This window comes from Gigantopelta aegis, chromosome 3, assembly GCF_016097555.1.
Source record: "Gigantopelta aegis isolate Gae_Host chromosome 3, Gae_host_genome, whole genome shotgun sequence".
Classification (NCBI taxonomy): Eukaryota; Metazoa; Mollusca; class Gastropoda; order Neomphalida; family Peltospiridae; genus Gigantopelta; species Gigantopelta aegis.
The window spans coordinates 34,605,549-34,668,971 of NC_054701.1; the positions used below are offsets into that span (position 1 = coordinate 34,605,549).

The following is a 63,423-nucleotide window of genomic DNA, read 5'->3' on the forward strand; positions in this document are numbered from 1 at the left end:
GTTGTTGTTTGTTTGTTGTTGTTGTTGTTTTGTTGTTGTTGTTTTTTGTGGGGGTTTTTTTTTTTTGGGGGGGGGGGGCAGTGTATTTCCAAAACAAGCTTTGTTTTCTCTACACAAATATATTTTAAAAAATTAACAGTAAGAGAAAAGCAGATATTTCCAGACTAGCATCTTTTACCGTAATATTTGTTTTTTACTGCTTACGTTATCGGTAAGGGTTGGATATATGCCTAGCTCAATGGTAGAACGATCACCTGAGGCGCAATGGGTAACAGGATCGATGAACTCGCGGTTGTTTTTGTGGATTTTTTTCTCTGTCGTAATGACTTCCCTACGATTGATATATCAAATGCCGTGGTATGTAGTGTTGGGAATCGGTTGGGATTTCATCAGTGATCATCGGTTATAATCGGTTGGCACCAACCGATCAACTTTCGATTACACAATCGGTTAGAATTCCATGACTATAAGAAGGCTTTGAATTATAAGGACCATGTACATATTGTCGTGTGCAGCCTGCAAATGGCTAATTCTACCTTTATTAACTATTTAATCTAATTTTTCTTTATGTACACACGAAAACAAATCCAAACCCCAGTATATTTCCATCACTTTTATCATCTAAACTGGCGTTTACAGTTAACATTTTCCCACATAATAGATCATCACACCGTAAGAGCCAAACAGATCAATTTTCGATTAATGTTATAATCGATCATTTGAACATCACGAGTGGTATGTATTGTCCTGTCTATGGAAACATACATATGAAGCATCCCTATACTAGTCGTCTCTGTGCTCTCTTTCTTTCTCTGTCAAATATCAAAATAACCAGATGTAAGACACCAAAGAGCCGTAGTTTGAAATGTGCTGAGGTAGTATGAAACAAAATATTCCTTTCTTTTCTTTTGATGCGGAAACTAACTCTTAGCTGGTAAAGTCCTCGCCTGGGGTGCGTTGGTCGTTGGGTGGGTGACTGATTCTCTGATTGTGTTTTTCTCCTACCAAATTCAGTGCTACACGACTGGTATACCAATGTATGTGATTTTCCCTCTGTGAGGGATGTATATAAAAGATCCCTTGCTTTATGCTTCAAATGGAAAAACAATGTATATAGCGCGTTTCCTCTGATGAGTATGTGTCAGAATGTTTGATATCCACTAGAAGATGATTAATGAATCAATGTGCTTTAAATACTTTTATTGAAGAAAATAATATACTGAATGAATCCCAGACTGCTTTCCGAAAAGGCGCTACTCTACCACCGACCATCTATTTAATATACATTCCAAGATCGAAATTTTAAAGACAAGAAAAAAGAAATTATTTTGCACTTTTGTAGATTTCCAAAATGTTTTTAATCTACTTTTTAGAACTTGCATCAGGCAGAAATTGTTCGAAAATAATATAAATGGAAAATTCTTTAAAATAATTTATCAAATGTATCAAGGAATAAAGTCATGTATTTGTACACAAAAACAACGAAATTTGGAAACCTATTTCCATGTAATATCGGTGTCCGACAAGGAGAAACTGTGTCGCCTGTCCAGTTTTCCCTTTATTTAAATGATCTAGATAATTACTTAAAAAACCAAAATTGTACTGGGGTATCCTTGGATACAGATGAAACGTTCTTTGAAACAGCTCTTTTCTCTTTATGTTTATTATATGCTGACAATACTGCACTCTTCTCGCATCAAAAGCCTCTGACTTACAACAATCCATAAATGTCTTTTCTCAATATTGCAGTAAATGGAAACTCAAAGTAAATGCAAATAAAACTAAAATAATAATTTTCAGTGGCATCAGAAGTGACTAATAGAATGTTTTTAAACTTGGAAAGCATATGCTCGAAAACGTAAAAGACTATAAACACCTAAGTCTTACTTTTACCAAACTAAATAAATTTAACACAAGTAAAAAAAACACAAATACCCCCCCCCCCCCCCCCCCCCCCCCCCCCCATGCAGCTACCTAAAAAACCCCGACAAAAGCAATATACTTTATGTCTAAATCTAAAGACATTAACGTTTCAGTAGAATGCAAATTAAAACTACATGTATTTGACTCCATTGTACTCCCGATTCTCATATACGTAGCCCGCTATTTATGTTATATAGAGAACTATTAATACTGGTACGCTATTGTCTCCTGTAAACCCTATCTTGTCACTACAGCTTATGTATCATGTTCATCATGTGCCATTGTGTAACGGCCTAAGCGTAATAAAGTTCTGTTTTATTCTGTTCTGTTGTTAAACAAAATAAAATTTAACTTAGACGGCCATTAGGGTCGGGATGAAGCTCAGTGGTGGGATAAATCGTTTACAAGATCCATCAAAGTCGGTGAACCCGTTCGATTTTGTTTTCAAACTAATTACCCATAACTGGTATATGTCAAACACTGTGGTAAGTGCTGTCCTTTCTGTAGGAAAATACATAATGTTCGGTACGTGTATCATAATAATATATCGGCTGTAGGTTTCTTCACTCACTCTTTAGAGCAAGTGTCGTCATATTCAACCATATTGAATACCAAATATCCATAGTATAAAATGTGCTCAGATTGCTTTGAATACACATTCCATTCCTGTCAAAGAATCAGACAATCACCTTGTTGTGACCTTGAATAGACCAGTTATTTTTAAACCTAAATTAACCTTGTATAGATAATTTCCTGTCAAAAGAAAAGAGATATTTTGATAATGATTCGATGTTACATTTGTTTTAATCTTACTTACTGCCGCCAGGGAGAAGACAAACTTACACTGTCTGACAGTGTATCAACAAATAAAGGCTCATACAGACTGATTCCCAGTTTGGAGCTCCACGCGGTAAGACGTGTTTGTTTCGCTTGTGCACACTGCACGTGCTTTCGTGTGCTCGACTTGGGGGTCCTTCATTTCGTTGTTTTTGTCAGCGAAATTAAGTTTTCTACTGGGATGTATGCGGCCATTGGAACTGATTGAACGCTGGAACGCTTCTCGTTTCGACAGTCTGCACCACCAGGTTGGATTCTTTTTTAGCGAGATTCCTTGCCTCCACGTCATTTCTCCGTTGAACTGTCGACTTGGTGTTTTTTCGTGACTCGTATGACGGCCATTCTGCAGAACGCCACGGTTGTTCGCGTTTAGTCTCTATATGTCCGAGCCTGTCCTAGCAGCACTGGAAGATTGACCGCCCCACTCTAAGAAGAAATAGGAAGCGGGGTCGGCCCCTACTACTCTTTTTCTAGACTTTACCTTGCTTTATAGTGATACCATCTCGTATCCTCCGGAGTCGGGCCCGTCCGCACCACTATACCAACCCATGACGACTGGACTATACCCTAGTCTGATACTCTCTCTCTCGTTCAGACGGATCCGGCTTCTCAAGATCTATATTTCAGCACAGCACTACACCTTCAACGTCTATCGACTGTCAATCTAGGGGTTTTCTTGACGGGATGCAACCCATCTCGTCCCTTTAAGCTGTGCACCCAAACGGCCTTAACGAGGCCACTCGCGTGGACATATCGATCGGACTTTAAACTTTTAGATCTGCGTTCAAAATTTTATGTTGAAATTACTTCTCTTTTTTTTTATTAAATAGTCCGATCCTCTCTTCTTTCTCTTATTTAATTTTGGACTGTCCTTCTAAAATGCTCCAAATTATATAAATATTCGGCCGAGCAGTCAATTCTTTTTTATTTTTGGCTCGTTAAACTAGTTATCATCATCATACAGACTGGATGCGGCGCGTGCGTGCGGTCCAACTGTCGTTTCTGCGGCTTGCGTTTTATTTGAGCATATGTACAACATATTCGATTATTTAGACGTTTTCAGACGCACGTGTCACAGTCATTAAGTCTAGACGCTCTCACTGAAACTAGTGAATTTCGATTATGTTTTATTATCCTAACCGCACGCGCCGCATGCAGTGTATATGAGTAACCGATCGGCCATTACCAGGCTCGTAGGAAGGTGTGCGAGATATTTGAACTGTAATGAATTCGAAGTTTATTACTCGATAGCCTTATCAAATAATACATGTATGCATTTAACACATTAAAATACACGGGGGCGGGATTTAGCTCAGTCGGTTGAGTGTTCGTTTGAGGTGCTTGCGTCGCAGGATCGAACCACCTTGGTGGATCCATTGAACTTATTGGGGTTTTTTCTCGTTCCAACCAGTGCACCACAACTGGACAAAGGCCGTGATATGTGCTTTAATGTCTGTAGAAAAGTGCATGTAAAAAAATCCCTTGCTGCATTAGGAAAAATGTAGCGGATTTCCTATGATGACTACCTGTCAGAATTACCAAATGTTCGACATCCAATAGCCGATGATTAATTAATCAATGTGCTCCATTGGTGTCCATTCCGAGCTTTGACAACGATGAAGCTAGACGTGACAGCTTGTGCTCTCGACTTGCGCCCCCCCACCCCCCCCACCCCCACCCCCACCCACCCCAACCTGGGGGGCCTGATTGCAAGCTTTGAGACGTTGTTGGAGTTCCGCGTCGCACCGGGTCACGGGCGACCGTGTCTTTGGTGTACGGCGATGCGGCTCCAGCGAAGATGACTGGAGAAGAGGACGGAGAAAGAGGAAGCGTGCGCCAGGGGCGGCACAGTGGGGAACAAAGCTGGAGGCTCAACCGCCAGCGGCGGTCCCGTCTGTGTCGCCGCCCCCACCGACTCCGTAGAAGAGGACCCGACAGCCAACGGCTCCAGAGTCCCCCAACGCGACGTACTCGCAGCTGGACACGGCAATGTGTCAAGCGCCGCGGGCGGCTCCACCGACATCCACTCCCAAGGCGCCGACTCCGGTGATGCGGTTAACGTTACCAACCGCTCCCGTTGAGTCGGTGCCGGAACCTGTTGTTGCGACGGCCAAGAGTAAGGCGACTTCACCAGCAGCCAAGCCGCAAGGGGAGAGACAACCGCCACCCCCTGTCGACACAGAAGGAGCATGGCACTTAGCCATTGGCAAGGTCAGTAGCCAATTTCGACAATTCATACAGGGGGACACCACAGATACGGAGACGCTGAGGGGCAGATTTTCCAACCGGGACTGGAAACCACTGTCGGGCTACGAGCTCCACACACTCAGGATCAGAACAACCGATCGGGACTGATAGTGACGCACCGGCGCCAAGGGGTCTTCAATCAAGCAATCCTGCTTGTTGAAATGGATAACCACACCATTCACAGGATTGTGAAGACTATCTGCGGCGCCGGGTACCACGTCGTCATCGCAGACTTGTTGACCAAGAGGAATCAAGTCATGAACCTGAGTACCACTCCGCTCTTCAGCTTCTTGTAGAAAGTCAACCTTACCTAGGACACGTAACCTCCTTTTCTGGGCTCGTCATTCAAAATTTCATGTTTATTTTTTTGGTAAACAGTCCAACACACTTTAATTTGATTGCCTGTCAAAATTGCTCAAATCACCTTAAAACCTTTTTGGCTGAGCACTCTAAATTTATTTTTGGTTTTAATTTTTTTTTCCAGACATGCGCAGGTTATCTCAGCTGTTTTGGGCCTAGGCCTCAGTACCTACTTCTAAATTTCTGTTGCAAATTCCGCCCACCTCAAACTTACCCCCAACCCCTCGTGGCCCGGACTTAGTCACTGGCAAAAGTCAGAGATTAAGCCCATGACAGGCGTGCGTGAAGCTATAGTGGCATATACGCACGTTAAAACGTATCCGCTCCATTCCGCTCCGCTCCATTGGTGTCGTTAAACAAAACAAACGTTAACTTTTAAAATACACGAAGCATCATCCAACATCGTGGTAGGCCATCGGTCTACAGGCTGGTAGGTACTGGGTTCGGATCCCAGTCGAGGCATGGGATTTTTAATCCAGATACTGACTCCAAACCCTGAGTGAGTGCTCCGCAAGGCTCAGTGGGTAGGTGTAAACTACTTGCACCGACCAGTGATCCATAACTGGTTCAACAAAGGCCATGGTTTGTGCTATCCTGCCTGTGGGAAGCGCAAATAAAAGATCCCTTGCTGCTAATCGGAAAGAGTAGCCCATGTAGTGGCGACAGCGGGTTTCCTCTCAAAATCTGTGTGGTCCTTAGCCATATGCCTGACGCCATATAACCGTAAATAAAATGTGTTGAGTGCGTCGTTAAATAAAACATTTCTTTCTTTCTTTTTTTCATCCAACATGTACTGGGAAAGGAAGGAAATGAAAAAGCTGACCAACTGGCCATGTGATTGGAAGACCAGAAACAATGGACAAAGACTGAATAAACCAGTTATATAGGAAAGAACAAACCATAATTTTCCGTCTGCGAACTGGACATTGCCGGCTGAAAAAACACCTGAAAAAGATGGGTCTCGCGGATACTGCCCAATGTGAATATGGTGCTGAAGAACAAACGCCAGAACACATCCTACAAAACTGCCCACACCTGGAAGATAACCGTCAGAAAGTTTGGACACAAGACACATCCCTCAATATCAAACTCTGGGGACTTCTCGACGACTTCCGAAAGACGTCACATTTCGTCATCACATCCGGTTTATTGATCTAATACGGCCAAATCTTGATTGAACACAGAAGATGAAGAACACATTTTATTTACGGTTATATGGCGTCAGACATATGATTAAGGATCACACATATATTGAGAGAGGAAACCCGCTGTTGCCACTTTATGGGCTACTCTTTTCGATTAGCAGCAAGGGATCTTTTATATGAACCATCCCACAAACAGGATAGTACATACCACGGCTTTTGTTACACCAGTTGTGGAGCACTGACTGGAACGAGAAATAGCCCAATGGGTCCACCGATGGGGATCGATCCTAGGCCAACATGTACTGGGAGGCAGAAAATACACAAGATTGTTCTATCCTTCAACCGGTATCGGGGTTTTAAGATTTTGAAGTTGTATTACCACTACACTGGCGTCTCTCGCACTAATTACTAACAATTAAACATTACCCCAACTGTCCTGGACAGACAGTTCAGGTAGTTGTGGTAACCGGCCTCGATAGCATCGTGGTTAACAACTGCTCAGTACACACTAACAAACGCGGTATCGTCCGTGAACACAAGCCTTGGTTCAATGAGGAATGCACAAAGCTATACAACAGGTATATGTGCGCTCTCCGGCAATTCAATTACAACCGTAGCCATTTAAATAGATTCAAATTATCAGATGCTAAAAATAAGTACAAAGTGTTACAAAAGAAACTGCGTTCATCTTACCTAATGCAGGAAGGAAATATGATTGGTACTCTTAGGAAAAATAAATCTAAAAAGTACCATAACTGTGATATAACAATAGACACATTTATGAATCACTTTAAAAACCTCGCTTGCTCTACACAAAACGATGATACACAAGGGACTAACGATTGCACTAATCACGATAACCAAGCCTTATACGAAGAATTAGATAAGCGTATTACCGAACATGAAATCCTATATGTGTTAAGCAAAGCTAAGCGTAACAAAAGCCCCGGCATTGATGGCCTATTATATGAGTTTTTCACTGAATGTAAAGATATAATGCTGCCTATACTATGTAAACTTTTTTAATGTTATTTTAGACTGGCATCTTTCCAGAAAATTGGCGCAATGGCACAATTATTCCTGTGTTTAAAATGGGTGATAAAAACGATGTAAATAATTATAGAGGTATCACGCTCATGAGCCACTTATCAAAATTGTTCACAACAATTTTAAACAATAGATTACTGAATGTGAGTTCAACCTACAATATTATATCTGATGCACAATTTGGGTTTAAGCCCAGTTTTAGCACAGTTGACGCTATTTTTGCTCTGCAGAGTCTTATAACTATTACGCTTGGCAATAAGAAAAGACTTTATTGTGCTTTCATTGACTTTAGTAAAGCATTTGATACAGTTGAGCATAAGGCATTGTGGCTAAAAAATTATAAATTAAATAGTAAGCTTGTAAATGTTGTAAAATCAATGTATGGTCAGATAAAATCATGTGTGAAATATCAGGGAAATATATTTGAATCCTTCTGGTACAAATCCGGTCTAATTCAAGGAGAAGCTCTTTCGCCATTCTTGTTTTCTTTATTTGTTAACGATCTAGAAATGGAACTGTTAAATTGCACCGACCGACTATACTAGTTAAATATGCTTCATCTCTGTCTACTGATGTATGCCGATGATACAGTATTGTTTTCCGAAAGTGCGCCTGAATTGCAGAGTATGTTAGACACTTTGTATATATACTCAAACAAATGGAATTTAAAAGTAAATATTGATAAAAGTAAAATTGTAGTATTCAGAAAAGGTGGAAATGTGAAACCTGAAGAAAGGTGGACATACCACAAAACCGATTTAGAAATTGTTGACAGTTTTAACTATCTTGGGGTCTGTCTTCATTATAATGGAAAATTTAATACTGCTCAGAAGGTAATATGCAACCAAGGTAGAAAAGCTATGGCTGCTCTATTTGGTAAAACTAGTAACTATTTCTTAAATGCAGAAACATTACTATCACTGTTTGATACATATGTTAGCAGTATTTTAAATTATGGCTGTGAAGTTTGGGGTTTTAACAAAGCAAATAGTCACAAGATCCTACATTTACAATTCTGTAAACGTATTTTAGGCGTGAAAAGGAGCGCTACTAATATGATGGTCTATTTTTAATTAGGTAGATCACCTTTGTACATAAGTAGGAACATTCGTATGGTTAAATATTGGATAAATATTTTGAATACAGATGACTGTATTTTGAAAGTGTTATAACACCCTATATGACGAGTGCATAAGAAAACCACGTTCTGTTAACTGGGTTAGTCAAATAAGAGACCTGCTTCTCACTAATGGTTTTGGTCACATATGGTATAATCAAAATGTAGAAAATCGCAATACATTTATATCACTATTCAAACAGAGAATGACTGATCAATTTATCCAATCTATGTATGCTGTATTCAACAATTCTCCAAAATGTCTGTTATACAAATTCGCTGTTAATAATTATTGCTTACAACCTTATCTTCAGAAACCTATTGCCTTGAAATACAAACATATTTTGAGTAAATATAGATTATCTTCCCATAATCTCTTTATAGAAACGGGCAGATACCACAATATTGACAGGAATAATAGAATGTGTCGTCTGTGCAATATGAATGTAGTAGAAAACGAATATCACTTTGTTCTAGAGTGTCCTTTTTTCAGTAACATAAGAGATAAATATATTAAACATTTTTATTACAATAAACCATCAACATTTAAATTAACGCAACTGCTGTCCAGCGACAATTCAAAACAGCTAATTAAATTGTGTAAGTATTTGAAAACTGCTACCACGCATAGAACAGACAGCATTGATACATGACATATGTTATTATATTGTATATTATTGCTATGCATGCATTACCCATTTACTATAGAATTTTATCGATTGTAACCCGATGCTACATACCATTCCCCGCAATGTGCACATTATATTATTTTATATATAAATATGTATGTATGCCTACAAAATGTATATTTTTTGGCAAAAATAAAATGTGTGTTTATAATACGTTAAGCCATCGGACATAAGGCTGGTCGGCACAGGGTTCGCAGCCTGGTAACAGCTCCAGAACGAGTTTTAACGACTCGGTGGTAGGTGTAACTGTAAGGCAACTACACCCTCTGTTTTTCTCACTAACCACTAACAATTAACAACTAACCCACTGTCCTGGACAGACAGCCCAGATAGCTGAGGTATGTGCTCAGGATTGCGTGCTTGAACCTTAATTGGATATAAGCACGAGCATAAGATGAAATGAAACGAAAGTTGTGGTGTGTGCACAGGACAACGTACTTGAAACGTAATTGGATATGAGCACAAATATAAAGTTTAAAAATGAATGAATCATTTTTTTAGTTTATGTTTCTATATTCAGCGCCGCATTCTGTACGTAGCTTTGTTATAAAACATGTTTTATAGTCACACCCAATGTAAATAGGGATTTAAAAAAAACCCCAGAAAAGCTTTATACTTCATACAACGGATTTATTTTCAATGATAGGCGTCAACACAAATAAAATGAAGATAAGATTTTAGACTGTTTTATATTTTTATTTTATAAATTTTATTTCATTTTTATTGGTGGTTGTTGTTGTTATTGTTGTTGTCGTCAAAAAATAAAATAATCACTTTGGTGACGTCATTCAGAAAAGCTGGCGAATGGGTGTGGTATATACTAATTGTATTAGGAGGTGGAGAATAATCGTTGACTATGTCCATGGTAACAAATTATCGATCACCATAGATGCTATGGTTGGTGTGTAGGTGCGATATATTGTAGGATCCATCACCTTTGTCAGGACTTGTGGGGGTTTTCCACGTCCCAGCTAGTGTCCTATGTTTGGTATATCAAAGATTGTGTCCTGTCTCTGGCAAAGGCGTACGGTTTCCTATTGTTGTAGGGGGCAGGCTGGAATCTGAATAACAACATTTAACTATATTAGAATTACGCATTTATACATGGTTTACAACTAATTTTGAGGGTAGCATAATAAAAATACATGGTAAAAATACAGGTTAGCACATTTTGCCCGAATATTTGTAAAAAAAATTGCTTGAATGTGAGGTTTTGCTCGGGGGTGGGGTGGGGGGCGTGGGGGGGGGGGGGTGCAATTACAACGCCCCCGTCTTTCATACGCTTATACACTTATGGTCTCTGGAAAAGTTGCTACATAAGCTCCCATCCAGCTATTCGGAACTAGGTAGCCTTTTGACAGCATAATCGGATTATACATTCATTCATAAATAATCCTCATTATCTAGGACACGTCTCACAATATTATGTTACAAACCAAATAACCATAGTTTAAAAACATGCCGAGATATTTTTGCAATATCCCTGGGTTTTCAATAAATATTAATACCATTAAAAGCTGCAAAAAATACGATTAAATAAATGGAGGATACTGAAATGCAAAGTTCTACCAAAAGCGAGTGTTTGGCAAACAAACTGCTTTTTAGCCACGTTGGTGGCCAATGGCCATCTTGTATTTAAGCTATGATAAAATAATTATTTAAAGGGAAGCGATAATAGAAATCCTTGAATTCTTGTAGATGAAATTTTAAAAACACAGATAGTTTTGAATAAAACAGAATGCAAGTTATGGCCACCTTTTTTCTTTCTTTCTTTTTTTTTTTTTTTTTTTTTTTTTTTTTGAGGGGAGGTGGACATTTTGGAGGTAATTTGAAGTTAAGTGATGATACAATGTCTCATTTAGCCAAACGTTGTTAAACATTAATTTCTTGTTCCCTAACTGACATGTTTTGGCCGTCATATTTATATTGTTAGACATCTTGAATTTAATAGATGACGCTATGATTTGATTAGTAAAGGTAGTTAAAATGGATTATTTGATCCCTAATAATTTGGTGGACATTTTGGACGCCATTTGAATATTTTAAAATGCCAAAGAGTGCCAAATTTGCATTTTCGATCATTGCCCTTCAAAGTTGCAAATTTTATAATTGTGAGTACTGAACTGCAAAATGTATGTCCCTACAGCCTAAAATAAATAGGTATAGTAAAAACATTTCAGTTATACAAGATCCATTTATTATTTACGCAATAAAATGGAGTGTCACTGACATGTAAGCTTTAACAATCATCATACCCATGGTACTCATCTTATATTTCAGTATTACGTGTGTATGCCACTGAAAAAACAAAAGCATGAATGAATGAATGAATGAATGAATTAATTAATTAATTAATTTTTAACGACACCCCAACACGAAAAGTACATCGGCTATTGGGTGTCAAACTATGATAATGCAAAAGAATGAAACAATAATAAATGTATTTAACATAGATAATAGTATTTACACAAACCATATATACAGCTGAATTGTAAATATAAGAGCTGTCATTTTAAAGTGTAAATTCGTTCAACACGCCCTTCTTTAACCTCCCACGTGTCTTTCTACAAATACTTTATAGTGCAGGTATGTATCAGGTTAACAACTTAGCTACCTGTCTGGTTTGTGTAGTTTTGTTCCTTATTATCTAATCTCATGTGGAATAGCCTCTCTACCGAAGAATGTCTAGTAACATCACCGAGCTAGCTTACAGTGTGTTCAGGCTGTCCATGTTTCCGCTAAACCTTGAAATATAATGATTTATCTCATATGTATGCATGTCACAGTCTGTTGTTTTGTTGGAGGTTTTTGGGTTGTTGTTTTTTTGTCTGTCTGTCTGACTGACTGTCGCATGCACATGTGTCTGTTTATGAATAAATGTATAAATTTATGTAATTATGTAGGTAGGTAGGTAGGTCTTTTTCAATACATTTTGAAAAGTAAAATAAAGTTTGTTTTATTTAACGACGCCACTAGAGCACATTGATTTTTTTATCTTATCATCGGCTATTGGACGTCAAACATATGGTCATTCTGACACTGTTTTTAGAGGAAACCCGCTGTTGCCACATAGGCTACTCTTTTACGACAGGCAGCAAGGGATCTTTTATTCGCGCTTCCCACAGGCAAGATAGCACAAATCATGGCCTTTGTTGAACCAGTTATGGATCACTGGTCGGTGCAAGTGATTTACACCTACCCATTGAGCCTTGCGGAGCACTCACTCAGGGTTTGGAGTCGGTATCTGGATTAAAAATCCCATGCCTCGACTGGGATCCGAACCCAGTACCTACCAGCCTGTAGTCCGATGGCCTAACCACGACGCCACCGAGGCCGGTCAATTTTGAAAAGAGTAACGTATGTGGCGGCAACTCTCTCTCTCTTTCTCTCTCTCTCTCTCTCTCTCTCTCTCTCTCTCTCTCTCTCTCTCTCTCTCTCTCTCTCTCTCTCTCATCGTTTTCCAAGTTTAAAACAGTACATCTCTCTCCTCTCTCCCCCCTCTTTCTCACCCCCGTCGTCTCCCTGTCATCGTTCTGTCCAAGTTTAAAACAGTACTCTCTGTGTGTGTGTCTCTGTCTCTGTGTCTCTGTCTCTGTGTCGCTATCTCTCTCTCTCTCTCTCTCTCTCTCTCTCTCTCTCTCTCTCTCTCTCTCTCTCTCTCTCTCTCTCTCTCTCTCTCTCGTCGAGATGTCGAATTAGCTATGTGTTAAATACCAAATACCTGTATAGTTTAACAGTATCCTGCTGTGTCGGTAAACAAATATTCATTTCATCTCGCCTGTATTCTCAGCTCCGGCGAAGAAGGAGAAAGCCATATCCGCGCCATCGCCATCGCCACTTTTGCCTACAGATATTAGTACAGAAATAATAGAAAGGATAACTAGGACTATCAATGTGGCTCTTTCTCTCTTTTCTTATTCAATTTGAACCCATATTGTTCGAAGTTTTAGCTAGAACGTAACGAGAATGTCTTTCACCCCAACTAAAGTGAGAACACTACTTACTATTTAGTCGAACGTGATACACAGATACCTGCTCTGATTATTACCTCTAGTGTCCCGTGCTATACATTTCATATGAACTCATATACACAAGGAACATCTACAATTGAAAACCATTCCAGGGCAGGATGCCCCAGGCCCTGTTAGGTAATTTGCAGTCCTCTGTGCCTTTTATGTGTATTCCAATTAGTTCAATTTATCACCGATTGGTCCCATCTTTACACGTGTGCATTACGTGTGTGCGTCTGTGTGCGTGCGAGGGTAAGGAAAGAAAGGATGTATTTGTGTGTGCGTGCGTGTATGCGCGCGCGCGCGCGTGTGTGTGTGTGTGTGCGTACATGCGTGTGTGTATGTGTGCGTATGTGCGTGTGTGTGTGCATGATTGTGTGTGCTTGTATTGTGAAAGCACCACTTACATTCCAGATATAAATAGCAAGCCAATCTTGGTCATATATTAACAGCAATGTGTCTTTTTATGTGCACTTTTCACTGACCGGGCAGCATTTACCACTGACAGGAGAGAACTTAACATTGACAGAACAGCACTTACCATGCATTGTACATATTAGGTGGAACATGCGACCTAATACACCACACGCGTAATCTTAGCTCGAGTCACCTCCAACCCTCCCCTCATTGATATTGATATGTAGGGGAAGGCTAGAGGAAACTCTATGTAGTGATTTGGCAATCGTCGACAACCAAATGGTCTAAAATACAAATATTTTCCAAAATCGGATGCCACAGAGGTTTTGTTTGATTATTCTCGAGTCCAGTCATGCCCCTTTTCATTTATCTGGAGAAGACCCTTCCTTGATATATACATATATATATATATATATATATATATATATATATATATATATATATATATATATATATATATATATATATATATATATATGTATGTATGTATTTATGTGTGTGAATCTTTTTTTTACTTTTTTTTTTACTTCCTCATATATATATATATATATATATATATATATATATATATATATGTATATATGTATATATGTATGTATGTATGTATGTATGTATGTATATATTTATATATATTTATATATATATATATATATATATATATATATATATATATACATGTGTATATATATGTGTGTGTGTGTGCGTGTGTGTGCGTGTGCGTGTGCGTGTGTTTGTGTTTGTGTGTGTGTGTGTGTGTCCTGAATCTTTTTGTCTCTTTTTTTAACTTCCTCCTAGTTACTTTAGGCAAGTTCAGCTCTAAATACTTTCGCAATAAAAGACAAATAATTACACATGTACTAAAAATACCTGACGTTTACAACGCCCAAGGAAGAACTACACCCACGGGGTTTATTCACGATCTACTGCTAACAGTGAATGCGACGCTGCGAACCAACAAACCCTAGCAGGACACGTGATCGATCCTCCGAGTCTTATCTGTCATATTTCAGTCACGTGACCTACGAACGAATCTCAAGGTGTGCAAATTTGGAAAGCGGAAGATCATTACTACCATCTATAACCCATCCACAACCCATTCTTTACATTATTGGTATTGACAGGTCGCTTCGCTGTTGTTTCTGAGGTAAGATCCTTTCTTGTTGTCGCACTGTCAGTCTAAATCTTCGTACTGTACGATCATTCAGGTATATATTATGTACGTATTAAAACCAAGCCGGCTTCTCGTGTTAGAAAATATTGATGGATTTGTACTGTATATTAGTATACACGGTTGTATTGGAATCGATGGGCGTAGCTTTTATTCAATAGACTGTGTTTGCATAGCTATATATAGACATAACCATACCAGTGAGCCAGACATTAATTTTTATCTGTCTGCTTCAATTTGGAGTTGCCATTTCAAATGGGTAAATCTCCTGAGAACATAATACGTGTCTACTACTTGACACGCACACAGGAAAAAGTATATATATGTATATATAACAAGGAAGTAGCAGGATAAGGCAGTGTGGTGATATTAAAATTTCGTAGCACAATCCCCCAACTGTTACATCGATTTTTAGCATTTATGATTCTAAATTAGCTTTCTGCTTCTGTATTGCCTTGTGAAGGGAGTTCCAGAATTGATTTCATGGAAGAGGAACGAACTGAATACTAGCATTTGTACTCAGGTACTGGGTCTGGTGGAATATTCTTTTAATGTAAAATGGATTTAAAACTGTATTTCATTTAATATTTTTTTTACAGACAACTGGTATTAATTGTAAGCCATTACGTCCCACCCATCTCCCACGTAATGATTTCTCGTCTAGCCCTTCGGCTAGAGATGACGAGGAGTAGGTTAATAACAAGAGCAACTTTTAAAAAGCAAAAACTACAGTACTGCCTGTGTTCACTGAAGCCTGGGCGACGTTTTAGCCTGACATGACAGTTACGGTCCAGTTAACCTGCTAAACAAGGTTACAGAACCTGTTTGCTGGCTTCGTTGTGTCGTTCCCAAACACCCTATTCAGTTTATTGTTGACAGGAGTCGGTTATCAATGGGTATTCATAACACCCAACTGCGATGCGAGCTGGATCCGTGTTCACTCTGTACATACAACATGTAGGGCCGACTTTTTTTTCTAGTGAAGAAGATATGATGGTCCGCTTGCAATAGGATATGGTCTCAAAATGAAAGACAAGCCGAGGTTATGTCATCACAGCTCAATTTAAAAAGAAAAGAAAATATTATCTTTTTGTGGCGTACAATTCAGAGATATTTAAGGTGATTGTGTCACACAGCCAGTGCACCACGACTGGTATATCAAAGGCCGTGGTATGTACTACCCTGTCTGTGGGATGGTGCATATAAAAGCTCCCTTGCTGCTAATCAAAAAGAGTAGCCCATGAAGAGGCTACAGCGGGTTTCCTCTCTCAATATATGTGTGGTTCTTAACCATATGTCCGACGCCATATAACTGTAAATAAAATGTGTTGAGTGCGTCGTTAAATAAACATGTCCTTCTTAAACATGAATTTTGACATGAAATTCTGTGCTTATATCCAGAGAGAGAGAGAGAGAGAGAGAGAGAGAGAGAGAGAGAGAGAGAGAGAGAGAGAGAGAGAGAGATGTTTAGTATGCTTAAACCTTAGACCTGTAACGGGATACGAACCCAGTAGCTACGTATTAGTCATAACCCTGATGATTTAACCACTACACCATGGGCGTCGGCCAGCTTTGATTGACTGAACACATATTTTGTTGCACAAAGAACAAAATGATCAAGAACCTGTTTGCTAACTTACTTGGACCTGCTCTAACACAGACCATTTATCATCTGATAGGGTGGGGGGGGGGAGTTCCGTCCCTTGTGCCCCACCCACGACTGGTATATCAAATGTCGTGGTATGTGCTGTCTTTTCTGTGGGAAACTGCTTATGAAATGGAACATTTTATTTCGGTTTTCTTTGACCACATGCCACAATTACGTATCAAATATTTGACATTCAGTAGCCGATGATTGATAAATAGAGAATAATACATGAGTGACCGTTAGATACCATTTATTTCACAACGAGTTGTTTTAAAATGTATCTAACGAGCGAAAGCGAGTTTGATACGTTTTTAAACAACGAGTTGTGAGATAAATGGTATCTAACGGACACGAATGTATTATTCTATTTCTTACATATCCGCAAATACCAGGTTTTAACATCTTTTTGGACTAAAAGTTATTTACAGCCGTTGCATTTGTAGCGAACTTACACGTCACAGACACATGATTGTCAGGTTAACTATACGTCACAATGTAATCTATTTCCACCGTGTTGCTTTTCACTGGCTGCTTGGCACTGGTGACCTGGTCATCACCTAGGAGCAGCCAGTCGTATGTCATGAAATTGTTAATACACATTCGTGTGTTAACAACCCATGTGTTATCAAAAATAATGCATGGTGTTCTCACCAACGGGTGTGTAAGAAATCACTGGTGTCATTAAACATAACACACTTCTACTTTTTAGGCTAGGTCATCAGATGTACGGATGTTAAGAACCAGGTCCGTATGCCAGTATTCGTTCCAAATCAGTATTAGTGTGCATGCCATTTTAAGGGCAAGGATGGTGCAAAGTCACAATATCAGTTTCTTCATTAACCTATGTTCTTCACAGACAGCCCAAATAGCAGAAGGGTGTGGATAGAACAGCGTGCTTAAACCTTACTTGAATATAAGCAGTAAAACAAAGTGAATTAAAGTAATACTAATAGATACCGGAATTGATGCAAAGAGTTCGAAACCTGACAATGGACACTTTGTGTGTGTTTGTAAAATTCAGTTCGGCAAACGTTTTAACGACAATGTAGAGCTCTTTAAATAGAAATGCACAACCTTTATGATCCCAAATAAGTGATTATTGTTGTTGTTGTTGTTGTTGTTGTTGTTGTTTTGATCATCTTAAAGTTGTATAACGTGTAAAAACTATGTATATCCTTTATTGGATTGGGGGCGAGATTTAGCTCGGTCTGTCGAGTGCCCGCTTGAGGTGCTTGCGTTGCAGGATCAAACCACCTCGGTGGATCCATTTAGCTGATTGGGCTTTTATCGTTCCAACCAGTGCACCACAACTGGACAAAGGCCATGGTATATGCTTTCCTGTCTATGGGAAAGTGCATATAAAAGATCCCTTGCTGCATTAGAAAAAATTTAGCGGGTTTCCTCTGATGACTACGAGTCAGAATTACCAAATGTTTAACATTCAATAGCCGATGAATAATTAATCAATGTGTTCCAGTGGTGTCGTTAAATATTACTTAAATAATAATTTCTGTTGGAGTGTGACATTCTGTATATACATTTGATATTATAAAACACTGAGAAATACACATTCGTAACAGATGGAAAAGAAAAAAAACGTATGTCAACAAACGCCTCCGAAATCTTTGGTTGCATAGATACTGCATGGGCATTCAACTTGGGCCGTTATCTTTTATTTGTGTATCACGCCCGATAAAGAAAAACTAAACAGCAAGATGAAAACACCATTAGTGTCCACATTGGTTGATCATAGCCATTTTGGAGATCAGCTTCAATTGCGAGTCTATGCCTCACTAAAATCCAAGTACATTTTCCTGGACACACAACTCAATAACCTGTCCTACTTGGTTAAGACACATTACTGCGTTAAATTAGTGGTAAAGAAGAAACTCGCCTTCGCAACATCCATTACTCTCCTTAGACTAACAGCACTGAAGGATGTGTATGTCACCAAATCAAATTCCGCGAGCGACAATAGTAACATACATGGCTAAAACTGCTAACGAAATGTTTCAATCAGCATATACACCAGGGATATAAAATACTGCAGTCCTTCGACCTTAAAAGGACATTCCTGAGTTTGCTGCATTGTAAGTTGTTTCCGACTAATAAAATATTTCTACGATTAAACTTACATATTAAATATATTTTGTTGTTTAGAATATCGGTGTCTGTATATTCAATGTGTTTCTGGTCGTCTTAATATTTGTAAGAAGCCCAAACTGGATTTTGTCTTCAAATAATTTTGTATGTACGAAAAAAACATATTTTAGGAAATAAAATGAAATCTAACCTAGTACAAATATTAGAACGATCAGAAACACGTTTAATATACAGCAACTAATATTTTATGCAGAAAAATATATTTCATAATTAATTACAATCGTTAAAAAGTCTCTGTTAGTCGATAATATCTTAAACATTGTAGGAAACTCAGGAATGTCCCGTTAAAGTGAATAATAATAAAATGTAGGAGTAAGTTGCTAGGTTTAGATATATCGGGAACTGTCTTTGACCACCTTAATTCTACACAAAAATTGCCATCGTCATTTTAATAGCACCCCGCACACGTTTCAAGCACAACTGTAGCTGTACAAGATTTATTAGTTCAAATTAAATTACAGAAATTTATTCCACAGATGTAATCACATTTTATGACAACAAGTCCTCCACATATTTAACCAATGGCAGGCGTGTTCTTATTTAATGCGATGCTCAAAGTTAGATGCACTTCGAACTTTGACCCTGTGAGAACTATTTAGTAAACTGCCTATAGTTGTTTAGGTCTCACTACGCAGATTTCATCTGTCATTTAAATCCATGTTATACTGCCCATATTAAATTGAAGATTTCTAATAGACCGGGGTTTTGTTGGCTATAACAACATATACCAATACTATTGCGAATATATATATTATATACATATATGCATATATTTTCACTCCAAAATAGAGAACGTTTACGCTTCAGTATTTTTTGCTATATTACCGTATATGGTTATGTCCGTACAGGTGATACAGGAACCAATTCACACCTGTCACCTGTTCCGCTGTACACTCATGTCTCAAGAAGTCAATGCACGGTATTACAAAAGAACACGGAAAAAATATAGCCATATGGCTTACCATTGAAAAGTACAAGTCCTTTTAATTCTTCTGCTGCCACCAGGAAGTGAACAGTGTAGTTAGATATAGATTGACGTCGTAGCATATACCACAGTCTCTGAAATACCAGTCATAACGACCACCTGAGATGGGGTGAGGGGATTGGGAGGAGGGCAAATCCAAAATTGGTCTACCAAGAAGAATCGATCCTACGATATAACGCGGTTCTAACGAACTCTTTTATCACCGAGATACATTTCGTTCCCGACGAATATTAAACAGTGTTCTTGTTTGTAGTTATCAATTCTGATGGTTGTCATGGCAACGTATGCGTTATTGGCCATGCTGGCAATACATAACGATGACTGACTAAACAATCAGTTGTATCAGCGCTTGTGAAATCGCCGCTGATACGCCATGATTTAGTGTAATGTGTGCCAATAGCTCGTGGCATTCGTGAACTCATAGAGGGGGCGGAACGTAGTGCGGTCGTTCTGGGATCGATCCCCGTCGGTTGGCCCATTGGGTTATTTCTTGTTCCAGCCAGTCCACCACGACTGGTATATCAAAGGCTGTGGTATGTACTACCCTGTCTGTGGGATGGTGCATATAAAAGATCCCTTGCTGCTAATCGAAAAGAGTAGCCCATGAAGTGGCGACAGCGGGTTTTCTCTCTCATTATCTGTGTGGTCCTTAACCATATGTTTGACGCCATATAAACGTAAATAAAATGTGTTGAGTGCGTCGTTAAATAAAACACTTCTTTCTTTTCTTACGTGAACTCATAGGGACGGCATGTAGTCCAGTGGTAAAGCGCTCGCCTGATGCGCGGTCGATCTAACACTGATCCCCATTGGGCTATTTCTCGTTCCAGCCAGTGCACCATGACTGGTGTATCAAATACCGTGGTATGTGCTATCCTGTCTGTGTGATGGTTGCATATAAAAGATCCCTTGCTACTAATGGAAAAAATGTAGCGGGTTTCCTCTCTAAGACTATATGTCAAAATTAACAAATGTTTGACATCCTATAGCTGATGATTAATAAACCAGTGTGCTCTAGTGGTGTTGTTAAACAAAACAAACTTTAACTTTTTGAGAACTCATGGAAACTGCATGATGAAGGAGGAAGGAACTGTTTCATTTAACGACGCTCTCAACACATTTTATTTACGGTTATAATATGGCGTCAGACATATGGTTAATTACCACACCTATATTGAGAGAGGAAACCCGATGTCGTCAGTTCATGGGCTACTCTTTTCGATCTGCATGATGATTTTTATGCAGTGAACGATATATTAAAGAAAGAAAGAAATTATATACTACTAAGCCTACGCGCTATTATGCTACATTGCATATAATTAAAATGGGATTTCCATAACTGGTTCAACAAAGGCCATGGTTTGTGCTATCCTGCCTGTGGGAAGCGCAAATAAAAGATCCCTTGCTGCCTGTCGTAAAACAGTAGCCTATGCGGCGACAACGGGTTTACTCTAAAAACAGTGTTGGATATGTTTAACATCCAATAGCCGATAATAAGATTTTTAAAAATCAGTGTGCTCTAGTGGCGTCATTAAATAAAAAATAAAAAAATAACTTTTAAAATGGGATCCAATATGTATCATTTTAAATAAAGTAAAAAAAAAAACTAAATTAATATTTGTGTGTCTTTTGTGGTTCGGTATATTTCGCTATATATATTGTATATTTATGTTTTAGTGTTCGAGCTGAACAAGAAAACGAACCGTCAAGATGACAGGTAATGTATATTTAGAATTGCATTTGATATCTCTGTACCTGTATTGATAAACACCTTTAAGGCTAATATTTTTAGACGACTAATTATGGCGAAGTTAGAGATGTAAATGTCATCATAAAAACCCTAAGATAAAATATTAAAAATTAATAAATCTTTGATAAAACTTAAGCTATGTTTGCCCCGTACAAATAACAGAATTCTTTATAATGCATGTTTAATTGTTATTTAATATTTATTTAGAACAAATGTCACATGAAAATTAACTCATTACGTTCAATTGGTCAACACTTGTGTTGTATGGTGAACATTTATATTATATTTTTTGTTGAACTTTATTATAGAATCTAATTTTATTTACTCATTTTTATTTGTTTATTTGTTAAATAAACCACATCGGTGGATCCATTCAACTGATTGGGTTTTTCTATTTTCAACAAGTGCATCACAACTGGGTAAAGGTCGTGGAATGTGCTTTCATGTCTGTGGGAAAGTGCATTTAAAAGATCCCTTGCTGCTAATGGAAAAATGTAGCAGGTTTCAGAATTACCAAATATTTAACATCCAATAGTCGATGATAGTTCTAGTGGTGTTGTTAAATAAAGCAAACTTTAACTTCGTCTTTGTTAAATTTGTTTTATTTATTTATTTATTTTAATTATTTTAATTGTTTATTTATTTATTTATTTGTCTATTAATGAATGAATGAATGAATGAATGAATGAATGAATGAATTTATTTATTTATTTATTTATTTTTAATTCAGGACTGGTAAAAGCCAAGAAGTATGATTTCAAGGATTCGAACGTGGCATTGTTTGGATCGGATACCGATAGGAAAGTAAAAAGTAAGTTTAATAATTTAGAATGTTTATAAACCACAAAATAAATACTGTATGCATAACATACAAATATAAATGTGTATTCGTTTTTCATATCAGAAATAATCTTTCCCCACTTAGTTTCCCTCTTCATTTATTGATGATCTAGGCTTTTTAATTTGAAATGCAAACATTTATTCTGTATGCAAGGTGTAAACCCCTAAAAAAAATCACCAAACGCCCCGAAACCAGAATGTTTATATTTGTGCAACCGCAATAAAGAAATCAACAACAAATTAAAACATTTCTGTGTTTAAATACATAAGTGTTAGAATTGTTGTGTAGTTAAGAACACTAATACTTACTTTTGTTTTTAACATTAATATGCTTTGTTCCTTGCTATTTTCATAACTAAGGCTATACAACCAATCCAGCATATCGATCATGAGTTATCTCTTCGCGGCATGACACAAACCCATTAACAAATACAGTCGAACCTGATATAAATGGCACCTTCTACAACAGCTATATTCCTAGAACAGGGCATTTCAGATGTGTTCTTTTTACATACATGTTCATGTATACCTCTGTATAAAGACCACCTGGTCAACAACACCACAATTGTAGATTCTTGGAATAGGTCTTACTTGTATATATATATATAGGTTTGACTGTTAAAGAAAAAATGCTTGGATTGGTGTCACATAACTGAATGAATCACTTTATGTTGTAATTAGTACAGCTGAATCGGGTTTTAAAGACTCATCTGTACATAGGTAACGCCTTTTTCAGAAATGTTATCAAACAGGTGGAGGGTTGAAAACATTAATTGTCATATCCATTACCCATCAAATAAAAGAAACAGGCGCGTGTGCAGGGAACTATGCAGGGGAGGGGTCTAGACTGTGGTGATTAAACTTTGATGGGATGTCTGGTTATGCTCTACCAGAAAATACTTTGAAAAAAAATACAGAAACATTTCTTGGAGCAATTGAGCATCGACACACACTTTACCCCACCTCATTCTTTGCACACACGCTTGATTAAATAATATGCTTTATTTGTGTTTTTAAAATCTCGATGTCTCTCATCGCTCTCACATGTAGAACAGCGCATACCACTGTTACTGATATACCAATTTTGAAACAGTGATTGAACGGTTAGCAAAATGCATCCACTGGCGAGTGTCGATCTTGCGAACCTCAAGTAGAACCTCTGAACTACATTTCGATCCATCTTCTGCTTACAAATGCATATATTTCAATATGTATTTAACTTTTCATAAAGCCATATTTTGTAGTCAATTGGTTGCCCTTTACATTAATCATGTTGCTGACCATAACCATAAACGTGTTCTAAAGACGTATAGTAGTACTAATAAATGGTAAATGTGAAAATGGAAATGTACAACTTACTACTGTTTTGTTTTGTTTTGTTTGGGTTTTTAATTCAATTTCTGCATTTTTTGTTATCACATCCAGTTTCACCGCTTCTTGTTCTTTGAGTAATTGACGTTACATGGGCGTACATAGGATTTTGAAAAGGGGGGTTCCAAAATAGATTGCAGAGATATTCGGCATATATTTCTATGTTGAGTTTTGAAAAGGGGTGTTCCAAAATAGATTGCAGAGATATTGGGCATATATTTCTATGTTGAGTAAATATAATAATGTCAGATATCAATGTCAGATATATTAAATTATAAAAAAAGCGATTTCAGGGGGGGGGGGGGTTCGGTCGAACCCATAGAACACACACACACACACACACACACACACACACCCCATGTATGCCCATGCGTTAGTCTCGGTTCTGTTAATCAGAGAAAGATTATATACTGACAAACAAAAGATATACTACGTTGTGCGACTGTCTAATAAAGTTAATTTATCAATACCGTGGTATAGCTTTTACTTACTTAATGAGTCAACTAGAATTTTTAGAGTATGATCCAGGATTTTGTAAGGAAGGGAGGGGATAAAATTCTAAAAAGGGCAATTTGAGTTTGTCGAAGGCAAATGAGCAAAGGGAGTGGCAATTTAGTCTTGTATTATGTTGATGATGAAATTTGTATAAAGGGCACTTCAAGCGAATAAGGGGCGGGATCGCAGGACAACAGTGTCCCAACCTCCGAATCAGCAATGATTTGCAGATAGTAGTTTGAACCAAACCTGTTCAAGCGACCTTTTTTTTTTTTTTTTTTTTTTTTCAATTATTTATTTATTTATTTTTGGTCTACAACATATTGATGAGTATGAAGTAGTCACGTGTCTGAAGAGGTCAAAGTTTGATGCACCCTTTGATAACTGTTTAACGCAAGTAGTATACCGTGAAGCACAAGTCGTAAAATTAAGTGCTGTAGGGCTTTGTTAGCTTAACTGTAAATAACTGATTAATTACCATGTCCACATGTAAAATATATATGTCAGTGCCTGATCGAAAACAGTCATTAAATTTATTTCATATCAAAACAAAATGCACATGTATACAGATCGTTTTGAAAAAGGTCACATCGTAGTGAGGTGTACTTTTCAGCCATTATTAAAATTAAAATCTTGTAATTTAGCATGTTCGTAGACTTACCTATAAAAGAACATCATTCCCTTGCCTGCCTCTAATCCATTCCCAACCCACCAGACATTGCCTTTGGGCTAGTAAGGTCAAATGTTGTTTGTTTTTTTGTTTTTTTGTATGTACATAATTATATACATGTATTTTGTTTAGAGGTGGGTTGTGGTGGATTTGTAAATGGCTGTAGTGATTTTGTTTGTAGTGTATTTTCAAGTTGTTTTGTTTTTGTGGTAGTTGGTTTTGGCCTGGATGTGGGTGTGGGCCCGGGAGCTTGCTTGTAAATGTGTGGTGGGAGGGGTGTGTTCATGATGTTTTTGTTGTGTTGTATCGTGTTGTTTTGTTTCGGGTTTTTGGTTGTTAGGTTGTTGTCGTTGTTGTTGTTGTTGTTGTTGTTGTTAGTTTTTTTAGGGTTTTTGTTTGGGGTGTTTTTTGGGGGATGTGTGTGTGTTTGTTGCTGTTGGGGGTTTTTTGTAGGTTTTTTTTAGTTGTTGTTTTGTTTTGATGTTGTTTGATGGGGTTTTCGGGGGGGGGGGGGGTATTTATTTATTTTATTTTACTTTTGTTTTGAACACCATACTGGTTATTATCGTCTTGATTTAATTATGGCCTCCTTTAGTGTCTAGGAATGTATGCAGACTTAGGTATAATATGTCAAAGACTCTCTTATAGCTACATTTAACGTGCACGTCTCTATAGTCTTTTTTCTCCTTTATAAATCAAATGTCAAAATTCCGTGTTTCACCAACCTTTCTACCATGATTTATAATTGTGGCTTGGCATATTTCAGAGGAATCGGCAGAAACAGAACCAGCTTGGAAAGGATCTGGACAAAATCTCGGACTTCAGATCTGGAGAGTGGAGGTTCGTCACAGTTCATAACTGTGGTCATATACGGATATATTTTACATACTTTACTATTCAGACATAATCTTCGGTTTACAAAAAAAAAAATATATTTACATTTACACATTATCGTGCGCACGCACACACACACACACACACACACACACACACACACACACACACACACAATCCAAATGAAATTTGATTTCGCAAACGAATTGATTAAACAATAAACATTGTTTCCTCTCTTCTTCATTTTCCTTTTATTTCCTTTGGATCCTTAGTCCAGTAGGTGTGCTTAATATACAAAACAAAGTTTACTTATACCTACCAGAGCTTACAGTCGATATTATGTGCAGATATGGTCATGGATCTCCTAGGTATGGATGGTAAAGGCGTTGATCCGGAAAGTCATTAGATACTGTTATGTATGAACGTCGAGGAATAGGAAACATTTTTCAAGGGAAACAACTTCGACCAGCCTATTAAAATAGTTTTCTGTTTAGCTGCTTACAATACTGAGCGGTTCCAACTTTATATATACATAAAACGTAAAATATTTTGTCATTAATTTCATTCAAGAAAATCTTGCTGACCTATCGCTCATAACATGTCGATTCCAATCCATGAACGTCCATGGCAGTGTTAGTGAATCCATTCTCCCTATGCTATTTCGATGTGAGGTATAATGAATGCATGAAGTTGTGTTACATTGGACATATCATTGTGCACTGTATAATCATAAGTCTACAATATCATTTAATCAGTGAACGTTTAGGGAATAATTTATACACATTATGCATAGTGAAGTGTTAATAGTATGAAAATGGCATCTACTTTTCCCCATGCCTTATGTTTTATAATTATTTTGTTCCAGAAATTCAAGATCGTCCATTGGCCACGTGACGATTATGGTAAATTTTTTGAAGGCGACTCTTATATCATATTAAATGTAAGTAATCGATTAGTTAGTTAGTTAATTAGTTAGTTAGTTAATTAATTAATTTATTTATTTATAAATTAATTTGTTTATTTACTTATTAATTTATAATTAATTTGTTTATTTACTTATTAATTAATTAATTAATTTATTTATTTATTTATTAATTTATTTATTTACTTACATACTTATTAATTTATTTATTTATTTATTTATTCATTTATTTATTTATTTATTTATTTATTCATCATTCATTCATTCATTCATTCATTCATTCATTCATTCATTTCATTTCATTCACTCACTCGCTCATTCATTCAATTGTTAGTTAATTCGTTTATTTGTTCAATCATTCATTTCTATAAATATTATAAAAAGTGTTGCTAAAGGGTGGCAAGGAGGTATAAAAAGGGTTTATTTTTATCAAAATGTATTTATTTACATTATTCATTACATTATTACCAATATAATAAAGAAATTGTGTTTTTCAATTAATTCCAGTATATTTTCATGCTTATATTTTATTTGTAACATTATTATAGCATAACTATACGTAAAATATATTTTTAAAATGTATTTATTCGTTACTTTACTATTAGTATGCTAACTATACGTCATTATTTTTAATTCAAATCTAGACGTACAAATTAGAAGGTGAAGATCAGCTGCTATATGACGTTCATTTTTGGATTGGGAAGTACAGCACTCAGGTTTGTGAAGTATAATACATGTATATTATTTTGCATTGTACCTATACTTTTGGTATTGAATATGTTTAGCGCCAATAAACCCTGTCTTGATACAATAACTGTGCATTTCTTTCTATGTGCCTCGTATACCGTTGAAGAATGGCCTGAGAGTAACAGAGTTTTTATTTCATTTTAACTTATTTTCGTGCTTATATTCAATTAAGGTCCTGAGCACATAGCTATCTGGGCTGTCTGTCCACGACAGTGGGTTAGTTGTTAGTCGTTAGTGGCTAGTGAGAGAGAAGAGGGTGTAGTGGTCTTACACCTACCCAATGAGTCGTTAAAACTCGCTTTGGGTGGGAGCCGGTACCGGGTTGCGAACCCAGTACCTACCAGCCTTATGTCCCATGGCTTAACCACGACACCACCGAGGCCGGTTCATAATAGAATTGTATTCTGGTCACTGGAGCGGGATCTAGCTCAGTCGGTAGAGCGGTCGTCTGAGGTGATTTGATCGTAAGGTCGAACCTCTATTATCTGATTGTCCCCCCCCCCCCCCCCCCCATCCCAACCAGTTCCCCGGGTATTTGCTGCCCTGTCTTTGGCAAAGTGCATATAAAAGATATGCTGCTAATGAGAGCAGGTTGCGAGTTTTCTCTAAGAATACATGTCAGGATTATTAATCCGATAATTAATAAATTAATGTGCTCTAGTGGTGTAGTTGAACCAAAACAAACTGTACGATGACACATATGAGTCTTGTTGCCCGTTTTCAGGACGATTCTTAATAAATCAATCTGCTCTAGTGGTGTAGTTGAACCAAAACAAACTGTACGATGACACATATGAGACTTGTTGCCCGTTTTCAGGACGATTCTTAATAAATCAATGTGCTCTAGCGGTGTAGTTGAACCAAAACAAACTGTACGATGACACATATGAGACTTGTTGCCCGTTTTCGGGACAATTCTTAATAAATCAATGTGCTCTAGTGGTGTAGTTGAACCAAAACAAACTGTACTATGACACATATGAGTCTTGTTGCCCGTTTTCGGGACAATTGTTAATAAATCAATGTGCTCTAGTGGTGTAGTTGAACAAAAACAAACTGTACGATATCACAGATAAGACTTGTTGCCCGTTTTCAGGACGAGTATGGCACGGCGGCCTACAAGACAGTGGAGCTGGACACTCTCCTAGACGACAAGCCCGTCCAGCACAGAGAGGTGATGAACCACGAGTCTCAGCTCTTCAAGAACTACTTCCCCAGCCTCACGTGAGTTGTCGCTCCACCAGGGGTCCTACCTACCGAGAGGCAGGGGTCAGTTGCTCCAACCCTCACCTTCTTGGAAAAGCGTCAAATTTAGTTTAAAAGTGTAATTTTTGCTTAGCTGAAGAATGCCAAATATTAGTTGGCTCTGATTCTGTTTCCTCTCCTTTTCTTTTTTTCTAGGCTAGTTACGGCCCTGTGTGTCTATATATATATATTCAGACTTTTAGTTAAAGTTGTAACATTAGCTGTATTCCAAATCTGGTCTGTGTTAACGATTTTTGGTATTCCTTGATAACCAATAGAAAGGATTAGCGTACACGTTTTACTTTATGACATTTGTATGTTAATCTTTGTCCTATTTTAAAACAAGCATAACAGAGAATAGGTATACACTCTAATTTCCCTTTATGACACTTGAGTTCCAGAAATAAATACTCTCTCTCTCTCTCTCTCTCTCTCTCTCTCTCTCTCTCTCTCTCTCTCTCTCTCTCTCTCTCTCTCTCTCTCTCTCTCTCTCTCTCTCTCTTCACACACACACACACACATCTCTCTCTCTCTCTCTCTCTCTCTCTCTCTCTCTCTCTCTCTCTCTCTCTCTCTCTCTCTCTCTCCCAACACACACACATCTCTCTCTCTCTCTCTCTCTCTCTCTCTCTCTCTCTCTCTCTTTCACACACACACACATACACACACATACACACACATACACACACACACACACACACACACACACATCGAAAAGTAAGTCAATAAGCTATTGTGTGTTTTTGATATACAATTGTTCAATATTACAGGTACATGAAAGGAGGTGCCGACTCGGGCTTCAGACACGTCAAGCCGGAAGAGTACAAACCACGACTGATGCAGTTTGAAGGCAAGAGGAAGAACGTCGTTGTTCGAGAGGTTTGTATTATTAGTAACTAAACACAATGTATAATAAATATGACATGCTGTATTAATTAAAGCAGCTGACCATAGTGTGTAAAATATATTTGGCTATATTAAACCTGGTTGGGTTTTTTCCAACCATATTGGACATACGCACGAACATTGAATTGAATTAAATATATGTAACAGAATAAAAATCAACCTCCACTGTGGGGATTCAAGCCACAGACTCTCAGTACGAGAGTCCAGTACTCTACCAACTGAGCTAATAGGGAAATTCCCGATAGCTACTGCCAGTAGGAGCACTTTATACCAGCACTACTACATACTCCCCCTCAAGTGAAGCTGCGTCACGGAGCTGTGGGCCACAGGTAGTTGAACTATTACGGGTTCTAACTGGGTTATAATTGTATTCTTGTGTTAAGAACACACCCAGTCCCTACGGCTCCAAATGTAACATAATAAAAATTAACCTCCACTGAGGAGATTTGAACCACAGACTCTACCAGCTGATCTAACAGAGAAATGCCAACACTACTACATACTATATTAATATATTGTTTGAAAGAAAGAGTGTTCGCCTGATGTAGGTCGAAGGATTGATTTCATTCATTTTAACTTATTTCCGTGCTTATATCCAATTAAGGTTCAAGCACGCTGTCCTGGGCACACACCTCAGCTATCTGGGCTGTCTGTCCAGAACATTGAGTTAGTTGTTAGTTGGTTAGTGAGAGAGAAAAGGGTGTAGTGGCCTTACACTTAACCACTGAGCCCTTGAGAACTCGCTCTGGTTTGGAGCCGGTACTGGGCTGCGAACCCTGTACCTACCAGCCTGTAGTCCGATGGCTTAACCACTGCGCCACCGAGGCCGGTCGAAGGATTGAATCCCTTAGGTGGATTCATTCTTTGTTTGGGTTTATCCGTCCCAATAGTTCCCCACGACTTGTGTATCAAAGGCCGTGGTATGTGATGTCCTGTGTGTGGGAAAGTGCATATAATAGATTCCTTGCTGCTAATGGAAAAATGTAGCAGGTTTTCACTGAAGATTACTGAATCACTGAATTACCGCATCTATGACAACTAATATCCGATCATTACTTAATGAATGTGCTCTAGTGGTTTCGTTAAACAAAACATACTTTAGCCTTGTCTTATAATGTCAAAGGTCGTCCTGTACTCTTCTCCAGGTGTCACTAGCGAAAAGTTCTCTCAACTCGGACAGTGTCATGCTGTTGGATCTGGGACTCCAGATATACCAGTGGAACGGGAAAACGTGCAACAAGGACGAGAAATATAAAGTAAGTAGTCATTGCAAAGGTAAAAAATACTGATATGAGGCAAAGTTTTGATGTTATAAAACAATATTTATTTATCAGAAAAGTACATTTTGGGAAAATGTTTTATTATAGTCCTTCCCACAGCGAACACCTTTTTCATATTATGGAATTTACTACAAGTTAATTATTTCTTAGCTGAACATTTTCTAAATTGTACATAAATTGTTGGGGTTTTTTTGTTGGGGTTTTGTTTTGGGGGGGGAGGGTTGTTGTTTTTGTTTTGGGGGGTTTTGTGTTTGTTTTTTGTTTGTTTGTTGGTTGTTGTTGGGTTGTTTTTTTTTTGTGTTTTTTTTTGGGGGGGGCGTGTTATTGTTATTTCCAAAACGCTTTGACTTTTCTTCTTACGTCTTACCAAACTTAAATTATTTACAAAAGCCTTTAAGTAAGGAGGACAGGATGGACTGTAGGTATTATTAAATTTTGTTCTCCAAGTGTTGCTTTGTGATGACATAAGTTGAAGACATCACGACTAAAATTACGGAAGAAGTCGAATGTTTACCGATTTGTTTTTCAATGTTTACCGAATATAGTGAGGTATTAATTCAAATCTTTATTGATTGGCTAGTGTATAATTCAGAGGTCTCACATTGCAAAATTATTTTCAGCAAATATATTATCCAGAAACCAAATGAGCGATTATTACATTAGCGTGTGTTTCATACGAAATATTACGTGGTAAATATTTGGAGAGTGCTTTATTCCTTAATTGTTATTTTTTGAAGTCCATAGTTTACATTTAATGAGATATCGCATCTGGCAATGTAAACAGTCAGCAACATAACATCATCGTATAAAATTTACTTTTCAATATGCTTTTGTTGGGAGGTCAAAGGTAATAAGGTCATGTAGTATTTGAATGAACGCATTCTTTTGCAGGCAGTTCAGTTCTTACAAAAGCTCAAGTCGGAAAGGGGAGGTAAACCTAAGGTGGAGACCCTTGATGAAATTGACGGAAATGACGTAAGTTTTTTATTGGAGGAGATACAAAAAATATTATATGTATTTATTATTATATGTATATGTTATTTGCATATATAATTATGTGTGTATGTGTATATATGCACGCGTGTATGTTTATGGATATTTGGTTAATTGGTTGGTTGATGGGTTGGTGAGTTGGTGGGTTGGTTGGTGGGTTAGGGAAGGAGGGAGGTAGATATAGTAATAGAAAGATTGGTCAAACACGTAATTTATAGTTGAAGGGAAAAATAACTCTGGAGACCTTTGACATATTATTTCTAACTCAGCACACATTCTTAGACATTTTAGGTTTGTCCTTTTGGAACTCGTAGTCAAACACTAACTTCTTTAGTCTAAACTTGACGTGTTTGTTGTTCTTCAGCCAGATTTTTACGATTGTCTGCCTGACGTCCCCGACGACGATGACGTCGATGACGATGATGATGAGGTCATAGAAGACAAGAAGCTTGTAAGGTAAAAAGTGATGATCCTGACAGTAACCGCAGCGATGTGTACAGTGTAGGATTTGGTAACGTGGATCCCCCATCTCCTCTTTCCTTCTCGTCCTCTCTGTCTCTCTGCCATCTACCATTGTCTGTCTCTGTCTGTCTGTCTGTCTGTCTGTCTCTCTCTCTCTCTCTCTCTCTCTCTCTCTCTCTCTCTCTCTCTCTCTCTCTCTCTCTCTCTCTCTCTCTCTCTCTCTGCCTCTGTCTGTCTGTCTGTGTCTCTTTCTCTGTCTGTGTGTCTCTCTTTCCCAGTCTCCCTATTTATCTTTTTCTTTCTTTCTGCCCATCTGTCTCTCACACTGTCTCTCTCTTCCAATCTCCCTATATCTCCTCTCTTTCTCTCTGTCTCCCTCTCTGTCTGACCGGCCTCGGTGGCGTCGTGGTAGGCCATCGGTCTACAAGCTGGTAGGTACTGGGTTCGGATCCCAGTCGAGGCATGGGATTTTTAATCCAGATACCGACTCCAAACCCTGAGTGAGTGCTCCGCAAGGCTCAATGGGTAGGTGTAAACCACTTGCACCGACCAGTGATCCATAACTGGTTCAACAAAGGCCATGGTTTGTGCTATCCTGCCTGTGGGAAGCGCAAATAAAAGATCCCTTGCTGCTAATCGGAAGAGTAGCCCATGTAGTGGCGACAGCGGGTTTCCTCTCAAAATCTGTGTGTCCTTAACCATATGTCTGACGCCATATAACCGTAAATAAAATGTGTTGAGTGCGTCGTTAAATAAAACATTTCTTTCTTTCCCTCTCTTTCTCTGTCTCTCTCTCTCTCTCTCTCTCTCTCTCTCTCTCTCTCTCTCTCTCTGCCCATCTGCCTCTCACACTGTATCTATATCTCTCCTAATTCTCTCTCTCTCTCTCTCTCTCTCTCTCTCTCTCTCTCTCTCTCTCTCTCTCTCTCTCTCTCTCTCTCTCTCTCTGCTCATCTGTCTCACACTTTCTCTATATCTCAGAATACTGATTTCTCCACACACACACACACACACACACACACACACACACACACACCGCCTACGCAGTCCATCTTCATCCTCTTTATCTGACTTTCGTCCATCAAATCACCAAAACACACCGCTCCTGATAACAATATCTAGATCAGAAATCTAGTCTGTCTACGGCCAATTTGTGTGTGCTGGAAAGACGTGCTTGCGCATCAATGGCATTGTTAAAACCAAGAAGAAGAAATGCCGGGCTAATTATGTTGTGGCAAAGACGAAATTGCAAGCGCAGAAAGCTAAAACGTCAACACCAGTATCGGATGTGGCCAGTCTTCCAGAATAGACCGGTTTATTAGAGTGAATGCCTTTATTCACTCTGTCAGTTTCCGATTGATGAAGGGCAAACTTAATAAAGGAATTAAGTACATCTCGGTTACCGAACTTGTGTTACTTGTATTGCAGTCTGATTGGAATTATGTAGAAAATAGCCACACGACGCCTGCTCTCAGTTTGGTCTAAAATACACAGAGACTGGTCTGGGTCTGGCGAGTCAAACTGTAGTGCATATTTTATGTTGTCTGTTGCCAGATCTGTAGTTCGTGTGTCAAAATCGGAGGACGAGACGTAGCCCAGTGGTAAAGCGCCCTCTTAATGCGCGGTCGGTTTGAGACTGATCCTCAGTGGGCTATTGGGCTATTTTTTCGCTCCAGCCAGTGCACCACAAAGGTACATCAAAGGCCGTGGTATGTGCTATCCTGTCTATGGGATGGTGCATATGAAAGATCCCTTGCTGCTAATCGAAAAGAGTAGTCCATGAAGTGGCGACAGCCGGTTACCTATCTCAATATCTGTGTGGTCCTTAACCATATGTCCGACGCCATATAACCGTAAATAAAATTTTAGGTCAGGTCAGGTTAGAGTGTTTAACGTACACATTCAGAACAAGCTGTTGTAGCGCACGCCTGTCCTGGGCACATATGCCGGCCTCGGCAATAAAATGTGTTGAGTGCGTCATTAAATAAACCATCCCCTTCCTTCCCGTCTCGGAATTGGCCACTAGCGATGTCAGAGGCTAAGTCCGGGGTGGGCGTGCCTGAACCTTTAGTGGATATGGGCACGGTAATAGAATTCCCGTTCCCAGTTTCGTATATTTTGTAACATTCGACCCAGTGCGTTTCTTTTCCGACTGGTAGCGTACTCGCCAGACCCTAGCCCCAGACCCATCTTAGAAAACTTAATTCCAGACCATGTGGTACATGCATATTAAACGAACTATATTGGTTGCCACCAACATTGGGCGTGTAGGGTACCCAGGATTTTATATTGGGGGGCTACCCACATTGGGCGTGTAGGGTACCCACACTGTCTAGGACTTGTGTAATGTGGCGACACATATAAAAGGTGTTGGGGGGGGGGGGGGAGACATGCGATTGAGGGGTGGGGGAGGTGGCATGCTCTTCCACATCTGGCTACGCCAGTGGTTTTAATTAACAAATGTTGGGGCGAGACGTAGCCCAGTGGTAAAGCGCTTGCTTGATGCGCTGTCAGTTTGGGATCAATCCCCATCAGTGGGCCCATTTGGGCTATTTCTCGTTCCAGCCAGTGCACCACGACTGGTACATCACAGGTCGTGGTATGTGCTATTATGTCTATGTGATAGTGCATATAAAAGATCCCTTGCTGCTAATCGAAAAGTGTAACCCATGACATGGCGACAGTGGGTGTCCTCTCTCCATAAAACCATATGTTTGACGCCATATAACCGTAAATAAAATGTGTTGAGTGCGTCGTTAAATAAAACATTTTCTTCCTTCCTAACAAATGTTACATTTTTCACTTAGAGTATGAATATCTGTACGTCATGTAATGTAGTTCTGGGCATCCTAATGTTTGTAGTAGCTATATATGGATTTTTATCTCAAATAAGCGTATGTGGCAGTTTATTTCTTCATCTAACTGCCAAACAAAATTTGCAATAATTGAATCCTAGAGAAACCCCAAATGCATTTATAATGCTTTAGATTTTACTTTAGACTTTATTACACAGACGTATTGCATGTGAGGAGATTATTAAGCTATTTTAATGGTTATGAACCCGGTGTAATAGCCCAAAATATAACCCCCGCCAAACTATACCCGGGGTATAAACTGGACTAGACCAGAATATACCTCGGGGTATAAAACAGACTAGCCCAGAATATACCTTTCTAGTCTGTATTTCAATGTCCAGAGGGTTTTTTCCCATCATAATTTATATTTTTTGGACTAGAGAATATCGAAATATTTTTATGAAAGCAATAGTTGCTTTTTTTTTAAAGCTTTATTATTATTATTTATTTATTTATTTTGTATACAGGTTAGTAATAAAATAAAAAAGAGGGTTAGGGGTATAAAACAAGCTAGCCCACTTTAACCCCGGGTATAGTTTGGCGGGGTGGGGGGGGGAGGGGGTGGGGGGGGGGGGGTATATTTTGGGCTGTTACGCCGGAATACTCCCGTTAAAACATGGCCGTATAAACGAATGGTGGGGCGGAAGATCTGTGTCTCTCCCCAAATACACATACACGTGAGGTCCAAAACATTTACTACATTTATATTTTATTTATAAACCCCCACCCCCACTCCCACACACACACTTCACATATCGTTCCCGGGGCCCTGTAAAGGTACTTGCTCCATTCTGTGTACGTGGAGAAATGACAGTCGTCTCAAAATGGTGTTTGCCTTGGAATTATGGATTCCACCAGGTGACGCCATAATAAGCCCATCTGACAACTCTTTTTCGTACACAAATTATTAGGTATAAATCCAGTTTTTAAGCACGTTTTTAACATTATGGCAACCTGAAACTCAATAATTATTATAATTAGACACTGATATTCTAAACTAGAAAATATATTTAATAGGTATTTAATTTTGGTCGTTGAAAGCCCTCACACCCACCCCCTTCTTCAATCAAATTTACTATTTTCTCTAATGCAACTTTCGGGGGAGCATGATTCGAACCATACACACCCTAAAAACTTCGCTCCCTGTAAAATTGTCTGCGCATGCGCTAACAACTTTTAATACCGCCCGCTAAGAACTTTTAATGCCGCCAGACTGCTTCTTTTTTTTTCACTGTATGTATTAATTTTAGTCTTTATTGCGATGATTAGCTTCTCACTGCGTCCATCATAAACGAAGAATGGCATATTGCATGCAGACAATGATTGCAATGCCGTTCAGTCGCTGTCAGTTCGGAATCCTGTCGACAATGTGCGCTGTTGGTGGACATTCTGAATGTCAGAAAATCAATCTCCTTTAACGAGATTTTAACGTACTGTAAGTTTATGTTGTAATCCAGCTAAAAAAACAAAGAAGAATAAAGTGTGGACGTATTAATTTGGTGGACACGAGGATTAAAATTAAAACTTATCACATTACATTATGTAACATTATAGAAAAGTAATAATATAATGTATTGTTACACCCAAACCACAGTTTCTCACCACAGTTTTACCGTAATTCAGGAATATTTTCAGTTTACGGTGTACCAGATAAACCAGAGTTGATCTTGAATATTTAGTTTAGTTTTCTATATTCTTAAACGTTTTCCACAGAAAAAAACCTTATTGATCTCTATTTATATATTTAATTGTCCTTATTCTTACCCCCCACCCCCACCCCTCCCGAAAACCACCAAAACAAACAAACAAACAAAAAGAAAGAAAACCCAAAACCCAACAACAACAAACAAATAATAAAAAATAAAAAAATAAAAACCCCAAAAGAACAAAAATAAACACCGTTCTGATTATAGTTTACCAAGCTCTAGTGGCGTCGTTAAATAAAACAAACTTTATAGTTTACCAAGCTCTAGTGGCGTCGTTAAATAAAACAAACTTTATAGTTTACCAAGCTCTAGTGGCGTCGTTAAATAAAACAAATTTTATAGTTTACCAAGCTCTAGTGGCGTCGTTAAATAAAACAAACTTTATAGTTTACCAAATATTGCTATTGATATTTTACCGCATTTATCATAATATTTTGAAGAAAGTTTATTATTATTCTTTTGCATTTTTGCAGACTTTCAGATGAAAGTGGCTCGCTGCAGTTTACCACTGTTAAGGAAGGAGACGGCATATCAAAATCAGACTTTAAAAGTCAGGTAGGTCAACTATATAGTGTACATAATTACAAACACGCACACATTAAAAAGCCTATTTCTTAGAACATCTTATCGTTGGCCACATCTTGACATTTAATTACACGACTTAAAATCATGGTGTTCTGGCGTGTCGCTGGTGCTGTCGTGTACTATACTAACACTGATGGCAAATGGATACTGACAGGGTCCCGTTAGGCTGTCTCTTTGGCAATGAGCTGTACTCCATCATTTTCTCTTTACTCGGTGTGGATGGGCGTCGACTGATTAGACATGTTCTGCGATGCCTTTTAATTTAACATCAATTCCATTCCTTTGCTTTTTTTTTTTTGCTTTTTTTTTTTTTTTTTTTTTTTTTTTTTCATTTTCTGTGGTTTGGTTCATCATACATCCGTTCGTTTTTCTTTTCGTTTCTTTTTCACAGAAAAGTCATACTTTATGTTTTCTAATGGCTGGTGACGATGGTACCTTCCGCCTGACAGGGGCTTAATTAGCCCGCTTCTCTACTTTTTTCATTTCCCTCTCAACTCAATTTAGCGGGAGATCTAATAGAGAAGCTTTCTAGCACAGATCCGAGATCCTGCCATCACAACTGATTGGCAATAAAGTCGGGTTTAGTCGAGTGTATAGATTACCGTGCCGATTTCCAATTTGCGAAGATGACATAACATTGACGACCCACACTGCATGCTGATGGCCAGGAATGGGGGTGGCTTTTTTAAAATTAATTTATCAGACAGGAATAGTTTCTGGTGGTTTTTCTTCTTTTTTTTCTCTGTTTTTTCAATCGGTGGTGGGGGTTTTTTGTGGGGGGGTTTTGTGGGGGTTTTAGCGAAGAATATAAAAGATTGGATACAGGCTGTTTTGTAGGAAGGAGGTACAACGTTAGAAAACCTACCTACAGTTATTTCCGTTTGATATTGTATTCCCCTGAGAAAGTTTAATTTGTTTTAACAAAACTGGGATTGTAATATATTGTCAATAACATTAGCTTTGTTATCTACAATGGTAAATGTAAACACCCAGCCGACCACAATATTTCATATCTATAATGAAACAAAACTAAAGTCACTATTTATCCTTCATTTCGATTCCATCCAGAACTTTTATTACAATTTCTTGGAGATACTTCTTTTATTCTAAATTTTAATACTACCTATCTGTGATATTTGTTGGGTTTTTTTTGCATCAGTTATAGTCTATTCTATTCTATTTATCCTTTAAACTCTGGATTTTCGGTACATTTCTAAGTTTGTGGTAAGCAGCTCTACCACCATCACCCTCTGGATCCACTCCTGGTATGTTTTATTTAATTTAAGTCGCTTGAGCCAATTTTGTTGTTGTCTGTTACAGGATGTCTTCATTCTGGACACCGGAAAGGGAGTGTTCGTGTGGGTTGGACGTAGGACGTCAGAATCGGAAAAGAAAAACAGCCTAACCTATGCCCATGTGAGTGTATTAATACAACAAATTGCTTATATAGTGGGGGCAGGACGTAGCACAGTAATAAAGCGCTCGACTGATGTGCAGTCAGTGTGGGGTCGATCCCTGCCGGTTGGCTCATTTGGGATATTTCTCATTCCAGCTAGTGCAACACGACTGGTATATAAAATGTTGTGGTATGTGCTACCCTGTATGTGGGATGGTGCATATAAAAGATATCTTGCTACTAATGGAACAAATGTAGCGGGTTTCCTGTCTGAGACTACAGGTCAAAAGTACCAAATGTTTGACATCTAATAGCCGATGATTAACAAACTAACATGCTCTAATGGTGTCGTTAAACAAAACATCCCTTGCTACTAATGGAATAAGGAAGCGTGTTTCCTCTCTTAGACTATATGTCAAAATTGCCACATCTAATAGCCGATACTTACTAAATCAATGTTCTCTAGGGTGTCGTTAAAGAAAACAAACTTTAACTGTTTTGTTGGCTTATATACCATTAACGGTGATTGAATTTCCGTCATATTGACAAACCACAACTGGCTGCTATTTCAATAGATGAATATTTTTTTATTTACTTTATACGTTTCTCCAAAGATTCTCGAAGAAACAACTGTACACACCGAGTGACAAGACATTACAATGTTAATATTTTTAGTTCAAGGGTTTATCCTGAGTTTGCAACCACTGTTAGATGTTTTCGACTAACAGTCTTTTTGGCGACTAAAATAGGATATTAAATATTTATTTAGAATATCATTGTCTGTATATCCAATGTGTTTGCTGTCGTATGCTAATGTTTGAAGCAGTCAGTTTTTAAAATTTTACTTCTTAATTTAAAAACAAATTCATACCAGGACTTCTAGATTATAGTAGCCCCTCTCCCATTACTAGTGATATTAAATGTTGGGCTAGTAAATAACTACCATGCCCGACGGCTAGTGAAAAAAAGTCAAATGCTGCAGTTACGTCTATTTTGTAACTATATATATCCTGCCCCCCCCCCCCCCCCCCCCCCCCCCACCACCACCATCAAGTGTTAGTGTTTTTAAGCTCTATCTCCCTGTTTAGGTGTCATATCCGATGATTACTATTATTTATTAAAATTGTCTTAACTTAAAGTAAAATAGGGCTAGTGAATTTTTAATCGTGGCTAGTAAGTTATAAAATCATTGATCACAGGGCTGGTAGGATTTTATAAAAATTCTAGAATCCCTGCTAGTGCAAACAATCGGACGGCTACAAACACCTATTTTAATGTAATTTTAATCATCATAAAGGTTCTGTTAATCGGAAACATCTTACAATGGAAACAAACTCGGGTCAGTCCCTTTAATTATGAAAAGATTGTACGTGGGATCAATTAATTTGTACTGATTTACAGTTACAGTTTCAATTACAATTTGTTTTGTTTAATTAATTTGTACTGATTTACAGTTACAGTTTCAATTACAGTTTGGGTTTTTTAACGACACCACTAGAGCACATTGATTTATTAATCATCGGCTATTGGATGTCAAACATTTGATCATTTTGACATATAGTTTTAGAGAGGAAACCCGCTACATTTTTTCATTAGTAGCAAGGGATATTTTATGTGCACCATCCCACAGACAGGATAGCACATACTACGGCCTTTGATATGCCAGTCGTGGTGTACTGGATGGAATGAGAAATAGCCCAAATGGGTCCACCGACGGGGATCGATCTTAGACCGACCGCGCATCAAGCGAGCGCTTTACCACTGCGTTACGTCCCACCCTGTAGTGGTTTATGACAAATGTATTTAAAAACAGCAAACTATGACCTTAAGAATGGACTTTCAATTTTTTTTTTTTTTCCAGATGTACCTACAGAAGAGTAACAACCCACTGCAGCCGGTGACAGCTCTAAAGGAAGGTCAAAAATCACGGGAGTTTGAAATTGCAATCACAGCGTAATCGCGCTCCGTGATATCTGTGTTATTAGAAATACTACGGTATTTGAATGCGGTGGATGGAAACACTCACAAAAAATACTGACATATCTCAAATAGTGGACGGTGTTAAATATGTTTAGAATATTGTCCAGTGCTAAAAACAGCTGTTGTTACCGTCAAACCTGTTTATAAAGATCGCTAATGCTACTGGACTCCAGTTTTATGAAGCGATCTTAGCGCTAAGATCATCTTAAGTTTATTAGCTAGTTATGCACAACGTGATCTTAGCGTTGATCTCGTAAAACGGGGCCCTGGTCGTTATATTCAGGTGACCTTTGTATTCAGGTTTAAGTGCACGAAGTGTCCTTTACCGACAGGCGGTCGTTATGCAAAGTGGTTTTTACAGTAAGTTTGAATGAATGTCTGTTACATAGACCAACATAAAAAATAGTATAGTAAACAAAATATATTTGAAATACTGGGCAAAGCTGAAAACAAATATAATATTACATTTACAACATTCGGCAAAGTTGAAAGCAAAAAATGTTGCCTAGCGCTAAAAACTAATACAATTATGTCTACCATATTGTTCAGTGTTGAAATAAAATTACGTTATGCCTAAGATATTCAGTAGAGTTCAAAACATGTTTGTCTTCAGTATCGCTTAACCAGTATCATTTTGTATCTGTTGAATAGTGGTAAAAGTTTAAAAAGCATACCGCATACCATATATTCTTGATTAGAGGCCGGGTCTCGAGGCGTTTTGAAAAAAAAATAGACGCCTGCCTTGAATAGAAGCCTGCCTTTTATAAAGGCCTACTTCTGCTGCTGTAGCTTTGTCAAGTTAATGGCCACATTATATTCCTCACTCCCATTGCCTGACGTAAAAAGCTAATATAAAAACATAGTGAGAATAACATGAAAGAAGAAGCTAAGTACGCAAGCCTACATTAGAAGATGTTACAACAAGGCTATGTTAGAAACGTTTACACGAAAAACCCCACATAGAAGCTTGCAGTGTATAGAGACTTTCCTTGAAGAGAGGCCTGGTCTAGGAGCGACGCGAGAAAACAAATTAGAAGACTAGTCTTGTATTCAAGGAATTACGGTATATACTTACAGAATTATATATATATATATATATATATATATATATATATATATATATATATATATATATATATAATTTCTATATGTTAAATTTCTAAATGTTAAAATAAAAAATATATGCCAATATAACTGGTAAGTCGTGAAAACAAAATATTCCTAGAATGTTGGTTTTATGAATATTATCCTACTAAGGATTTCAAAGAACATTTATATTACATATGTTTAATGTAGAACAGGTGCCCCGGGATCATGTAGATGAATTAGTTGGCTTGGTGGTAATGGCATAGTGAGCGATACTAGTATTCAGGTTTATATAGCACATAAAATATATTGACTAAACCACAAAATGTTGATCTTCATGCTGTTACTTTATAACAGTTTATTAAGGCTTGTTCGAAATTCATTGTTAAGAACGGTGGGGTTAATTTGGGAATGGTTTTGTATTGTTTTGTTTTTTTTCCCCTTTTTTTCTTTTTTTTTTTTCATCTAGAATTGCTTTCTTGATAATAAAATAAAAACCAATACTGAACCACTGTGTATATTTAAAGCAGTTGGAGCAAGGTTACGTTTTATGCCCCGCGATGAAACGATTCACGCCTCGCGATGGAACGATTCACGTCCCGCGATGGAACGATTTACGCCCCGCGATGGAACGATTTACGCGCCCCGCGATGGAACGATTCACGCCCCGCGATGGAACGATTCACACGCCCCGCGATGGAACGATTCACACGCCCCGCAATGGAAAGATTCACGCCCCGCGATGGAACGATTCACGCTCAAGTTTGAGATGATCTTGTGGATGATTATGTTCATGGATAAGCTCATGAAAGGGCAGATTAATCTGCGCTGTAGTCTGTTTTCAAGAAATCTTTAATTGCATTTACATCATATCCATATTCCCAATGGTCGGATCCAATCAAATAATGTCTTACAAAGAACAACAGTAATGAGCCTATCAAATGATTCTCTACAGTCACGATCGCAAGCACAATAGACAAGCGTATAATTCCGGCGTGGTAATCGATAATTTTCGTTTCATTCCGTCTGTATTATAATTATCTCCGATGGGGTAATCGACTGTTTTTGTGACATTCCGTATTCTGACCTAGACACCATATCACGTAGAGTTTAGAAATTAATTCGCATCGGCGTAATGCAAATTCCGTTCAGATTGGATCCAGCCATCTGGTACGCTGATGCCCTCGGATATATTACATTCGATCCAGGTGGAGGAATTTTGAAAAAAACCCCGTCCTAACTGATAATTGGTTTACTGGCGCTCGCTGCCGTAAATAATAATGACATTCGCGGCCCCCCAAAATAAAGTGTGATATCTCAGCCTCCTGGCAGGTGATCAGTGGCTCTCTTATCTAATTTCTGCGAAAACAAAAGTGAGTGGGTGAACTGTTTTGGATTTAAGTCTTTTTGTCGTGATATGGCGGAGTATTGTTTAAGCACGGAAACACAGCTCAAATGGATCTCTTATTAGTTTGATAATAGGGTAAAAAAAAGATAAACTTAAACATCATTTGATGCCTATCATGCATATAACCACTTTTATTATTATTATTGTTTTGTCTCATTTTTTCAAATTTATTTGAAAAATAATATATTAGAGTAAGTTTGTTTTCAATATTAAATTAAAGTTTTTCGTATTGTATGAATATATATGACGCATAATAAACACATCAATTTGATAAATCTGATGTCTTGACTTTTTAAAATTTTCTTTCTCGCGTAAAATCCTGTTTGGTGTTATGCGAAATAACCTGATTACTTGGCAGCATGAATATCTTCTCTCAGCAGAATATCATATTCTCATTACATAATGTACTGCGGGGGTCTATCCCCAGCCGCTCTCATTAGTTACAGCCCTTTCCACAGCTACACACAGAGACAGGCATACAGATAACTTCTCTATTTACGTCTCACCTTGTGTACAGATTAACTACAGAATTCATCAACAATAATATAATAATATAAATATAAATGTACACAAGCCACTCTTATGGGTTATAAGAGAGTTTATCAGGTTTAGGCGTTGGAAGATGCTAATAATTGGCTGGGGAAGGGGAGACAAACGGGGGTGGGGGGCATTAATTATTTCAAGCACAAGCACGCACGCACACGCACGCACATAAAGTCTGTTTTGTTTAACAACATCACTAAAGCACATTGATTTATTAATCATTGGCTATTGGATGTCGAACATTTGATAATTTAGACATATAGTCTTAGAGAGGAAACCCGCTACATTTTACCATTAGTAGCCAGGGATTTTTTATATGCACCATTCCACAGACAGTATAGCACAAATCACGGCCTTTGATATACTAGTCGTGGTGCACTGGCTGGAATGAGAAATAGCCCATTGGGTTCACCGACGAGGATCGATCCTAGACCGACCGCGCATCGGGCAAGCGCTTTTAGCACTGGGCTACGTACACAAATAATTGTTATAAAAAGTTTTTGAAGAATGTTTATAATCAAGTGGATGTGTTAAAACAGTTTCTAAGAACATTGACTATTAGGAGCTACATTCTTGTGAAATGAACATCTAAAACAAAACAAAAAATAATTCAAATCCGTATTTAGATAGAGGCGAGACGTAGACCAGTGGTAAAGCGTCCGCCTGATGCGCGGTCGGTCTGGGATCGATCCCCGTCGGTGGGCCCATTGGGCTATTTCTCGTTCCAGCCAGTGCACCTCGAATGGTATATCAAAGGCCGTGGTGTGTGCTTTCCTGTCCGTGAGAAAGTGCATATAAAAGATCCCTTGCTGCATTAAGAAAAATATAACGGATTTCCTCTGTTGACTACGAGTCAGAATTACCAAGGTTTGACATCCAGTAGCCGATGATTAATTAATCAATGTGCTCTAATGGTGTCGTTAAACAAAACAAACGTTTCCGTATTTAGCTCGCATATCAATTAGGGTGGGTGGTCAAGCATACTCTGGCCCGTCCAGCTTCAGAGTTGAGAGTAAGTAAAGTGCACCCTCTCCACCCAACAAACCCCAGCCCCGCTTCCAACGCCTATGCATGAAGTATGCGAACTATTATTCGACAATAAATCCTTCCCGCATACACCAAAATCCCAATTTGTTATTTTTTTTTTTTTTCAATCCTGTGCTCCAGAATGCAATTTCAGAGTATATCCGATTCAAATGTTTTGCTCGAAGTAGCTCGTGACATTCCATATCTAAGTGCCCAGAATTGACTGATCCGATTTATGTGCAAATCACTGGTTCCGAAGAGTTTCCTTTCTCAAATTTGTCTTAAGTAAATTTTCACGAAACCCGGAAACGAGGTTGTCAAATGTGTTATTGGCACAAAATACTAATTCAAGGACTGCGCTGGAACATAAACGATATTTCTTAATTATCTCCGCGAAAACAACTATTTTTTCAAGGTCTGAACTAGTGGGTGGCAGTGAGACAATTGCTCTACCCCCCACCCACCCAAAAAAATATTTTAATGCGAAAGTGTCTGTCTGAAGGAGAACCATTATTTAAGAGCCTAACTGGGTTTTTGTTTTACTCCCGTTCCCCCCACCCCCCACCCCCCACTCCATCACAATCGAGTTAATTTAAGCTTTGTATGGTACTGATTTCATTTAAGGAACTAGCACTACCCGTTGCCATGCCAAAACCATTGTTCGCTGTTCCGCCAATCTCTTAAGATGAACCGATATTCGTGTGTAGGCAGACAACGCATTTATGATCAATAGGTGACGGTTTTGTTGGCCATATTACGTCCGCCTTCAGTGGTGTTATCAATAGATATCACAGAATTATGCCAAGCTCTGATCACTGATCATTTATATTCAATTTATATTTGATTGAGTCCATTAAAGATATCAAATCAGGGTGTTTTTATCCGGCAAATTGTCAGTTGAAGTTACTTAGTCTAAATCGTACCGCAAATAAAAAAGCCAACTTTTAGTCCAGGCAGTTACGTTCATTTTATCTTAGGTTGCATTTTTTTTCTCAAGTTAAAAAAAATTTGCTTTATATTCCTTTAACTATCACCTCAGCCATCATGAAATTCAAAATGGCCGTCATTTTCGCCACTTCCATTTAAAAAAACAATTAATGTCAGGAAATATACAGGTAGCAATAGTTTTATATATCCATTCATGGCAGCAATCTTGAAATTATGTTTACATTTATGAGCTCAGTGAATTAACTTTTAAAAAATGTGTTGCTTGATCATGGCAGCCATCTTGAAATTCAAAATGACTACAATTTTAATATAATGTTTACATATATATTTCAACTCCAGATAAACAGAAACATAATTTTTGGAATCCATCAATTCAATGTTGAAATTGTTCATCATCCAATCATGGCAACCATCTTAAGTTACAAATCGCAGCCATATTAAAATTCAAAATGGCAAATATGTCCCCCCCCCCCTAGTTCACATACAAACACAATTTTGGGTTCCTAGGTAAATTTTTAGGTGAAATAATTAAAGCACAGCATTACTAACGACTTTCATGTTTTATGAAAGTAGCTTGTTTTATGTGTGTGATTTCTTTTATTTACTTCTTTAGGGGTGTTGGTGGTAATTTTATGTTACAAATGAACACCATTCTTTATGAAATAGAAGTCGAATTAGCTTCATGAATCTCAGACTCTGTGGGCGCCAGCCACCATGGTACCGTCACGTAGTAGTCATTTACGTCTATCGCTTTTGATTTCCCGCTGCGGGTCTTGCAAGCGAATGACTTCCTGAGCGCAGTAAACTTTTCACTGATTGCGCAGTAGAACACGATCTTACCGCTCGCATTAACATACTGACCGACATCCCCGCTCAGAGAGAGGGTATCAAAGTGGATGAAGTACTTAAGTCTCCCAGAAGTTATGTTCAGAAAAGTGTAGCTGACGATGACGCAGACGAGATACATCAAGCCTAGAGCCACGATGGAGTCTATTGGCTTTTTCCTCCGTGTCGCCCTCAATCCGCTAGACTGGTACACCGCAATATGGGACTTCTGCGCAACGAACATGACGATGTTTAAAACCAGAACCAGAACAGCGGGCACAGTGTATATGATGAGACTCTCGAGAACGAAGCACACAGTGTCGAGATGCTGGTACGAATTCCATCTTGAAGCGTCGTCCTGGTTGACGAGCACACTGGTTGCTTCCACGTCCTTCCAGACCTCTGGGAGCGTGAGTAAACAGCACGAGAACAGCACCACGGTCAGCAAGATTTTAGCTGTTTTTCTCGAACACAGGCTCACGTACCTGATCGGTTTGAACAGCGCAACGCACCTGTTTACCGTCACGATGACGGTAAGGAACGCTGTCCCGTACACCGTGAATTTCGTTACGGACATGACGCCAACGAGGATGCGTCCGTGATCCTGTAGCGAAGACTCCACGCCTGTGGTCAACATCAACAGCAGCCCGACAGTCTTTGACAGCAGGAACACGCTGTCGCAGCACGACAGAACCGTCAGGTACAACGACGTCGACGCCTTTTCCTTGTCGGACGACCACACGACTCCCGCGTATGTATTTCCAGCAACACCAACTACGGCGATTCCGATCAGCGTGTACATCATCTCTCTCGGAGCCTCGTCCAGCTGTTTCAGGGCAGGTCTGCTACCCATGGGGGGAGCAGTCATCTGGAAGCAGAATAGGCCTGTTTAATTAGACAAACGAATAGATGATTGACGTGTTCAGGAGCGAGGCAGGATGCTCGGGAACAATTCAAATGGTTTCATCATAGTCTATCCTGTCACATAGTGAAAGTTAGGCGCAAAGAGGAAGAACAAAAAGAACAATAACAATAATTTAAAAAACCCACACACTCAGGACAGGCGTGCGCTACAACAGTTTGTTCTGAACGTGCACGTTAAACACTGGCCTGACCTAACACACACACACACACACACACACACACACACACACACACACACACACACACACACACACACACACACACATTACATTATATTAATATATACATTACATTATAAAGTGTAAATGTTGCTGTAATAACAACTAAATATATAATTTAACCTAAAAACATCTATCTAGTAACAGTACTTGTTTTATTTACATTAAAATATTTGTATAAACATATTTATGTTAGTCTTGCATGCCGATTATTTAAGGTAGGTGATTAAGTGACAGGCAAAATAAAAAACCCAATATTTTAAAAATAAACTCCGTAACAATTTTACCCACCCCCTCCCCCAAGAAAACCACAGTAACAACAACAGATCTGCCCCCCCCCCCCCCTCCCAAATAAACAATAGCCTATAAAACAAGCCCCCACACACCACACGCACAAACAAAAACATAACCCAGACGAACACGCACATTAAAAAAAAACGTTTTATCTATGTACATATTCTAGTGGCGTAGGAAGGTGGTAAAGGAGGGGGCTACACACAGACATATATATATACTCTTCAAAAAAAGAAACGCAAAAGGGTACAAATGGGTTATAACTCCGATTTTATGTTTCCTACCGGTTCATGCTTTGTGAATATAAGGTCATTGCATGTCCCAAACAAATTCCCACGGTTACAATCGATAAAACGCAGCTACTGTACAATAAAGTTCCAAAATGTGAATATTCGCAAAAACGCAGCCACGTGCAAACCATGTCACCACTGCACGTGCGTTGTCTGCACGTGCAACATGAACACCGACAGTATAAAAGTGCAGGGTGTTCGCTTGCCTGGCCTCTGTATCTGGCCGACAGTTGACAATCCAGGACATGCCACGTCTCAGTGAACCGCAGAGAAACAATGCCATCGGCCGACTAGACGCAGGCGAATCCAGAACGGCCGTTGCCAGGGCATTCCATGTGTCCCCAAGCACCATCTCCAGACTGTGGGACCGTTACCAGCAACATGGATCAACACGTGACCTCCCTAGATCCGGTCGACCACGGGTCACTACCCCCGGGCAGGACCGCTACATCCGGGTACGCCACCTTCGGGAACGATTGACTACTGCCACCTCCACAGCCGCAGCAATACCAGGTTTGCGCAGGATATCCGACCAGACCGTACGGAACCGCCTACGTGAGGTAGGAATTCGTGCCAGACGTCCAGTTCGAGGTGTCATCTTAACACCACAACACCGTCGACTCCGACTGCAGTGGTGCCAGATTCATCGACAATGGCCTCAACTGCGATGGAGACAGGTGTGGTTCAGTGACGAGTCCCGATTTCTGCTCCGACGTCATGATGGAAGATGTCGCGTGTATAGGCGTCGTGGTGAACGTTATGCGGCAAACTGCGTGCAGGAAGTGGACAGATTCGGCGGGGGTAGTGTCATGGTGTGGGCAGCCATCTCACACACTGGCAGAACTGACCTGGTCCACGTGCAGGGCAACCTGAATGCACAGGGCTACATTGACCAGATCCTCCGGCCACACATCGTTCCAGTTATGGCCAACGCCAACGCAGTGTTCCAACATGACAACGCCAGGCCTCACACAGCACGTCTCACAACGGCTTTCCTACAGAACAACAACATTAATGTCCTTCCTTGGCCATCGATATCACCGGATTTGAACCCAATTGAGCATCTATGGGATGAGTTGGACCGACGCCTCCGACAGCGACAACCACAGCCCCAGACCCTGCCCGAGCTGGCAGCAGCCTTGCAGGCCGAGTGGGCCACCATCCCCCGGGACGTCATCCGTACTCTGGTTGCTTCAATGGGCAGGCGGTGCCAGGCATTTGTCAACACACGCGGAGGCCACACCCGGTATTGATTCCAGATGACCTTGACCTTGGTGGTGTGTCCTATCACTTACTCACAATGGACTAGAGTGAATTGTGAACAATCCTGCAACATTTGGTAATTATCGGACTCACCATTCAATAATTAAATCAATTCTCCAAATGTTACGACAATGTGGTTTTGCGTTTCTTCTTTTGAAGAGTATATATATATATATATATATATATATATATATATATATATATATATATATATATATAATAGTTGTATTATTTTGAGGGGCTTTCTTTTGACTACGGCGTGTCAAAACCTATTTACGAAACATCATGTTAGAAGACCGACTGGCCGGACTAGCCTTGACGCATATTCATCGTTTTATGAAAATTGACATTTCTCAAATCATTAGCGTGTTCCTACATCGCAGACTATTTCAAGGATCCATCATGGCGACTATGTGAGCAAAACGTTGGTTATCATGGTGTTTTTCGACTAGATAGGTATTATTTGGTGGTGATTAGTGCATCGTATATATATACGTGTAAAATTGTGTTCATTACACATTGCCTGACAGTGATGTGTATTTATATTTATGTTGATTGCTCTCTACTACTGGTAGTTGGTATATACACATTGATATATACACAAACACATGCTTATTAATTGCAAATATTAAAACTGTATTAAGATGCCGTTTTAACGAGTCAATCATTGATCAATGAGCCCCTTTTTCTTAGTCTCCCCGAGACGTGTATTTCTGTTGAGCACAAAACGAAATATTGTACATTCTCTTTTCTGTAAAAAAAAAAAAGGAGATTGCACACAATCTGACAAAACAATACCGTATAACCGGAAATTTTCGAGGATTTTTATTTTCGTGGGTAATAGAACTAGGAAACTTTATTAACGTAAAAAAAATAAAAGAACAAATCGACGACTACTTCACCATTCAGTTGTAACAAAGAGCCTTTGTTGCAAGCTACTGGAGCGTGAACGCGCTGGAAGTAATTTAGTGCATGTTTGGGCCGCTTAGCGCACATGCAAATCAAGCGCAGATAAGTATGTTTCTAATTTACGCTATAGGTGTTTTTAGTAGGGTGTTTTTTGGTATTTTCGCTTTTTAATTTTTGATTTTTAATTGACAATATTACACATAAAGAAGTTCTTTTTTATACATATATGTATGTATACATACGAATAATTGCATTTATAACATGTAAAATGTATGTAACAAATAGTTTCTTACACACCCGTTGGTGAGAACATCATTCGTTATTTTTTATAATACATAATTGTTTACACATGGACATACGACTGGCTGATCCTAGGTGATGATAAATGCTATCTACCGGCCTCTCATGTATTATTGTCTATGTACAATATAAAATAATGTAAAGCAATGATTTAAGGCCATCAACGCTGACTTTGCTCTTGTTTATGGGACCAATAAAACGTACGTATTTTTTAATTAAAAAAATGAACAAACAAAACAAAACACAAACACAAACAAACAAACAAATAAACCTTATTGTTGAATTCTGTCAGAGCATAATATTCACTCATAATTATGTAGGCATACAAAAGTGTTGTTTGTTTGTTTTGGGGGGTTTTTAATAAAAAAATTAAAGGCAAATATCACTGTAATTTACCAATGTCTGTTCCATTTAACGACGCGGGGGTGGTGGTAGAGAACCGCAATTATTATGTTATGTCTTGAGTGAGTACAGCAATACACATGCATGGTTTTACTTTTTAAAAGGGGGCGGATCGTAGCCCAGTGGTAAAGCGCTTGCTTGATGCGTGATTTATTTGTTGGAGGAGTGCTTCCCTCCTCTATCCACACCCCCCCCCCCTTAAAAAAAACAAAACATCCAACCACCCACCCTCCGTCTGAATAACTCTAAACAGAGAACCTTTTAAACTGATTTTGAATCTATATTTTGCTAAAATAACTAATTCCTTGCTTTGAATTATGACGCTATACGTGCATATTGCCTCGTTTTAAAATTATGACTACAATATTGTTACCATACAATATATAGGCTTACCTTCCTTTACGAATGTAATTATTGGATCGCAATATCTATCTAGGCGTAACTACACTTCCTTATGAGAGAAGCTCTGCCGAACGTAGTCATTTAACCACGCAAAGGCCTGTGGGACATTTTATTGATTTTTGTGTCGCAACTAAAACATATATATAGTGTATTCAATGATGAGAAATTATAATCACATATAACACTGGTGGTCTGTTAAGGGTGTCAGCAAGGTCATACCTAAAGTGTGTTGTATTTTGTAACACCGCTACACCACATTGATTAATTAACTGATAAAGTTAAAGGTTTTTTTTATATTTAACGACACCACTAGAGCACATTGGTTTATTAATCATCGGCTATCGGATGACAAACATTTGGTAATTCTGACATATAGTCTCAGAGGAGAAACCCGCTAAATTTGTCCATTAGTAGCAAGTGATCTTTTGTATGCACCATCCCACAGACAGGATAACACATACAACATCCTTTGGTATACTAGACATGGTGCACTGACTGGAAAGATAAATAGACCAATGAGCATAAAGAGAACACTCTACCATTGGGCTAAAGTTAAAGTTCGTTTTTGTTTAACAACACAACTAGAGCACATTGATTTATTAATTAACGTTTATTGGATGTCAACCATTTTGTAATTTTTGACGTATAGTCTTAGGGAAGAAACCCGATATATACATTTTTCCAGTAGTATGTCGGGATCTTTTATTTGCACCACCCTACAGTAATGATAGCACATACCACGGCCTTTGATATACCAGTCGTGGTGCACTGGCTGCAATGAGCCTACAGACGGGGATGGATACTAGACCGACCCTACATCAAGTGAGGGCTTTACCACTGGGCTACGTACCGCCCGCTCAACATTCTCTCTCTCTCTCTCTCTCTCTCTCTCTCTCTCTCTCTCTCTCTCTCTCTCTCTCTCTCTCTCTCTCTCTCTCTCTCTCTCTCTCTCTCTCTCTCTCTCTGTGTGTGTGTGTGTGTGTGTGTAGGTGTGAGCACTATTTTGGTGGGAAGGATTTGTATTTTCATGCTATCAAGCAATCCGTGGTAACATGCACACCAAAAATATTTTTAAATGCCACACACACACAACTATACACAACCACACACGCAAACACACACACACACACACACACACACACACACACACACACACACACGTACACCACGGAAGAAGTTATTGATAATTGTATTAGTTTACATATAGAATTTGTAATCAAATGTTTATGGTTCCGCGAGTCTGAATTCCGGATAAAAATACCACATTTCCCATTTCCCGCCTTCTGTTTTAGTTTTTTCTTCTTCTTCAAAGCACGTTGTGGTAGCCCAATGAGATTTCCAAGATGACCACCATGAAATAAATCAGCACCCATGCCATTTAGGATCATAATCGTTCGGTCTAACGTATATTTAAAAAATAATATCATTGGATGGAGTTTTATGATAGCAACGAAATATGGAGACCAAATATTGAGGGGGAAAGCTGCAACGTCTTTTATGAATCTTACAGCTTCTTGCTTGGTTGTCATTCTGCTCTAGACAGTCTTTAATAAGACGACAACGTTGAAGACGGTCAATTTATTCATTAGAACATTTCTTGGGATAGAGAGTATAGTGTCGTTAAACATTTATTCATTCATTCAAACTCACTGAATATGAGACATTTGAATTCGTGTACTATATGCGAACTATTAAATTTAATAAGAACTTCCTTCTTCGGAGTGGAGGGGGTTGTTATCTTCTCACGACATCCAGAGGGGTGCTGTGTACTATATGCAAACTATTACAATTAATAAGAACTTCCTTCATCGGAGTGGATGGGGTTGTTATCTTCTCACGACATCCAGAGGGGTGCTGTGTACTATATGCAAACTATTACAATTAATAAGAACTTCCTCCATCGGAGTGGAGGGGGTTGTTATCTTCTCACGACATCCAGAGGGGTGCTGTGTACTATATGCAGACTATTACAATTAATAAGAACTTCCTCTATCGGAGGAGGGAGTTTTGTTATCTTCCCACGACCACCATATATATATATATATATATATATATATATATATATATATATATATATATATATATATATATATATATATATATATATATATATATATGTTCGTATTGCGTCTTAGCATCTGTGTGTCAAGTTTCATGATTTATATTGGATGTGCATGTTACATATGAAAATACAAATCCTCCCCAACAACATATTATTGTCCCCTGCAACCTCACCCCAGAATCTGTGCCTGCGTGCATCTGAGCTATTCAAAATTACATTTAGAATTAAATATAGCATTAACACTTGGTGAGAACAATGTATTTGATTGCAGTTACTTATATGTTATTAAGAGGCGGGAAGGGGAGGGAGCATTTGTAGATCCTTCCTGGCCACCAAGGGGCGCTGCTGACTTGGGTCCACATTTAACAATATTCGTAATGGGATACGGTATATACGTGTCAAGTTTCGTGCGTTTAACCAAAAGTGCACACTAATAGCTTTGTAAAGAGTTCGATTTAATAAAGCTGCACTTTTGCTTCACATCTTATTATATCATGTCCTCATGCAAAATACAAATACATTCAACATGTACATTCAGTATATTAACATGAGGATTTTCATTGTTAACGTATGCGGACAGCCCGGGGCGGATTTAGACCTCGGAGCGCCCGAGGTAGGGACCCAGGGCACTTCAGGTTCGAGGGCCCCTCAACTTAGAAATTAAATTACAATTAAATGAACTAATTTTATAATTATTACTTTTTTTTTTATAAAGGAAGTCCTTATTCTGGGGGGCCCTGTGGCGGGGGGTGGGGGTGGGGCGGAGCAATTAACCCCTTATAAATCCGGCACTGCGGACAGTTGCAAACAAATATATAGTTATGTTTTATTACATCATGCGCGGATGTAGGTGATCTAGGTGTGTGTGGAGGGGGGGGGGGGGGGGATGCGCACCTCTCAAACGAATTTTAAAGTACTCTTGAAAATCCAGTGCTTAGCTGAGCAATACTGTAATTGCTTTATTTATTTTAATGGTCGGGTTAGTGTTTGAGGGGGAAATTTCCATAAAAACAAGAATTCTGTGAGCACTGAGGAACCAATGTAATACTATGTCCCCTACCGGGCCCCAACACATTTTCAAGGGCCATAACTTTGCCAAATATGGGTATATAACCATGAAAATCACCAGTGGCGGATCCAGAAAATTCATTTAGGGGGGACCCAGTGACATGAGGTGGAATGCCAAGGGAACTTTGGGGGAGGTTTGGAGGGGGGTCGTAAAAAAATTGAAAAATAATATATATAAATATCGCAAAATGTAGGGGTGGGAGTCGGTCCGCTGGGGCCCCCTAGATCCGCCTCTGATCACACTTTATCTGTCACAGTGCATGATGAAGCTATACGCAAATTATCAGCTCAATATATTGAGGAATTCCGAAAAACAAATGTCCGGAAAACAAATTTTCGTATCTCCTAAATTCAAGGACCATAACTCTTTCACAAATGGGTACATCGCCATGAAAGTCACATTTGATCTGTAACAGTACTTGACAAAGCTATACACAAAATTCCAGATTAATATTTGGAAGTATTGTGGATATTATTATAAATGTTTAAATGTGTGTGTTTTAAGAGATGCTATATTCGAGAAGAAATACAATAAAATATTTTGACAGTGTACCGTAATGTACTAAGGGTAAGTTTATGTAGTTCATTCGGATAGTAGAATTTGCCAACAAAAGGTTGAATGTAGTATTATAAATTTATTGAAACATATACAAACGTATATATAAATGGCATCCAGTTGTATTCAACAAATTGTAGAAATGTATTTCTCACTTTACTGAGTGATTATGCTAACTCATAATATGAATTTCTATAGACAGTGATACACACTGCCTATTAGGTGAGCACAGCTGTGTGCATAATACGTTGAATTTAAAGCAATTAGGGGGCGGGACAAAGCCCAGTGGTAAAGCGTTTGCTTGATGCGCCGTCGGTTTGGGATCGATCCCCATCAGTGGGCCCACTGGGCTATTTCTCGCTCCAGCCAGTGCACCACGACTGGTATATCAAAGGCCGTGGTATGTGTTATCCTGTCTGTGGGATGGTGTATATAAAATATCACTTGCTGCTAATCGAAAGGAGTAACCCATGAATTAGTGACAGCGGGTTTCCTCTCTATATATCTGTGTGGTCCTTAACCATATGTCCGACGCCATATAACCGTAAATAAAATATGTTGAGTGCGTCGTTCAATAAAACATTTCCTTCCTTCCTTATAGCAGTTATTAATGTTTTAGGTACATTTCACAAGCTCGTGGTACATCTCGGGTATGTATGACATCATATTCATACACGGAGCGAGCCATTCTCTCTCACCTAACCCCAATGCGGGGTTTTTTTAATACCTTTTTTTTTTCATTCCACAAGTCACCCACTCTTTTAATAATCCTTGGAACCTATCAGGAAATGAGAGGAAGGGTCTAGTGTGTGAGAGAGAAAACCTCTGCCACCAAATGACATACACTTAACAAATAACAACAAAGGGTCTTTTACATAATCACTTTGCTATAGACAAGCCACAGCACCACACATACATCCATTCATACATTCATATTCTGTCCCGGACCAGACCGCTGGCTATGCAGAGATCGGGCCCGAGGTGGACATGCCTGAAACCTTAGTGGTACAAGGGCATGTTAAAGGTTCTCTCTCTCTCTCTCTCTCTCTCTCTCTCTCTCTCTCTCTCTCTCTCTCTCTCTCTCTCTCTCTCTCTCTCTCTCTCTCTCTCTCTCCTCTCTCTCTCTCTCTCTCTCTCTCTCTCTCTATCCCTATATATATCTCCTCCTCTCCCCCTCTCCTCTATCCTCCCTTCCCTCTCTCTCTCTCCTCTCTCTCTCTCTCTCTCTCGCTCTCTCTCTCTCCTCTCTCCTCTCTCTCTCTCTCCTCTCTCTCTCTCTCTCTCTCTCTCTCTCTCTCTCTCTCTCTCTCTCTCTCTCTCCTCTCTCTCTCCCTCTATATATATATATATATATATATATATATATTATATATATATATATATCTTAGAACTGTACTTGAATGTATTTCAATGCTAAACGTTTACTTGGATTTGAGGTTCATGAAGAAAACATGCTTGAAACAGGTTTTTGTGGTCACTTTGCCAATAAAAAAGAGCAGCATGTAATACCCTGGTGTTATTTGCAACACTTCATTTGGAGGTCGTAAGAAATAGCTCAGTATCTATTGGGTTGAAAGATTCCAAAATTCATGATATCAAAAGAGAAGAATCCTGTTTATTGGTAAACCACCAGGAGAAAGGTATCTCGGTTATTGGTAAACCACCAGAAGAAAGGTATCTCTGTTTATTAGTAAACCACCAGGAGAAAGGTATCTCTGTTTATTGGTAAACCACCAGGAGAAAGGTATCTCTGTTTAGTGGTAAACCACAAGGAGAAAGGTACCCCTCTTTAGTGGCAAACGAACCAGGAGAAAGGTATCCCTGTTTATTGATAAACCACCAGGAGAAAGGTATCTCTGTTTAGATAGATTCAGGCGCTCGAGCCATTACACAATGTTCTACCTGAACCACGACTTTCTCTTGCATAATATTACTTTAGGCTTCCTGGTTTGTAAAATTTCCAAACAGCAAATATATCTCACTACACATTGCATTTCCATTACAATTTAAGGTAGGGATACATGCAATGATCCCCCAACCCGCCGACCCACTAATGTTTTCAGAGCATGTCATATCATTTTGACTCCAGCATGGGTTTGAGAACACGACTTTGATCGTCCACCGGCCTTGGTGGCGTCGTGGTTAGACCATCGGTTTACAGGCTGGTAGGTACTGGGTTCGGATCCCAGTCGAGACATGGGATTTTTAATCCAGATACTGGCTCCAAACCTTGAGTGAGTGCTCCGGAAGGCTCAATGGGTAGGTGCAAACCACTTGCACCGACCAGTGATCCATAACTGGTTCAACAAAGGCCATGGTTTGTGCTATCCTACCTATGGGAAGCGCAAATAAAAGATCCCTTGCTGCCTGTCGTAAATGAGTAGCCTATGTGGCTCTAAAAAAAAATGTGTCAGAAAGACCATATGTTTGACGTCCAATAGCCGATGATACGATAAAAAAAATCAATGTGCTCTAGTGGCGTCGTTAAATAAAACAAACTTTACTTTGATCGTCCAGCTAGCCTGCTGTTCTGATGGACGAAGTGTGATAACTATTGACAGATACATTTTCAAAACTTTCTTCAACGTATTATTAATTAACACCCTATCATGGACTTTGTAATTGTTGCAGGTCTATTTCATGGGCAGTGAAATATGTAATGGATATTATCTATAGTGGGCATCCCAAGAAAGTTTTTGACCTAGTGCTTCATCATGCTTCAAGGCCATAGTATGTGCTGTCCTGTTGGTGGAAAAGTGTGTATAAATGGTCATTTGCTTGCAATGAAAAAATATAGCGAATTTCATCTTGGAATATATGTCAGAATTATTATATTCAAGAAGCAGATGTATGTTACCCGACATACGTTTAATAGATAGATGTATAATGTTAACACATCCATTACAATTTGTCAAGTCTAAATGTTAACAAGTATAATATTTATAAGAAAAATACTTTACATATCAGTGGTTCATTTACAGCAAATGCGTTATTAAAGATACGTTTAAATTCATTTCTACTTTGTCTGTCTCCCTGCATGCTCATATCTGTCTGTTCTTCTATGGCTGTCTCTTGGAGCCTGTGTCTGAATCTATCTGTCTGTATGTATGTCTATCTGTCTGTTCGCGTGTCTCTAATTAATACACAAAGTGTGAGACAGACAGTTGACGGCTGGGAAATGACATGAAACACTGTATGTATAATTATTGTTTTGGCTTTGATATATTTTGTGGCACTGTATATAAAAGAAACTTGAACTTAGTATAATTATTTGGTTATACATAACTGAAACAGTAAAGTTTGTTTTGTTTAATAACAGGACTAGGGCACATTGATTTATTAATAATCGGATATTGAATATCAAACATTTGGTAATTTTGACATATAGTTTTAGAGTCTTAGCGAGGAAACCCGCTATAATTTTTTCCATTAGTAGCAAGGAATCTTTTATATATACCATCCCACAGGCAGAGAGAGAGAGAGAGAGAGAGAGAGAGAGAGAGAGAGAGAGAGAGAGAGAGAGAGAGGAGAGAGAGGAGAGTGAGAGGAGAGGAGAGGAGGGAGGAGGGGATGGAGTGGATGGGAGAGAGAGAGAGAGGAGAGAGAGAAGAGAGAGAGAGAGAGAGAGAGAGAGAGAGAGGAGGGAGGAAAAGACAGAGAAAGCGAGAGAACGAAAGAGACAGGGACAAAGCGATCATTATATCCAATTCCACCTTCAACTCATTCATCATGTTTATGTTTTCATGAAATGTACATGGTTGCCTATGTCACCAGATCTCTGACCCTAGGAATGTGTGTTTACTGGAGTGTGACGCTAGGACCGCGTGAAATAAAATACACGTATATCTATTACAAGATACGAGCAAAACATGTCTAAGCTGGACAATTTATAGAAAAACGCTGTTCTGTTATTTTATGGATATGCCTACATTACAGTAACACCTTCTCATGTGGGTAAGTTGTTTGATAAATATACATTTTGCAGAATTGTCAAGAATAACATTTAGTTTAGTAAACCGTATGCTTCCGCTTATCATTAGAATGGGTCTGAGGAGGGGCGGGAGGCACGTTTTGAATGTATATATATGCTACCCACAAAATAAACATTTATTTCAACGAAGTTAAAGTTTGCATTTATATCTTAATCACTGGCTACTGGATGTGAAACAATTGATAAGTCTCAATTAGAGGAAAGACACTAAATGTTTCCAGTTAGAATCAAGGAATCGTTTATATGCAATTTTCTATAGAAAAAAAAACCGACGCCCCCATGTAAAACGAACCAGCGCTGTACTGTCTTGTGGTCACGTGTAGGGGCGTCGGTATAGGGCGCCGGGTTTCTTCGCGTAGCGTCGGTACTGATTAACAACATGTAAGTTTAATGTCATGACTGGACTCGAGAATAATCAAACCAAACCTCTGTGACATCAGATTTAGGGACAAATGTGTATTTTAGACACAGTAGCTTGCAACCATTTGGTTGTCAACGATTGCCAGAGCATTACATAGACTTTCCTCTAGCCTTACTCCACATATCAATATCAATAAGGGGTGGGGCTGGAGGTGACTCGAGCTACACCGCTTGATATCACTTCAATACTTGTCGCCTTAAGCCCTGGACTGGACCCAGCCTTGACATGCCAGAACGAGCATTACAAATCAACCCATGTCATTATTAGGTACCACGATAATTGGTCGAGATCGCAGGACGGTACGGTAACATATTTGTTGCAATTACACAGTTTTTAATACAAGCAGCCAAGTACTATAGGCCTACAGAGGAAAACATATCGTATAATCGTAACTCCAGTCATCTCAAACATTGTCGGTTTATTTTCAAAAAACAACAACACTTGCGATATAAACAAAACAATTAATCAGGGATTTTTCGAATGTCTTGCCCGAAACCTTAGTTGTATAGGGGCATGTTAAAAGGGTACTCTCTCTTCTCTCTCACTCTATCACTATCTCTCTCCAGAGGCGGATCTAGAGGGGTCCAGGCCCCCCCCCCCTAAATTTTGCGATAGTTATAATTTTATTATGTAATATTTTTTATTTTTTTACGATCCCCCTCCAAACCTCCTCCAAAGTTCCCTTGGCATTCCACCTCATGTCACTGCCCCCCCCCCCCTCCCCCCAAATGGATTTTCTGGATCCGCCACTGCTCTCTCTCTCTCTCTCTCTCTCTCTCTCTCTCTCTCTCTCTCTCTCTCTCTCTCTCTCTCTCTCTCTCTCTCTCTCAATTTTCAGTTATAATCCATGACCAGGAGATGTGGAGTCGTCGTGAATTTCGAAGCCTGTGAATTTTGTTTTATCACATTCAAGGGAAACGACTCTTGTAACGATTTTACAATGGGCCAATCCAGTCTTCTTGTTCAGAGTACCCTACCGGCCTCGTTGGCGTCGTGGTAGGCCATCGGTCTACAGGCTGGTAGGTACTGGGTTCGGATCCCAGTCGAGGCATGGGATTTTTAATCCAGATACCGACTCCAAATCCCGAGTGAGTGCTCCGCAAGGCTCAATGGGTAGGTGTAAACCACTTGCACCGACCAGTGATCCATAACTGGTTGAACAAAGGCCATGGTTTGTGCTATCCTGCCTGTGGGAAGCGCAAATAAAATATCCCTTGCTGCTAATCGGAAGAGTAGCCCATGTAGTGGCGACAGCGGGTTTCCTCTGAAAATCTGTGTGGTCCTTAACCATATGTCTGACGCCATATAATCGTAAATATAATGTGTTGAGTGCGTCGTTAAATAAAACATTTCTTTCTTTCTTGGAGTACCCAGTCTTCTTGGAATATTTATTCAAGGGACATTCCTGAGTTTGCTGCAATTTTTAACGATTGTAATTACATATCAAATATATTTTTCTGTATAAAATATTAGTGGCTGTATATTAAACGTCTTTCTGATCGTTCTAATATTTGTACTACGTTATATTTCATTTTATTTTCTAAAATATGTTATTTTTTGTACGTACGAAATTATTTGAAGACAAAATCCAGTTTGGGCTTCTTACAAATATTAAGATGACAAGAAACACATTGAATATACAGACACTGATATTCTAAACAAGAAAATATATTTAATATGTAAGTTTAATCGTAGAAATATTTTATTAGTCGGAAACATCTTACAATGCAGCAAACTCGGGAATGTCCCTTTAAAGGAATGCTTAAGCAAGGCTTTTGGACTGGTGGATTATATTCAACGATATAAAAGGCTAAAAAAAAATTTTACAATTTTTAGAAAAAAACCCCAGGTCATTTCGTCTACGGTACCTTTTCGTCTATTGGTCATTTCGTCCACTTTTTTTGCGTGTGTGTGTGTTGTTGTTTTTTAAAGGTATTTTTGTGAACGTAACATTTTGTTCTGTATATATTGGTACATAAAGTACTGTTAAAGGACAAAATAATACTTAATCATTTAATTTTAATAACAAAACAATATATATATATATATATATATATATATATATATATATATATATATATATATATAATGCTCGTGTAGCGAACTTCTCACTATCGTTTCCTCGTCTTCTAGCCATGGTAAAGGATTATTACATGACAGAAAAAAATAATATCACAAATAAATTTGCAAGGAGATGACCATATTAAAAAATGGTGCCTATTTGTCGCGGTATTAGAAGCCAGTGAATAAATATTCTTCTTCTCCGTTTTCTTTTTATTAAGGTTGATTTAATCAACTGGTTTTAATGCATCTATAATAATATATATTTATGCAAATATAGAAGTCGTGGAAATAGGAGATCTGCGATGAAATAGCCCATGTGTTCAATTACATGTTATACCTCCCTGAAACATCAGCTGTACATACCTTTTTACCTTCTTTTTTTTCAAATACTGTTTGTATTTAATTACGTGCTGTGTGTATAGTGTATTGTTCTTTTTTCTTGTATTTTGTAATTTATGTTTTATAAACTATACCTTTGCCAATAAAAAAGAAAAAGAAAGAATTTAAAAAAAAAGAAAAAAAGTACTGTTAAACGTAGGAACTCGGAAAAGTACGAACATTTACAATTAATACCGACGACTGCCATACACGAAAACAATCATGGATGATGAAAAGTCTTTGGAGCATCCGACACTAAATTACATTAATTTAACATAACATACCTCCATATTGATTACGTCATTGCTCTGTGACAGTATGCTTTAAAGGGACATTCCTGAGTTTGCTGCAGTTTTTAACATGTTATCGACTAGCAGAGACTTTTTAACAATTGTAATTACATATCAAATATATGTTTCTGCATAAAATATTAGTGGCTGTATATTAAACGTTTTTTTTATCGTTCTAATATTTGTACTAGGTTAAATTTCATTTCATTTTCTAAAATATATTTTTTTCGTACGTACGAAGTTATTTGAAGACAAAATCCAGTTCGGGCTTCTTGCATATATTAAAGGGACATTCCTGAGTTTGCTGCAATTTTTAACATGTTATCGACTAACAGAGACTTTTTAACGACTGTAATTACATATCAAATATATTTTTCTGCATAAAATATTAGTGGCTGTATATTAAACGTGTTTCTGATCGTTCTAATATTTGTACTAGGTTAAATTTCATTTTATTTCCAAAAAATATAATTTTTTCTTACGTACGAAATTATTTGAAGACAAAATCCAGTTTGGGTTTCTTACAAATATTAAGATGACAAGAAACACATTGAATATACATACACTGATATTTTAAACCAGAAAATATATTTAATATGTATATTACTCGGAAACATCTTACAATGCAGCAAACTCAGGAATGTCCCTTTAAGACGACCAGAAACACATTGAATATACAGAGACTGATATTCTAAACAAGAAAATGTATTTAATATGTAAGTTTAATCGTAGATATATTTTATTAGTCGAAAACATCTTACAATGCAGCAAACTCAGGAATGTCCGTTTAAGCATACTATAGTAGGCCTATACCAGACAGGCTGTGCTCAGATTGACCATTTCGCCGAACGCTTACATTCTACGTGCAGACGTCCTTATTCAGTGTTTTTCTCAGGCCCCTAAGGAATCCTGAGCAAACCTTGTCAATTTCTTTACCAACATTGAATTTTACCCAAGTTTTG

At 38.5% G+C, this 63,423-nt stretch overlaps 2 protein-coding genes and 1 long non-coding RNA gene across 3 annotated transcripts; 1 reads left to right on the plus strand and 2 right to left on the minus strand.

Moving 5' to 3' along the window:
* Nucleotides 1-10,045: 10,045 nt before the first annotated feature.
* On the minus strand, nucleotides 10,046-12,105 carry LOC121389917. The gene is made up of 2 exons (XR_005960121.1): nucleotides 11,980-12,105; nucleotides 10,046-10,426 (listed from the first exon to the last, which is right to left on the minus strand). It is a non-coding gene; the product is annotated as an uncharacterized LOC121389917 (long non-coding RNA).
* Nucleotides 12,106-14,792: 2,687 nt separating this feature from the next.
* Nucleotides 14,793-43,562, plus strand: LOC121367930 (gelsolin-like protein 2). Its single transcript, XM_041492385.1, has 14 exons — nucleotides 14,793-14,936; nucleotides 21,434-21,473; nucleotides 22,237-22,317; nucleotides 25,649-25,722; nucleotides 26,582-26,656; nucleotides 27,283-27,354; nucleotides 28,482-28,609; nucleotides 29,401-29,509; nucleotides 30,682-30,792; nucleotides 31,708-31,791; nucleotides 32,174-32,265; nucleotides 37,306-37,387; nucleotides 38,738-38,833; nucleotides 40,675-43,562. Exons 2-14 carry the CDS (start codon nucleotides 21,467-21,469, stop codon nucleotides 40,768-40,770), a joined length of 1,107 nt encoding a protein of 368 aa, XP_041348319.1. The 5' UTR covers nucleotides 14,793-14,936; nucleotides 21,434-21,466; the 3' UTR covers nucleotides 40,771-43,562.
* A 2,404-nt stretch (nucleotides 43,563-45,966) lies between these two features.
* Nucleotides 45,967-51,711, minus strand: LOC121366190 (FMRFamide receptor-like). The gene is made up of 2 exons (XM_041490736.1): nucleotides 51,623-51,711; nucleotides 45,967-47,497 (listed from the first exon to the last, which is right to left on the minus strand). Exon 2 carries the CDS (start codon nucleotides 47,495-47,497, stop codon nucleotides 46,460-46,462), a length of 1,038 nt encoding a protein of 345 aa, XP_041346670.1. The 5' UTR covers nucleotides 51,623-51,711; the 3' UTR covers nucleotides 45,967-46,459.
* Between the last annotated feature and the right edge of the window lie 11,712 nt (nucleotides 51,712-63,423).

Excerpts from the sequence above, each read along its gene's own strand:
- LOC121367930 (XM_041492385.1), top strand. Across the intron at positions 28,610-29,400 it reads AACTACTTCCCCAGCCTCAC|GTACATGAAAGGAGGTGCCG; the intron begins GTGAGTTGTCGC and ends TCAATATTACAG. Across the intron at positions 38,834-40,674 it reads ACAGCCTAACCTATGCCCAT|ATGTACCTACAGAAGAGTAA; the intron begins GTGAGTGTATTA and ends TTTTTTTTCCAG.
- LOC121366190 (XM_041490736.1), bottom strand. The coding sequence starts at position 47,497 with ATGACTGCTCCCCCCATGGGTAGCAGACCTGCCCTGAAACAGCTGGAC.